Genomic DNA, 70,000 nt, shown 5'->3' on the forward strand with positions numbered 1-70,000 from the left:
CAACTGATTTTACTATTAGTCTACTTGTTTACTAGTCTGCTAAACCCCTATATATTGAGTAAGCAAGAGCAGTAAAACAACACAATTTTTTTTAAAAATGTAAAAAAATTTTACAGGTTTTGTTTATTTAGGCTCAGTGCATATACTTAGGAATCATTCAAAACTTACAGAGAAAAAAGAAGAAAGGTAAAATGGAGCTTTAGTTCATGCTGAGAAAGGCCAAAAAAGAGGGGCAAAAATCAACCATTGAAAACACGCTTCAAAGAATACAATTCAAGGGAAGAAAAAAACACCAAATCCTTCAGTAAACCTGGTATAAAAAAAAGCCCTGCAAATGTACTACATACAAAAGAAGGTTTCTCATTTTGTATGTGGTAAAAAGTAGGTTGCTGCCCATTGCTTAATTACTTTATCCTGCTTTGTGGCTGTGACACAACCAAACTACAAAAAAAACCAAAAACTTTTGCATTACTCCCTAGTGGAACCAATAAAAAGAGCCTGTTTACAAAAGGAACAAAGAGGAAAGAAAAGCATGTGGCGCACTTTTCCATTTCAATGGCAAAGTGAAGATTTTGTAACAATTACGTTTTGTTCCATCAAAACAAGGATAATGTCAACCAAAGGCAGAACATGTGCAACCTTCACACTTTTATAGGATGCATTAGTGTACTTTAATGAGGCTGTAAGAACGTGAAGATTATTCACTAAGATTCTCTGCCACACCTATATACCCAAACGCAGGAGTCAAGTGTCTCATATTTAGCATACAATTTCCATAGAGAAGCATTGTTTCTCATTCGCCTTGAAAAGGAACCACAATAAAATGGTTTGAAAACAGCTTTTCCTGTCTTCCCTCTCCCTCTTTAAGGCCTTTCCTCTCTTGTTCTCCTCTGATCTACCAGGGCTGAACCATAATCCCGCAAACGCGACACCTTGCCAGTGTGGAGGAACGTTAACAATACACGCCACGGCCTGCAAATCTCTCCTGCGGAGAGGATTCACCTTGCTGAGCGGCTTTGTTTATTTGCGCCGTCACGAGTGCTCCAATCCGGTTTTTTACGCTGCAACATCTGCTCAAACGTGAAGCATACTAGTTTGGTCAAGGATGTTCAACTTTGTGATCTACTTGCATCGTTGCGGCACACATGAAATGTACTCTCTTTCTAGCATAAAAAGTCAATTTAACAGTTAGTATTCCTTTGTGTGTGTGTGTGTGTGTGCTCGTATGCGTGTGCATGCGTGGGTACATGTGTAGCTTAAAATGAAATAAAAAATTTAATTGTAGAGATCCATAGCACATATACTTACTCACTGTGGGTTCGTAAGTCAAATGGGTCAGCTCCTGTCAGCGTAACAAGCATATTCACATCAAGGCATCTATAACAGATAACAGGAATGGAATATAACGGGAATGGAACCACCAACAGCAAACTTACATGCTTTGAAGCAGGGCATGCTCATAAGAGCCCTTTGAAATGGTATGTTATAGCACTTGCACTGTAGGAAAGGCAAGTAATGAAAAGCCCTTCAGAGCGAGATGCATTTGTGGACCACTCAGTGAGGGCAGCCTGATGGAACCACACAGACTCAGCTGCCAATGTTTTAAACTATTATACCTTTACATTTTGTTAATCTTCTACCTTTGACATAAGACTAGGAAGAGTAAATCTTGGAAATGGCCTTATACATTCACATCATTGTCTTTACTCAAAGAATAGTCATCCTTCCTACTCAGTATGTCTTCTGTTTGTGGGGTTATAGAGAATAGCTAGTCGAGGCAGGGGTCAGGGCAAAGGTTTCACCTTGTAAATCTGGAGGACTATATCAAGATTCCTTCATGGCCCATTCAGAACTTGAATCCATCCAGAATTCACTGCCTGGAGATTTCATCCTAATATCGAAAAGTATCGTTTACTCCTGAGTAATTACAATTAACTTGGTAATTTTATCGAAATAACGATTTGAGAGCTCTATGGCTATGAATATCAGAGTGGCATCACACAGTATGTTCAACCTTACAATTGCTGCTCACACACAGTCATACACATATTTAATATAGTGGGTACAGCGTGAATGAACTGAACGTATATATAGGACGTAGAAAAGGAACACAGGAGCTTAAACACACTCTCCGAGGGAGTGAGTGACAACCATGTGAAGTGCACTCACACACACACACACACACACTCGACATGCTAATTATGCAGAGAAGTGTGAAAGCTCATTCGCCGGCCAGACTAATTAAACAGCATCATCTCATTTAAATTCGTAATTAAACACTTGAGCATAATCACACAACGCACCAGGACTCCAAACGAATCAATTAAAAGCGTCTGATTAATTAATTTATTCCGACTACATTTGTCCCGCTTTCTAATAAATGGATGTTTTGTAGCCACATATTTTTACCCTCATTTGTCTCCCTCCACCCCCACAATTTCGCTCTGTTGTTTCTGTTGAAATAGAGCATAGGTCTAATTTGGGTCACGGCAGTTTTCCCCCATCCATCGTCGTCTTACGTTTTTAAAGTTGTTGTTAAACTGTGTCTGCGGCATGGAAAGGAAACGTGAAAATGGAGTGCTCACATTTAACACGAGTTCTCGCTGCTTCTAAACACGGTCGCCCGCCTCGCCGCAGACGCGTCTAAACCGCTGGACTATTGCTCCGCGTGATCCCGCCCTCATCTCCACGCGAGTGTGCACGCGTCGGCTTAATCTTGAGATGAGGGCAGTCAGTATCACACACGTTCCTAACGGGGAGGTCCCCTGGGTTCTGTGTCTCTATCATTTATGTGCACTGTGTAGCGGCAGAGAATGAAAAATGTATGTTGACAGAGGTGTGTTTGTGTGTGTGTGTGTGTGCGCGCGCGCGCGCACGTGCGGGCGTGTGTATGTGTGTGTGTTTTCTGTCTACTGCTCCAAGCCCCAGTGGTCCCATTTACCTAGTGCACTGTTCAGGTCTGCGATATTAATTAAGATAAATTCACCTCCATATTCGGCGCCCGTGCTATCACCCCATTTATCAAAATTAGCTTCATTATTTCTGTGCACCGGCAGAATTATTACCTTTTTCATGTCTGATTTTTATTAATATTCATAATTTAATAATGCAGCATTTGAGGCTGTCCGCAGAGGGAGCATCTCCAAGATAAAGCATCGTGACATCCAGGGATAGGGGCACGCGCACAGGCTCTCTCTCTCTTTCTCTCTGTTGCTGTTTCTTATACACACATACGTAGATAATTTTTATAAGGTAAAAACACATAAACACCCCATGCACTGGTTACATTAATAATTGCTAGTACTGTTATTCTTTTGCTGATGAAGGTAACCTGGATTTAAAAAATAAATAAATAAATAATATATATATATATATATATATATATATATATATATATATATATATATATATATATATATATATATATATATATATATATAATTTCCTCTTAATAAACCTTTATTTTCTCAGGCCTAAAAAACAATTTTTTAGTATTTAGTGATTTTTTAGAGAAGTTAAAAATGTTCCCACCTATGGACTTGCTGTGTATCAGCTCATGTGCAACACAGAATACTGGAGTTAAGACAATGGCAAACAATGAATGTGTATGTAGGGTATCTGAGAAAGACATTATGAGATATGGCAATTAAACAGGATCATACTTCAATTTACATTATTTGACTATAGTTTTTATATGACTATATAGGACAATAAAGTTATAGCAAGTCCACTTATCTTCATGCATTTTGTATCTTCACCCATCTCTCTCTCTCTCTCTCTCTCTCTCTCTCTCTCTCTCTCTCTCTTTCTCTCCCTCTCTCTCTTTCTCCCTCTCTCTCCTCTTCTCTGGTGCTGTAATTTGGCATAATTAATGCTAACATTACTGCTGATAATTTAGCTACTTAATTAAACTCAAAGGACTTCATTAAGGCCCGAATGGCACAGCGGTGCGGCTGTATGTGCGCCCACATCACAGATTCAACATATGTGTGTGGCTGTGTGTACAGGCATGATTTGTTGGCTAATTGTTTCTGTCATTAGAAATGTGAAATGTATGTGCTGAGCATCAAACATCAGTACTCAAGTGATTGTGTAAGTGGCTGATGTCACCATTGGGGTGGAAGGTCCTTAGAACTTCTAAAGACTGCAAAAGAAAATAATGTCAGAGTCTGGAAAGAAATAATCTGGATAGGATGAGCAAGAGTATCAGAACTGTTAGATATATGTCAAGCCTTTTATGTAAATATTCCATAGATAGAGAGAAAATCCCTAAATTTTCCAAATGTTGAAATGAATTGCATTCAGATCCATATATGGACACCTGCAAGCAGCTCTTTAAATTTGCACTGAATAAACCAATTGTTCAAAAGAAGCCATTTAAAAGGAGGGTCCTCGTTTTCTTCTCCACGAGCTAGGGCAGTTCAGGTCTTTCTGTTTTACTAATCACTGTCCAAATGGTGGGATGAAATATGTCTCATTCATACATTATGCATGTGAATCACTGGCAGTGTGTAACTTGGCTTGCGAGTTTGAAGGGCCTATAATTCACAGCACTGTTTTCCTGGTACTCCATAGCCCCCCCACCTCACCCCACCCCACCCCTCCCCCTCATCCGCCATTTACCACTTTACCAGAACTCATTAAACAACATAGAAAAATGGATGGGCAAAGGTACTGTAGCAAGAATTGCTTTATAGTCCCATCAGTTCAGTTTCTCTGGATCTATGGTCCCAAAAAGTGACTTGAACCAGATGTCTAAGACATGTCCAAACATTAATGTTTAAGCAGCAGCTGTTTGTAACAATGCATATGCTTGTAGGTATGGTTGTGTTCTTACAGCTCCCATCTCAAAACAAAAAGCTTAGGAAGGTGAAATTCCCCTAAAGGGATGTGATCAGTGCGATGATCAAACTGCTTGCCTATTGTTTTCAAATTCAATGCACATAAAGGCTAGTAAAAACATAATTACATGGCATGACATATAAATGTTTTTATGTGTTTTATGTTTAGATAACACTTGTAGGCATTTCTAGGCATTTTTAAAACTAATATTAAGTGCCAAACTAAAAATGTGTGTTGAAGAAGCTTGAAATGTGCATTTGTAATATAATTATTGCAAAACCCAGTACACATTGTGTGGCAGACTTTCTTTTATCCTTGAAGTCTGGTGGCACTTTCCTTAAGAACATTAAGTCAGTAAAGACTTGCCACTGGTGCTGGTGGTTGCCCACGTGGCTCGCAAAAGTAAGTAACGTCCAGTTTTGGGTGCATAATACAAACAAAGCTTTCCCCTGAACTCTTTTTCCCCCTCAAGGTCACGACAGTTCACTGGGTGTTGGCTTTTAATCCAGAATGAACAAATTCAGCTCACATAGCAATTGCTGTCTCTGTATCTTGATTAAAATTTAATGACTTAACATTGAACTTTCACTGGATTTTGTATTTGTTTATAATAATAGTAAAAGCCTTTGTTGTTATATTTGTTGCATTAGCCACTGTGCTCCATAATGGGTAAAAATGTCTTTAGCATAGTTATCAGTGTATGATAATGATGTGGACAGAGGGTGGTTTGTTACTGACACATGTCAGTGTGTGTGTGTGTGTGTGAGTGTGTGTGTGTGTGTATGTGTGTATGTGTGTGTTTGTAAAGGCAGATTCCAAATCAGGTCTGCTGTCATGCTGAGTTTGGTTTGGGATTATCTGTGTACTAATTAACGCCTGGCCTGAGCAGGTGAGAGAGGGTCTGTCTCAACCTCATGACATGGGGCGCAGTGCAGTGGGAAGAAGCCAATAATTACATCTCGATGACTCTTGCCTACATATACCGTGCTTATAGGTGAAAGCATATCCTTTCATCCACTTCTTCTTTAATTTGACATTTTATTTCAAATTTTAAAGTATTTTAAAACATTAATATAAAAAATTTAAAGGCTTTCATACTTGCTATGATTACTTTTTTATTTACATATTTTAGTGGGTTTGGCTGTAAAATAAGATTCTGCTGGAGCAATTTGAGAAATAAACTGATATACTTTCCATCTCGTTGTTCCAACATTACTGGTATGTTGCTCCACTGACATGACTAATCAATAAAAATGAACCAATTTGATGAATCTGGTGTTGTATGAAAGCACCATACTCCTTCAGCGCTAGTAATAGTTTTAGGACCTGCTCTTTGATATAGAACTGACTGAAAAGGTAACAAAACACCTAGGTTTTCCTACTCCATTTGTACATTCCTAACTCTCACAAATAGCTCACAGATTAAAAGGTGACCTGATACAAGCTCTCAGCCACTGGTCTGTATGACATCTAAAACACTCAAACTAAGTTCAAAACAGAGCTCAAAGGAAAAAGGGAAATAACGCCATTACTAGCAAAGAGGAGCAATAAAAGCAAGAGAGCGGGCCTATCAAACAACTCCAGGCAAGATGATTTGATAAGGTATAATCAATCAGGAGCACGCAGAAATGCATAAATGGCTGGTGTAGGATCCCTCAAATTCAATCAAGCAGCCTGAGAGGTAGCCCATACAGCATGGAGTCTCGTTAGAGGGAATGGCTCAGATATCAGGTAATTCCATCAAAGGCGTGTGATGAAGTTTTACACACCCGTTGCAGAGGCAAAAACTAAAAGGTTGGAGGATTTTTTAATATTGAAAATTGAAGGATATTATATCATTCAATTTGTCAGAGAGGGAGGGGAGATCTGATTATACCATCTAATGTGCTTTGGTTGAGAAAGGTGTCTGATCCTCAATGGGAAGCCAACAGAGAGGTTGTAATATACTGTGATTAACTATCTAATCCACTAAACAGAGCAGGATCTGTCTTCATCTGTGCAGGCTACATGGAATGAAATCAGGTTAGCTCGGAAAATGAGAGGGGGAGGAGGAGGTGTAATGAGAGAGGAAAGAAATGGAGAGCTGGGGAAAAGGAGGGATGAGCAGCAATAGGAGAGGAGCAAAAGAAAATGGCCAAGATAAGATGAAAGGGGAAAGAGAGAAAGAGGAACCTCTGAGAGATAGAGAGAAACCTCTGAGAGCATCAGGGACAGAGAGATGACACTGTTTTAGTGTTAAAGACCAGGTTATTATGGTAGAGAGGGACCTGGAGCAGTAAGAGAAGCCAAGGGCTATATAAGTGCTGCAAGGCTGAAAATTCTCTCCATCAATTAGCATCTTCAGCCTCCATACATTTATATCAAATGGCAACTCAATCTTACAGGTCCTACAGTCTCACTCATTTGAGTAGGAGTATTTTGGTCCTGATGAAATATTCAGCTTGATCCAAATTGTGGGCTGTCCATTTTAAATGGGTCTCTCTCCCCCCACAATAATTAAAACCATGGTAGCCTTGCAAATGGGAACAGAGTTTCTATATGGAAGATATACATATTATTCCTATTTAAACTGCATGTTACAAATAAAAAAAAATTGTAAAAAAAAAAAAAAAAAAAAAAAACAAAACAAAAAAATACAGTCGAAACAATCATTCAGATTTTCAGAAGTTTCCAGGCCAAGATAATACAATGATCAATGCCCAACCTTTGTTTTGGCTAATTAATATATTGAATAATCTCCTGGAAAAAGGCTGACATATTCTCATTTCTCCTGAGTATTTAACAGGCTAATAGGACAATATGTATAAGCTGGAGTAATACAGGATGGAATAACTCTTGAATAAGTTGTCATATTTTAGGCTATGACTTGTTGGCATGGTGACGCAACGTGTTTTCTTGGGAGATTATTAGTCAGACCGTAATAAACGTCAGATGAGAGTGATGAAGGCGATGACAGACAGTGCCCAAATCGGGCTCTACTGCTCATGTCTGCTGCCATAAGGTCACAGATGTCTGCGCTTAGACAGAAATGCTACAGAGAACAAGACGAAACCGCACAAGAGCCCACAGCGCTCAATCACACAACAACACAAACGCCAGACAAAAACAGTCGCTCACCCGCTGACGTCAGTTTTGCGCACACGCATCCGCAAGAGAACACACAAATGCACGATCACACGTGAAGCGATAATTATACTCTAACTATGTTAGCCTTGGCAACTGATCCTGGTCCAGCAAGATTTTGAGTTATCACCTCGTGTGTGTATGTCTACGACAGAGAGTGAGAGAGTGCAAGAGACATATGACAAATTGTCCATGCACTCCGACACTCACGTCAATGGGAGTGATTCACTACCTCTGAGTGCAAAAGCAGTGCCACACTGAATTACACATCAATTTCTCTCTCTGTCTCTCTAACAAACAGGAGCCAAAACTGGGAGGGGGGTTAAACCCTGCTTAGACACAGCTTCAAGCCAATGCAATGACACAGAATCGTCTCATGCTGTGCATGACTCTGATACTGTCCAGGTAGACACACAGAGAGGACACAAGACACAAATTATGAAACCCGGCTTCCTCTGTAGAGGAACAAGGCCTCAAGTGAACCCTGCTGAAGCCAATGTGGAAAGCCAAAAACGGCAGCCAGATGGCCATCGGTTGTTTACTGCTTTAAAAATGTGGGAATGGAGGCTAGGGTCTTGAACCTCAAATTTCAGCTGCAACAATCGGTAGAGCTCTTCAGTCCAGCATCAGACTACCTCAGACTGAGGTCACGACTCTGACTCGGCTATCCTAAACTGCAGAATTTCTTCTGTTTGACTTACTCTTGCTTTTCCTCCTGTGGTTTTGATGCTTTGCAATGTCATGTAGTAGCTCCACAAGGTTTAACTCCCTCCACCATGTTTCACATTTGGGATGTGATTTTGGCTTGGCATGAAGTGCTTATGAGGTGATATGTACATTTACTATAAAGTTTTATCTTTGTCCATAGAAAATTGTGAGTAATGCTCTTGCACACCCAGATGGTCTTTAGCCAGGTGAAATGATCAGGAGTGTTTGTTTTTCTTTTCTTTTCTTTTTGTTGGTGAGCAGCGATTTATTTCTTGGTAACCTTGCATAAACAAGTCGCTTACTTTTTGTCTCATGATACACTCATGCCTGCATGTCATTGCTATCACCAGCCAGTATTCCTAACCTGTATAAAGGGTTTATGGAGTACACTGACTCTTGTCATTAAAGATCCTTTCATACCCACTCCTGGGCTTATGAGAGGATGTTGGATGAAGATCCAGTTACATTTTAGGATCCAGAGGATTCACACTTTTTCCCCCACTATCACTACTGATTGTAAGACCTTTAATTGAAAATTGAAATCAGAAAAATCAGAAAAAGAATAAACCACTGAAACTTGCATTTGCTTCTGTTAAAATGTATTATATATTATTACTGTTACTAAGCTGTCATAAATCTAAGAGGCTATGCTACATTATGTGACTTTAATTACAATTACAACATCAGGTTATGCTTTTCTTGTTGAAGAGGGGTCACAAGATATGGAACTACTATGGAGTAAACACTCCTAAATGCATTCTTCTCAAGTTTAAACTTATCCTCCATTTCTCAAAAGTTCCTGATTTTCTTAAGCAAAAGCTATGTTGGCACAGCTTATACTCCAGTAATACCTAAATATTTGGAACTATTAAACCACCATCACCATTTTGCACATACCTCAGAAATAAAAACAACATTCCATCTCAAGAAATCTATGACATATTAAATGCAATACCTCGAACGACATTGTTCTCACCATGTTTAAGTGCTTCTCTTTCTTTTTTCCCCCATCTCAACCATCTCAGTTTTAAATCAAATTTGGAACATGTATGACATGTAGATAAATTAACCGATTCAACAAAAAAACATGGGTGTTTGCTCGTTAAGACACTATATTAACTGCAAAGTGCAATTCTAATAGAGGTTGAAGAAGCTATAAGGGGGCCTACATGCCTGTATGTGGACACATGGAGGTAGGGAATAAAGTAGGTGGCTGAGTTGGACACCGGCTGCCACTCCAGGTTAGTTTAAATATTTTTTTCAATCCATAATGTCTTTCCCAGAAATCTCCACAAACACACACACACACACACACACACACAGTGAAAGGATTATATTTAAGAATGCATGTATGTGTACAAGCTATTGAACTGTAAAATAATAGCGAGTGAGCTCTGCAGGCTCACATGGATGCCACTGTTAGATGGTACCCAGTGGCTCAAAATGTTTATTTTATAGACAGTCAGGGTTTTTAAAGTCAAAATGGACATTGAGGTCAATCTTTATTGTTGGCATTTAAAAACACATTTCCAGTTAAAAAACACTCTGATTAGTCAAGAGCAAGAACAGCAAGTGAAAGAAAATGCTCAACGTTATTCATTTCTTCATACTGCAAATAGGAATGTACATCAAGGTCAATATAAGGAGACTAGGTCCTTAACTGAGACTAAAGAGACTAAACACTATTAATCTTGAATTTCCACTAACATTACAGTTTGTCAGTACATGAATCTGAACCTGTTTACAACAATACAGTCAGCCTGCCTGCAGTCTAAATCACTCTTCAACTAAGCTTCTCACTCAAACAACCAACAAAACATAAAAACCTTCCGGCTCACTGTAACAGTGTATAATAAGAAAATGAATACAGTGTATCTATCTATACACATTGCTAGAGATCACTTTCTGCTCATCACATCTGATCACATCTGCTCTAGCTATGCCTAAATGGCTGCCATATATTATAAAGATAATAATTGTAAATCATAAGTAATCTGCATATATTTTGGTAACACCAAGAGACCTCAGCTCACTGACTGCACTCTGTAAAGGCAAGCCAGCCTCTATCTGTATCTTTATGAGTGCAGCAGGCCGGATGTTTTTAATAAATGCTTCTAAACCCATTCGTAAATACTCTTTAAACAAAGTCTTCCAAATATAGCAAAAGCATAAACTTGGAGGCCTCTTTATGAGGAACTCCTCCACTTTCTATTAAAGACACCTTAGGTAGCGATATCCCACAGACAGTGGGCAGGCCTGTGCCCAACAGTTGAGTGTACGAACATTTCAGAGAAAGAACTGTAGCCAACTCCTCTGGTAACATAAGACATAGACCCAATTTGGATGCTTTACCCCATGCCTTAGCAGACTACAACTGCTTTTTAATAAGCTACATATAGTGCCCAGCAGGGTATCTCCCATAGCAGACACTTGTATTGGATCAGATGGAGAAGAACAGAGTTAATCCATTCTGCCTATCAGCCATGACTCAGTAAACAGGCACATTAGCATACGTTTGCATTTACATTCTTTTATTTTACTTGTTCTATTATCTCTATGGCTGCAGATGTCTTCACTGATCATACAATAAAAGTGAAACAAGAAACAGTCATACACAAATTAGTATGAATTTCAGATAAACACTTTTAAATATGTAAAATAACATGATTGATTTTTTTTATTTCAAGCCATAGGTCCTATGTAAAACCAAATGACTCATTTTTAATGAAAATCAGCATCAGACAACCAAAATTTTGTACTGTCAACATTACTTCTGCTACCTTTTTTTTTTTTGACAGGAAAATGCCTTGCTTCCATTTCTCAGCAATTTGCTACAGGTATCCAAATGGGCCATCTGGCAAACAGACAATACCATTAGGTATCAAATGAGAAGGCTTTAAAACTGTTCTTTTATATAATTTTATTGCATGTAGCTTTAATTAATGTATTCATTTTACAGTGATGTGTGTAGCAGTTTCATTTTACCCAATTATAGCTGAGATACAAAACTTGGATTTTATGTTTGTGCCTTGTCAGAAAATTTCTTTGTAAATATACCAGTTTTCTAAAAATACACAACTCAAGTTAAACTTATTTATACATTGTACAGCTGTTGTCACATATAAAATCCGGCTTTTATATCTGAATAGACAAGCAGAATACACAAGAACGTAATAAGATTTTGTTAGTGTAAATGGAATAGAAGAAAGATCAAACTTTTGACTTATTGGATTTTTTTTTTTGGACATCGTTTTACTGAAATCTTAAATCGGTAACAAGTTAAAACAGTAGTGTAATGTGAAGTAAAACTGCACATGCAGCCTTTAATGTTGACACAAGACCTTATACCTGGGGTTCTGTTTGTCTGAGGGTTCATATGAGGTTGTAAAAACACATATGCTGACAAGGCAGCAGTTGCTTTACTGGGCATGTCCAAGTTTTGATATATTAATTAGTAGGCCAAGTTCCTTAGTACCTTAGCTCAAAAAAAGGGTCAGGGGTTTAGAACACATTTGTTAATTATCTGCAGCTACAATTTAAAGTTCAGAGTATTCTGTCTGACAGGTCAAATATTGAGGCCAGATAACTAGCTAAGTTTCATATCACCAAACAATTTCATATTACTCATACTGTTGAAAATGAATGGCACATCAGTGCCATTGATTATGGAGCTGTATGTCTACAGTTGTTCCCAACCATAAAACAGAAATGAAGTACCTTCTTATTTGGACAGATCCACTATATTTACCAGAAACTACTTCTAATAAGGCACGCTCAAATACTGTCCTTTCGGATCAGTCCATTCCTTATTACAATTATACAGAAAAGATCTTCAAACAGCATTTTAAACATACACTTTGTATTGGTCAGCCAGAAATTTTCATATTAGAGCTCAAGTCCATGTTTGTTTACTCCACTACTCTGGAGTAAACCTGAAATAATGTCCTTTGCAGTACAAGCAGGTATGACCTCAGTACTGTACTGCAGCTGTCTTCATACTTCCACTAAAACGAGTTGCTCTATACAGATCATGCATTCATCTACTTTCTCTATATTTCATCTTGAAGGATGAGCTGCCCCTTTGAGTCAGTAAGGGGGTTTCACATGCTCTTGTTGACTTGACCTCAACTTCTCTGCTTTTGAGAATCCTGAGCATCATAAGGCTCATTCCTTTAGTTTATCAGCTCAAATGACATTCACTGGATGACCCCTTGGATGATTCAGGGATCCAGTGTAGACTTCAGGAGCTGAACTTGTGCAGAATGCACAACGATCTGACAGTTTTATTTCAAAACAGCAAAATAGTTGGCTCTCCTTTTGACTAAAAAGCGAAATATTTTGATGTGAACATTTGATTTTCTGTATAAATTTGGTTGTACACAGCCAACTACTGCAACTATATATGACAACTCACATTTCTCTATCAGCTAGGTAACTAAACTTGTGTTTGCCTATAAATGTTTCAGTGTAGCTCATGTTAAGTTATTCAGACTATTACTTTTTCTTCTTTTTTGTAGGGTTGATATGAGTGTAGTAGAATTTGAGCATATGAAAATAACCAAGTCAGTCACATTTGCTAACCAGGGCATGTGCTCTTATTCGGAAAGCAGCCAGCCTCGCTGCTGGAATGCTGAAAAGAAGGCCAATGGTGGACACTCGATCCAAGACAGTGATGGTCACCAGAGTGTGCACATCACTGGAGCACACAGGATTAGACTCTACACTGATTTAATAATGTCATCATCATTTTCTAAACCATCCACAAACAAGTCCAGTCCCAGTGGATCGCAGCAATTTAGATCTTTCCCTGCTCCTGCATCCTCATTTAATTAATCAGTGAATCATCAAACCTGTGTGGTTTAGGAAGGGGGAAAAACAATAAAACAGTCCTATAGTCTTAAGGGCCAGAATTACTCACTGAGTGCTCACCAAACATGGCTGTGAGACTACTGCTGCCTCAGCTTTCATAGTTCTTCACTGCTGCATGTTCAGATCAGTTCAAAGCATAGTTTAAGAAAGCAGAGAAGAGAAAAGGCACAGCTTGGGCTGTTCACCATTTGATTCACCATGTAAGCATCAGACAAATGGCTTAGGTTTGATGTCATTAAACATCTAAGATTTGTTACAGGCTCCAGAACAACAAATCTGCTCTTCTAACCAGAAAATAATCCAAAAAAGGTAAAGAATTTATCAGCATAACCAAAGGAAATTGAATGATGTTTAATGTTTGCATGAAAATGCCCAAGAATATACCTGGGCATCTGTGAGAAGTAGAATGCCATTCACTGAACAAAGCAAAGATTTTCAATAAGAACTGGCTTTATACTGGAATATATAAGTGGAATGTTTACAAGACTAGCCTTAGGAAACCCCACTTAAGACAGATGAACAACCCCATAGCACCCTTATCCACAGCCCATCCTTATAAAGAATGTCTATGAGCCTGTATACACACACTGGAGAGCTGAACCTAATGGAAGCACAGGGTCAACCATAACACTGCTTTTCCACCTTCACATGCAATGTTAAATCAGAAATTCAGGCAAGATCTGACAGGAATGGTCTATATCATGCAAAAGACCTTTACTCTACTCAACATTAATCACATCGGTGAAATAGGCTCATGATTAAAGGAGAACATGGAGAATCTGGAGAACTTTCAAACTTTATTGTACATATTAAATGTCATCATTTTATTTAAAAATTTGGGTAGTAACCACAGAAACACTGAAGTGGCAGTGTGTTTCAAGGTAACAAATGCATCTTAATTTTGTTGAGATTTTAAATTGGATAAAATAGCATACAAATTTAAGCAAGAATTTCACTAACTGAACCTTAGCACAAAACAAAAATATCCATATTCAAGTATAAATACTAATAAGTTAATTCAGTAATACTGGCATATCCTAGCACTTGCATATTCATATCATTGGTTTCCAATAGTCTATGTACATGTTCAGTTCAAGTTTCGACAAGAATGTTACAAGTGTACTTCATTACTACTTTAAGAATCCATGTGATGTACAAATATTAAAAAAGTTTATCATAGCTTTTGCCAAAACAAGAGTGACTACTTGGTTAAAAATAAGACTCAGGGTGCCCCCTGCTGGTAAAAGTATATAAGCACCCGAGCCCGTCTAAGAAATGCTGTCTATTCTAAGATTTTGTATTAACAGGATAAGATTTGCATTCAATTGCACAAGATACTAAAAAAAAAAAAAAAAAAAAAAAGTCAAATGGCATGACAAATTTTGGACTTTTTTCAGTCCATTGATGACAAACTGGATTCAATATGAATCAACATGACAATATTTTAGTACTCCTCATTTTGTTACTACAAACTCCCCAACAAAGTCAGTAACTGAGAAATAAATAATTTAGCGAATATTTGCAAACCTGAAAAATCACATACAGAGACACACAATCACTTTTTTCTTTACTGTGAACATCTCTAATAGAACAGAATACTCACTTGTTTGCATGCTTAAAATTCTCAGATCGCAAAAAAATCCTTCGCAGTGTCATTTCCAAACAAACAGCTGACTAAGTGAAACAGCATTTGAACAAAACTGCCATAAAATTCTCATTGCTTCTCTCGTAATTGAAGGATAAATTGAATTGCCTTCCTGTTAATTCTTCCAGCCAAACAACTTGGATATGGGTGATTTCTTCTTTTTTTCTTTCTTAATATCTGTTAGCAAGAGGGAGAGCATGCTTAAGAGTTCATCCTTCACTTACATCAGAGGTGATTCAAAAGGTGATTTTCCCCCACTTTCCAACAAAAACCAAAGGGTCATTTACTATGGCAGTTTAAGCTGTGAACAATAGCTTTCAACACATTCAAAGTTCTTAAAATCATGCATTGCAAATGTTTGTGACTTTTGCCCACATTTTGGGCTGGCCTAATTGGCCTGGTAAATTATACATTTTATTAATATGCGTTTCAGCTCTAAAAAGCAGGAAAGTCATTAGCTATGACTAGACTGTAATGGTTTCCATTAGTGGTCATTAAAACAAAATGGGATGCATATCTTCTCCTGCTGCTCCCTTTTCGGATTTTAAAAAACACTGAATATATAAACACACACACACACACACACACAGCGATAGCCGTTAAGTTTCTAAGTACAGTTAGCGGAGGCGGAGAGTGGTACACACGTCCATGCCCCCTAAAAGAAACTAATTTTTATGAACTTCCCCATTCGAAACAAAATGAAAGACCTTTCAACTCCTGAAGTTTAGGAGAAACTATTAGTGCTACTAGACTAATCTAAAACCCACTGCTCATGTTTTCATAAAAGTTTTAATACATAACTGCCAAAGCACAATGATCTGAAAAATTGCATTTGGCTCTGAGACTTGCAGTGCATTTTCAGTGAAATGTCTTGACTGAAACAAGATAAGTACTTTTAGGTTAGTTTGGTTAATTCATCTTTGAAACAGAAACCTAATAACTGTGCTGACAAAGAAAATCCCAGTCTGTGAAAGTAATCTGAAAACACTGATCAAATGGATGTCATCAGCAAAGAAATATTTGCTAACAGACCTGAATGATTGGTGGGCGTTACTCTAAACACAGGCTTGGGAAAGTCTTTCTTTAGTTTGTATTTTTATATATATATATATATATATATATATATATATATATATATATATATATATATATATATATATATACATACACATATATATATATATATATATATATATATATATATATATATATATATATATATATATACATACATATACATACATATATATACATATACATACATATATATACATATACATACATACACACACACACACACACACACACACACACACACACACACACACACACATATACATATATATATATATATATATATATATATATATATATATATATATATATATATACATATATATATATATATATATACATACACACATACATACATACATACATATACACACACACACACACACACACACACGTGTATGACAGAAAGCCTACATTTTCTAAACTTACCCAAGTCCTGCATCATCCTATTCAACTGCTCATCCTCCTCTTCCTCCCTGTTAAAAGCAAAAATGAAACAAGAAATTAAACAAATGGACAAAGTCTGCAGTGAAGTTCCTAGATAAAAGACTGTAGCTCGAACTTTAAACCGACTGGAATTCCAAAGTTTAATTACCACCATGAGTGTCCGTGACAAGCCTTAAATAGCAGATCCAAATCAGTTCAAGTGACATTAAGCATGCTTGACTTTGAATAGAGCAGGAGAATGTAGTTATAAATTTGTCAAATATGACAGTTAACAATATAAGGTCAAACAAACAAAGGAAGAGATCGCTTGGCTTTCTGTTCATTACACAAACACAAGATATTTCTACATTATTACTGTGAAAAAGAATAATGAATATTAAAGAAAGAAAATATGAAAGAAACTAAATACGGGTGATTAATCAACTGAAGACTTAACTTAGCTGAAGGTAATTAAATTGTATAACTATAAATATTAATATCAAATATCCAGTACAGAAACCTAACTTTAGAATTGAATTAAATGTGGCAAGGTTATGAATGTACAGTGTCTGGGCAAATAATGTGCCAAAACATGACCGCTGTTTCCTGCATCAGGGTCCTACTCTGGTCCTGGAGATCTACCTCCATGCAGAACCCCAATCCAACACACCTGATCCAGGTGGACAAAGCCTTCAGTGGCTTCTGAATATTAGATTCAGGTGTGTAGGTAGTAAGCTCTGCAGATCTGCAGGAGGGGAGTTGTCTTAAATGTTATTTATCGTGTATTTACATATAGAGTTCAGTCTGCAAGTAATTGGAAAGGAACAGTTTGTTGCCACAACTAGAATTAACTCCTCACGTTTGGTAGCTCCATTCTATACAATGTTATGATGCAGTGATGCAATGATGCAAAGTTGTGCAAGAAACCACTGAGAAGCAATTACTTATGGTCCCCAGACATGAAGGCTTTGGATATAAAAGGACCATGACTCCTATATGCAAATGTCTGCATTGAGCCATTAGATTAAAGCCAGCATTTAGCCATCATCATTCACTGCACAAGAAACAAAACCGCATGGAAATTGCATCACTGTCTGTTAACTTTAAGACTACACTGCAGCAACCGCTAGATAAAATGCCACCATAACAGGACTGTCCAGATGGTTCTGCTAAATTAAAAGAAATAATTTTAAAGTACTGTCTAAAGTAAAGTGTAGCATGGACACCTTATTCTATCTTCATCCAGTCCATCCACGATAGCATTTCGGTCATCAACTATTTCTACCAGTTTGGCAATCAGCTCCTCCTCCCGCTTGCGTTCTTGATATGTCTTCAGGTGGTCTACAGAGAGGGACATGCATTCATATGATAATGAATAAAAAAAACAAACAAACACTGAACTATAAGCACTATGGGGTAGCATGTTCCTGAACCTGTTGCAGTAAAAAAAAAAAAATTAAAAAGCCAAACAAACAAACAAAAACAAACCCCGCCCCATCATTTTAATCCTGTTTTGACCTGGTTTTGCCATCAGTTTCCGAAGCTCTGCCTCTACATTGGGTTGTTCTTCTTCTAGGTCCTGGGTTCTTCCTCTGCCACACAGTTTTTCATGGGATTATTTTTAGAAAGTTTTTTTAAACAGCTGCTTTTGTACTGCATCTAAATTTCCTGCTCACAAAGTTTCTGCCCCATCCCGTTTCCCCAGCAACGCATACTTACATGTACACCAGTTCGCTCTCTCGTCGCATGTAGACCTGTTTATTTCGGATGAGGTTGAACCAGTCCACCATCGAGTCATTCATCAACACATCCCCTTTGCCCTCTGAAAGAGAAGCACAGCATTACGGCAAGTCACCTCAAGTGGGAAAAGGAATCGGTTCTCTTGGTGTACTCAGTCAGGTGGGCTGTCCTTCCTTTCCAGAAGGGCTGCCCAGTCACTTTCTCAACAAGGCCAAAAAAGGATCTCTCCAATATCTAATTTGTGCTGTTTGCGTGCACTTATTTTGGTCCATTTTCACCCATTAGTACTCTTTCCTGAGGGATTCATCTTACACAGTAAGGAGAGCAGAGGTTCCACCTGCATGTTTTATTTGAGCTCTGTAATTATTCACTAAATTTAAGATGCTAAAACCTAATAAACCTACAGCTATTAAAAATATTTCAAGTCTTGTTAAGCAATTGGTAGAAAATAAACAGTGTTTTATCAGTTTTTAAAGCATGCCTTATTTGTTCATTATAAATTTGCTTTGTGACAGTGCATAGCACTAATTGGGTTTGCATTGAGTTAGCAGCTGCATATTTCAGGGATTTGACAAAGACTGTTAAATGTGCACTGTGAAGCCCAGAATGGAGCCCAGTAATAATACTGCCACCAGCTGGACACCAATACTTCTGCTTGATTACTGTAACTAGCTGTAAGCAAGTGCAGTTTAACCCTTTATCATAAAGTCAAATTGTATTTCCACTCTGCTACTGGACTAGAGATTTAGTACTCAAAGTAATTCTGAGCTACGTGGCTCTGTTATTAGACATTATTAGGAGTGTAACGAGCAGAAGTCAAGTGGAAATAGCTACCAAGATTCCATTCCATTTTGATCGCTTTTTAGACAGTGTTTTATATTTCCTTGTGGAATCCAAGCTTAAAACTACTCCATATTTAAAAACCACTGAACATACATCATGGAGTCACGAGGATAAAGATGTACGTCATGCCCCCCGAGCCGTGCTCACACCCACCCTCTTCATAACGTCGGAGCTGCTTCTCCAACTCGACTCCTTGTTTTTCCAGCTCATCCAGACTATTCTCAATCTCTTTCAGCTCCTGAAGAATCTTTTCTTTGGGTATATAGTCAGGCTTTAGCTAAAATGGGAATAAAAAGCACATTCAGTATTTAAGCAAAGGATGTGCATGTTTAGTGTGAATTAGTAGACTGCATTCACAGATCTAAATGATGCCTAGAGATTCACCCTTCATAGAGTACAGTGTATGATTTGACTAACACAGACGAAAATCCATTTGAAATTCTGTGTGACACTAAATTAATGTTTACACTCTAAAAGGAGTTTACCAAGTTTCATTTAGTTAGAGGAGTCTAGCTTTTTCCACTGGAAGAATGAATGTACATTTGTTTTATTTTGTGATTGTTTTTAATTCTGTTTTATATTTATACTGCTGTACTTTTCTGAATGTCTATCTTATGGTGACATCAAGGTCAGATGGTGATATCTCTCAGGCCTCATCCACCCTTTTCCCCCATCTATCCATCTCCCTCGTCTCCTCCGTCTGCTCAATGCTTCTTAGGTTTGGTCTCACTTCTGTGTTTCTGAGACTGACAGCCTGTTGTTAGAGTAGCATCTCTCTTTCAGACTAAAGAAAAAAAACTGATCCAAAGTGTCTTTATGCATGCAAATAAACATCAAGACTCTGAGGATCAATACAGGCTCCTGTCTCTACATTGCCAAATTTCTAACACCACCAAGAAACGACAGTTAAGATGAGACAAAAACCTTTGTCAAGTTCTGTGGGTTTGTCCTTGATAAGGATTCAGAAAGGGCTGCATTGCTGCCCCTCTTGGAGTCTAAGAAAGAAAAACAGAAAGACAGACAGACAGAGTCAGAGATAGAAAATATGGCCAGAGTAAATATTAATCACGTACACTCACTATTTTCAGAAATGTATCACACACACAAAGCTTGCTTATCTTTTTTCATTACTCCTTTTTTCATACTTTACCTTCAGCCTTACCACGCAGGGCAGTCCCATTTGTAACCTGGCTTGGCAAAGCTGAACTGCATTGTTCGTCATTTGTGGAGCCAGAGCTAGTGGTAGCTAGAGCATGCCCAGAAACCTGGGACTTTCCTGAGCTTGGCTGTGTTGTGGTCTCAGGTTTCTTCTCAGGCTCCTTAGTAGGTACGCTAGCTGCAGTGGAGTCTTTGGATGTTCCAGATCTAATAACCAGAAAAAAAATTAAGAAAAGAAGAAAAAAAGTAAATTTTCTCCACTTCACAATAAATTGTGAAATGTGGATCAACGTTCCTCTCACCTCCGACTAGGTGATTGTTAATGAGGGACAGGGAAAAGAGAGGAATGGGGTGGGGTTATTTCTGGTCTTCGTTGAGAGAGAAACTTGTATTCTGTGCACTCTTGCTTCAGATGCGACATGTCGCTGGTTTCGTACGGCGTAGCGGGGAATGCGCGCCAAGACAACCAATCAGTAAGCGCGAGGGAGTAAGAGGGATAGAACCTCTGGAGATTCAACCAATCCCAAAAGAAGGAAAAAGAAATCCAGTAAAACAATCTATTAACAGAAGAGAGTCAGAAACGTTTTCCACAGGAAAAAAAAATGCTTTAAGCGCATGAGAAGAGAAAAGAACAAGTGAGAACGAAGTGCTGAATAACATACTTGGAATCTTTGGCAACAGGCTTGAGCATAGACCTCCAGTCAGAGGGCGCTGTATCCACTTCTAAAATGGCAGACGAGTCAGGTTCATCAGGTTAGACTCAAATAATACATAAACGGACAAGCTAAGCTGGATGCACCTGTGTTATTTAAATGAATACAAAAGTGCCATTGATGTGATTGAAAAGCCCTACCTTTATTAACAAGCAACAGTGAGTTAGCTGTATTGGATGAGTCCTTTTCCTTGGCAGTGAGCCAGACTGCTGTGTTAGCCAATGCAGGAGCTGGGCTCTGTCCCGAATCCTTGTGCAGTGGTTTCAACAGCACTTTTCCAGAGGGGCGTTTGCTGCCAGTGTCCCCAGGGGAAATATTGCTACTGTACAAACCATTGGAATAAAAGTTGTATTAGTACCAACTGTCCACAAGGGGGCAGTGGCAGTATCAGATTACAGACAGAAATAATTTTTCTGAACAGTCATTGCCAGAAATGCAGCAAAGATGGCCCAGAGGCCAACAGAGAGAGTAGGTGAAACAACATGGTGTTTTGGAAGACTTCAGCACAGTTTAGGGATTTGGGGGATTTCCCAGTTCAAAATTCACCTGATTCAACTTAGCACGTTTAGCAAGCAGAGAAATTACCAAAGAATGCTGGACTTCAGCACTCCAGGAATGTAGGTCCCCTTTCCTACTTGGGAGTCTCAGACTGACCATGAGAATTATTTCCAGATGAAGGATACCTATGACTGGTTTGTGGAAACTAACAGGTTTTTATTAGTTTACAGATAATTAAACTGAAATGTTCCTCATTCCAACTGGCTGACTTGGTAAACATGGTTTACTGATTTAAGATGCAAAAGCAGAGTAAAAAAAAACAAACAACCCATTTGTTTTCAAACACAGTTAATTGTGCACTTGTGCCTGCCTTGATGTCAGACAATTTGATATTGGCACCTGTTTTACATGGCTTACTAAAAATAGATAATAAAGGGCACATAAAAAAACTACCCCCCAGCCTACAGAAACATTTTCTTGTAATGAAAGTTAAGAACTACTCACATTCACAGGTCCAAAATTGTAATGTAATGCCAAAATTGTCTTAATCACATGCCAGTTTCATGGACATAGACAGGGGGGGTGGGGGGAACCCAAAAAACCCAAACACATTTAAAATGATTCTGATTCACCAGAGATTCTCTTTTTAGGTCTAGATTTAAGCATAATCTGGGTCTGGGATGTAGTGCCCTGCAACCTAACAGAGTTAATCATCATCATCATCATCATCATCATCACTTCATGACAGTACATGTGACCAATGAGGTAGACAGGGGATAGAAGAACTGAGGCAGGGCTAACCTGGCAGGAGCTGTTTTGAGGCCAGCAGGCATCCTCGATGGGCTGCTGCTCTTTTTGATTTCCTCTGTAAACATCTTGTTGATGACAGACTTGGCTTCTTTTTTCTCGTTCTCCTTGTCCTTCTCCTTGTCTTTGGCCCAGTCTCCCACACGCAGCAGAACCCTGCCTTTAGCCGGCTCCCTGCTGGCTGGTGCCACCACTAAGGGCGGCCCTGTTGCTGCTTTCTTATTGTTCCTGACCACTGCTGTTGCCATAACCACAGGCAAGCCCTCATTCTCATTGGTCCTGACATCTGTTAACGTCATCTCGATGGGCAAACATGCATTCTTATTGGTCCTGACCACTGCTGGTGCTGGCACCATGGGCAGGCCCGCATTCTCATTGGTCCTGACCTCTCCTGGCACCATAACCAAGGGCAGGTCAATATTCTTATTGGTTCTGACCACTGCTGGTGTTGTCACCACAGGCAGGCCCGCATTCTTATTGGTTCTGACCACTGCTGTCGTTGTCACCATGGGAAGACCTGATTTCTTATTGGTTCTGACCACTACTGGCGCAGTCACCACAGGCAGGGCCGTGCTCTCATTGGTCCTGACCACTGCTGGCGCCGTCACCACTGGCAGGCTAACATTCTCATTGGTCTTAACCATTGCTGGCACCATAACCAAGGGCAGGTCAATATTCTTATTGGTCCTGACCACTGCTGGTGCCATTACCACGGGAAGACCTGCCTTCTCATTGGTCCTGACCACTGCTGTCGTCACCATGGGAAGACCTGCTTTCTCATTGGTTCTGACCACTGCTGGTGCTGTCACCACAGGCAGGCCCACATTCTTATTGGTTCTGACCATTGCTGGCGCAGTCACCACAGGCAGGGCCGTGCTCTCATTGGTCCTGACCACTGCTGGCACTGTCACCACTGGCAGGTTAACATTCTCATTGGTCCTGACCACTGCTGTTGTTGTCACCATGGGAAGACCTGCTTTCTCATTGGTTCTGACCACTTCTGGCGCCATCACCACAGGCAGGCCTGCATTCTTATTGGTTCTGACCACTGCTGGTGCTGTCAAGACAGGCAGGCCCGCATTCTCGTTGGCTTGACTGGCCAGAGTACTCCTGGTTATTGGACCAGTGCTCCCTGAGCTACTGCTCATCTCGAAGAATCTGTAGGAAAAACAAGGGTTGGAAGGGCATTTTAAAATACATCTTTAATGCCATTCCTTTGATCATGCCCATTCTAAAAAGGTCAGGGGACCACCTTGTGTTCAAAAGGCATGAATGTCCACTGTGCAGTGATGTAGCGAGAGCCTGGTGTGATGTGCAGCCAGCAAGCTCAGATGGAGGAAAGAAAAAAGTCAGAACTACTCTGCCGTTGAAACATCACAATGTGCAATGCTCTGCCACAAAACTGCAGGGGACTCTTATGACTCACAGATAGCATGCTGGAAAGTAGTCAGTATCACCAAAATGGCCAATAAGCTTTCTACAAAATTCTGACCATATTTATCCTGGCACATTATTAGAGACCTAGTTCAAACTCATGAACATGACACATTTGAAAAAATAACCATCTTTTCAGCCAACCCCAACGGTCCTCCTCACCTTTGTCTTGCCTCCTGGTTCTTCACAACTGTGCTGCTTGGTGGTTTCAAGGGTTCCGCTTTCGCACTTTTGTCCATGGGACTTTTCACGGGTGGGGGCAGGGCTGAAGAATGGGCCGGTGTGAGCTTAGAACGTGGGGAGGGCGTAGGGGTGGAGAGGATGTCACTCTTACCAGCCAACCAATGAGGGCTTGGTCTGGACGTGGTGGAGGCCTTTACCAAGTCAGCAGGCAATGAAGGAGAACTGCAGCTGATAGCTGGGACAGAGGAGGTGGTGTTGGTGGAGGGTGTGGCCTTGCTGGAGGGCATTGCCCTGGTGGCTGGTATAGGCTGAGAATCGCGCAGGGGCAGTGGGACCTGCCTGGCCTGTGGAGTTGGAAGCTTTTGTGTACTCTGGTGTGTTCTGCAGATGAACGTGTTAGGCTCCTTTCCAGGTTTATATGTGCCAGACAGAAGAATGCTGGCGCACTCGCTGCACCTATTGATTAAATTTTTTTTTAAATGATTAAAAACATTTAAGCTTTAATTTAAACTAGGGCTGTGTGATAAATAAAATACTATACTGTATTTTAGTTGTTATTTAATATTGCTACACATTGTAAATGTGATGCACCTTGCAATATGCAAAAAACACTAAAGCTGAACAACTGATGTGACAGCATTATCTACATTTACATTTACTTACAATTCATACAACTTGAGCAATTGAGGGTTAAGGGCCTTGCTCAGGGGCCCCAACAGTGGCAGGACTTGAACCAGCAACCTTCCAAGTCAAGCACCTTAACCATTGAGCTACTACTGCCCTGTAGTTCAGCATCATGTGACTGTCACGATTCATCAGTACATCCGCTGACATTTATGAGTAGTCAGGACATTCACGGAACACAAATAATTAACTGATTCATTATAGGGTTTGTTTGCATTAGACTTAAGACAATGTTTTATATTCTAATTATAATGATAAACCATAATATGATGCTGCAAATTCCATGCATTCCGATGCGAATGTCCTTTCATCGTTTCAGTCAACATGGAATTTGGAAAACAAACAAACCAAAACACTGAAACACTGCATAGACAAAGGACTAAGCAAAGTCTCAATATAAATATTTCAGTAATGGGACAAGACCTACTATGAGAGGTTGCCACTACATAAATGAAATGCTGGATCTCAGTGGGAGAGCAACATAGAATTAAAAAGATAGCATTTTTAAGAGATTAACTATGTTTTTAAAAATGCTTAGTTTTTAAATCAACACAGGCTGGTTCAGCCACAATGTTATAATACACATCCATTTTTCATTTGTCAGCCATACATGCCAACAAACTTTATTTCTGTACTCATAACAGCCTTTCACATTCAGTGGGCATTGGGTAAAATATTTGTATTGAGTAAGTCACGTGTATCAGAGTTTCTTTGTATCATTTGCATGCAACCTCAGCATTCCTTTGGAGATTTAAAAAGGCCATTCAAAAGATAATGTTGGATGACAGAAGGCAACTGAACAATAATTTGCTTAATATTAATCACTGATTTAATTTATTGCAATATTTGATATTGTTTATAGCGGATATAGCCAGTGCTAAAGAACACATTTTGTTTTAAATACAAAAAGTACTTTCCCACAGTAGCTGACATGCTGTCATCTGACAATAGTGGTGAGTCATTGCTAATGTATGACTGATGACATTTGCCAGCATAGTGATGAGGTGGCTAAAATTCCAAGAGGAACTGAATGAGACTTTTAGTTCCTTTTGCATGCATTTTAGATCAAACCATCTAACAGATAAAAATATTAAATATGTTGAAAAATGAAACCATGTAAACAAGAAAGGATCTTCATACTTGAAACAGTTTCTGTGGTAAAGCTTCCCATCCACTAGGTGGCGCTGCACAAGGTGGACATGCTTGTTGCAGACACTGCAGCTACTGCTTAATGTGCCGGGTTTATTGGAATGCTCAACCAGGATCTCCCTCTGTAAAACAGTAACACACACACAGTTGTAGATTTATTCTAGCCGATTAAAAGTATTCAAAGGGCCTTCTAAAAATACACAACAAAAGGTAATGCAAATAGAAGACAAATGTCATTTTCATTCAGTACACTTCACTGTATTTATGTCAAAGTTTGAAAAAAGGAGAACTAAATTTCCGAATACCAGAGAGACAGCACAACTGCCCATCATACCTGTTCAATATGCTCTAAATGTAAAGTATCTAACAATTGATTCTGTCTTATTTCACCTTATTTTCCGTGACTTCTTTAGGTGAGCCGAATACTTTAGCTGTCACTGGTTGGTTCCTCTTCCCAGATACCTCTTCCCTGGATTCTTCCGCTGGCCTTTTCACACCAGCTATGCCTCCAACTTTAGATACAGAGAGACAGGCAGACAGAAAGCAAGAGACAGAGAGAGAAAGAATGAACAAGAAAAAGGAAAAAGGGAGGTTTAAAACTGAAAAACAAACAATCAACCACCAATGTACTACATTACTTAACTCTTGTAAGTCAGAGGGACATGCAAAACAACTTCAAGAACAATGATTGTGTGTACATTATTGGTCAAGCAACTTTGAAAGCCCCAACCATACAACACACACACACACACACACACACACACACACACACACACACACACACACGGTGCTGGGGATACATGTATGTCTTACTGGGAGAGCGGCCGTGGAAGTAGTTGTAGTACTGTGAGACATAGGTGAGGATGCTGAGACGATCAGGCACTTTGAGGGCCACCATGTCCTCTGCATCCAGCAGGGCGGGGATCCCCAGTTCCTTTTCAGCGACTCCAAAGGCCTTTGGCCACACCAGACAAGGAAGAGAATAAGAAAACAGGAAGGTGGGCAAGAAGCCCCATTCCCATCATACTTATAATACATGAAAAAGGGCACTTAAGTCCTATAACAGAAAACCGGACACCAAATCAAGAATGGTTGTGTGAAAATGGCAACACTGTGGTGTCACTGGCTATGAACACCATTCCCATTAGGAATCTCAGGCTTTTGGATTTTCAAAATCTGAGAAAATGGCAACCTTTGTAAACCTTCCTTTACACAGCATTATATCATGTGAACAAGGTAAAACACACACACACACACACACAGTGTAACAATAATCCAAAGCTACAATTCAAGTAATACCGCTTTGTGGGTTTTTTTCCCCTCCCTAGAAAAAAAAAAACTCTGGTATTCTTTCTGGGATTTATTTCTTGGTTTCTCAAACAATTTGGAAAACTAAGGAGAAGATCATTAAAGATTAACTTAATTTCACATAAATTAACTACATTAAACAAAAACAAAACTAATTATCTTAAAAATATAACAAATAAAAGCACACACACATACACAATATAAACACAAATATCAAATAAAAACAGTTTAAAAAACAAAATACATTTTTAAAAACCTTCACCTAAGACTGCTCAGAAAAAAAAAAAAAAACTATTTATGGAGGCAGTTAAATTAATTTTGAAGCTCCTATTAAGAATACCATCAAGAAGATTGCTCTCTGAGCCGGGACAATGTCCGCTGCAGTACAGAAATCCTTTTCAATGGGGACAGATGATATGGGTACTCCAAGGTAGCGTTTCACCAACTTGGCTAAATAGGGAAACTCGCTCCCATTGTTCTTCCACCATCTAAGTGGATTTGACTCCAGTGTGAAGCTCTGCACTGCCTTGTAAAGGCTGTACTTCCCCTTTCACTACTTGAGACAAAATATTTGGTGGCAGGGTTTGTTCCTCTGGAAATAATCTACTAAACAGTTCAGTGATTGGTGATCTTTTGGCTAGAGGTTCACCACTGTTGCAGGATGCTATTTCTGATGGCTCCTCAGTCTCCTCCCTTGATGCTTGGGCCTAACAAAGACAATCTCACAAAACAGTTGCAACATATTGATACCATTAGATATTATTACAACTAAAATATCTGAAAAATATGTACATCCAGAAAACTTGCATTAATAAAACTACCAAAACAGCTGCACATTTCTGATGGTTAAAAGGCTTATCATCTGTTTAGTTCAGTTTAAAGAAACCCGTTATGTACAGCCCTATTTTACTGCATTTTGTCACCAAGATGCTTTCTATGCGTTAGGGTCTTAAAACTAAAAACTGTACTGATTAAATCAATTTTAATCAACTGATTGTTAAAAAATATTAATCTAAACAATTACCTGTGGGGGATCCAGAATATATCCAGCCAGGCTGTTGAAGGTCTTGCCACAAGTGGTCTCAGGCAGAAGGCAGAGATTCGAAAAATGGGTCAAGTGGAGTGCTCATATGAAGAAGCTGAACACGCATTGACTCAGCGTCAGTGTCTGTTATTGTCAGAGGCCATGGCAGATCATTCACAACTGCTGAATCTGAGTCAATGTTTCATGGTGGAATCAGTAGCATAACTGAAACTGGTGGCAGCTGATCAGTACTGAACAGAGTACACACTCATTTTCAGAGACTCTGAACTACATCCTGAGGCATTTTTTACATCTTCATCAGATGTTAAGGCTCCTCTAAATGCACCTGTATGTAAGTGCTGAGAAAAGAACAGTCTGTTGTTGGACTCAGTGCTCAAGCATGGCCTGGGTTGAGTTCCATCTTGTGGGTACACCCTGAATTGGCTTGTGTGAAGGAAACAGGAGAATGTCATTTTTCCTTTAGCACTGCTGCAGCTGCAGTGCTGCAACGAAATTTTTTTATTTATTTATTTTTAGCTATGCCTGAAAATTTTTAGTTTTTTTAAATTGAGACATCTGGTTAATGACCGTCCTCTTCTGTGATGCCAGGTTAACAGCATGTGCAAAGCTTTGCATGTGCGGTGAAAATCCACTTCAACCTATACTTCTCTATACTTTTCGGGATAACCAAAATATTCCCACAATACTGACCTCTCAGGGGGGTGGGGGGTGGAGGAAGAGGAATTATCCATCTTGAACTAATTAAAACACACCTAACTTTTGTGTGAACACCCAGTCATGATTGGACCAAAACAGTCACGTGACACATGCAGTTGGAATAATAAGAGGTGTAATATGCAAGTTAGAAAATATACAGCTTGCCATAACTTTAAAAATAGTAATAATAAATTGAGGATTTACATGTGTGTTAATTGTGAAAGGAGTTTTGTTACATTAGTAATGCAATGGCAGCTCCTGAAGCAGCAGATGCAATAGAAGCATAGGGTTGGATTTGATGTGAGTTGTCACAGATATGTCTTCCGGAACTGCTACACAAGACCATTTACATTTGCATCAGGATTTAAGTCTTGGTTTTAGAATCAATACACTACACACACGCACGCAGTTCTGAAGAAAGAGTCAACACAGGTTTCACCCAACCCCTAGCAATCAATCATAAGGAGCAGAAAATCCCGCTGGGGACCACAGACTTCTGGATGCTCCCTGTAGAGATGCACAAAGCTCCATGAGAAAGCAATCGTGACAATACATTTTTTTTCTTTTTGATTTTCTTAAGGCTCAGATCAGCCTTTTAGGATTATGACCTCAACACAAGCACCTCAGCAATGACACGGACAGCGTGGTAATACAAGAGCGTGTGCTGAGAATCTAGTAATTCACCAATGCCAACTGAAGACTTTTTGAAAGCAGTAAAGCTGTGGCACGTCTACTCACTATAATCAAGTTCAAGAGCAAAATCAACCCCAGTTTCACATTTAACCCCACCATACATTGAGAATGTTCTCGTTGCATCAACATTCTTAATATATGGTGGGATTAAAAGGTGCAATGTCTATGTTTCTATAATTTGGGGGGGGAAAAAAAACAGAGAATTTTCCCCACTTTTTCTGGCGAGAACTATTCTTGCCCCACCCCATCTTTTAAAAACAATATAATAATGTAAATTATTTGGCTAGAAAAATACAACCTTTGGATTAGGACACCTCTATAATTCTACTGGCAAGATATAGCAAGACGTGGCATGTTGCCGGGCTTTAACTGGTGTCAGGGTGGACCTTCTGAGGTGAGGGAGACAGGACTTGAGAAACTGAGGAGCAGATAGGGAAACCCAGCAACTGCAGCGAGCTGGACAGACCAAGCCACTGGCTGTCCATAAGTGTAGCTGCCTAATTCCTCAGACATCATTAGGATCAGAGCCAAGGTATATAACGAGAGGCAGGAAACTTGTGCAGTTTTCCACACAAGCGTTGAACTTACAACTCCATTCTAGCATTGCCCAAGAGCATGTTCCTGGTCACACCATGCATGACTATTCCCTTTAATAATACAAGACTGGAAAGTCCCACCAAAATGCAGTGACTTTTGACTGCCTGAAAATTTGGAAAGTTTTCTGTATTTTAGTTCAGTCACCAAGGCTAAAATAATATTAATGATAACAAGGGGGGATAAAAATTATAATATCCAATAGAATCATGTTATCTTTTCAAGATTCAAGAAACTTCTGAAAGAAATTAAATTGTACAATTTCTCACCCAGAATAAACAAACAAACAGGATTGTCAATTCAATGGCTTTTTTGTCATCTCCATGATGTGGCAACTCTGCGTGTAATTTTCCTAAGAGGGACGAATGGCTGCAGAACATTCCTGTCTCGCTCATGTTTATCTCTTCAGCAAACAAGACAAGGTGAGCACTGGCCCATATTCCCTCTCAATGCAGGCCAAATCCCATCATCAAAGAGATCAAAATACACAAGACCCAGCATGACCAGAAATGGTAAATCGCAGCCAAGGTTGAAAAGGGCCAAAGGGGCTTGTTCACTAAATCTTTTGCGCGTGTGTGTGTGTGTGTGTGTGTGTGTGTAAGTACGGGTTATCCAATATGGTGGGTGAGAGATGAAAACACATTTTCAAATGAAGACATCGGCACAATTCCAACACCACAAAATGCACTGGTAACTGCCAAGTAAGAAACAACACACCCATGTTATACTGGAATTTATTGACTTATAATAAACATCAGCTTCACAAGCTTTCGTTTGTCTAATTTCTGAAAAGATCCAATTTAGGCAGAAATTCCCAGCCTGTTATGCGTTAGTGTTTTTCCATTTGTAATGCGCTTTCAGTTTCTACATTTATTTGTCTGCATGTATGCATAGGAGAAGCCCGCTCAGAGCACTTGAAATGACTTTGTTTAGTTACCATTAATTTATCATTGCACCTCTGGAATCTGTTTTACTGGGATTGGATCAAATACACTGCTCTTCTGGACTGCCAATACTGGAGTCCTGGAAGGTCCAGAACAAAATGGGGATTTCCCAGCTAAAACCACACCTCATCTCAGCTACCAGTTAATTGCCTGGTTTATTATGTGTCTTGGTGCAGGAACAACCAGTGCTGATGGGTGGGCAGCCCTGGTCAACAGATATACACCTGCAGGCCTGATCAAATATGGGAGAGGTAAGCAGCAGACATCCTAGCATACACTGGCCTTGTGCAGTTCTTCTTACACATGCAATGCATTTCACAAGGGGGTTGGGTAATTAACTGCAAATCCTAACCACATGTGTGGTGCTGTGGCCTTCCTGGACAGGAGAAAACTGTTGTGCCGTGCTCCACCTCAAAGCTCAGGGCCCGTCTCCCCTATAGGAGATCTGTTTCTCCTATAAGGCATTACAGCTATGTCTGCACTGGCTGCCGGTGCCCTTGATCCCAAATGCTTACTCAACCAGTGCCACACAAACTGTAACTAGCAGACTTATATATATATTTATATTTAAACTACATCCAGTTCAGAGGCAAGATGGTTCAAAAAGCTTGTGTCTGAGTTAACCCAAATCTTTTGTTCAGCTTTTCTCTGTCTAGTTCTAATTTTACTTCTTTTGACAGCTGTCTACCCATTACCTCTATTTCATCTGTTTCACACTCTTGTCTCACTCTCCTTTTTTTCTCTCGCATACCACATTTTAATATTAGAATTATCTGGTAGTGCCATTTCTGGTCAGCATTTCCTTGAAGAGGAGAGACAGGAAGCATAGAGCATAGGAATGTATTCGATTTATGCCTTCTGACACCAGCAATTGTTTTCCCACTTGCATGCTTTAAAAAAAAAAAAGAAAAAAAAAAAAAAAAAAAGAAAAAAAAAAAAAAAAAAAAAAGGTCATTCCATGGCAACAGAATAACATTTTGGAAGGGGTCCGTCAGACATTTCCCTTGGCCAGCCTGTCTGAGCAGTCACACAAAATATAACAGTTAATGCATTAATCACCACTAATATAAGAGGGAGTGTCTAATCTTGGAATGGCTGATTCGAAATTCTTTTTAAGGTCTTTTGTAGGACAAGGATCAGTCAGTCAGCCTTTCTGCAGTAATCTTTAAAGGCACAATAAGTCATTTTCATAATGATTTGTGTTTCTGCTACAAAACAGTCATTATACTGACACCTAGTGGCCTGGATGTTTCAGAGATTCTGTATTAAATCTATTTGAAACATAGCCACCTATGGGGGGGGGGGGGGGGGGGCTGCTATATGGAGCATAAACTGGTTCATTTAAGATCTACAAAGCAATTTGATTCTTCATCTCATGTGAGCTACAATTTATAGAAATAAATCGCCTTCATACTCTTTAATACTTTTGATGGTAAAAATTATTTATTGCTCCTATAAGTGAAAACAGCAAGGCATAAATACTGAAATATAAAACATGAGAGATGAAGCCAAGCTTTGTTAAAGTTGTAACAGATGTCAGGAAATAGAAGGAATCATGCTCAGAATTTTCTTTTGGCAAATGCATAATTCAATTGCTATTTCATTATTTACAGGCAATTAACTCTACCGCTTTGGTCACAGTGTTCGTATTTGTACCACAGGCGTGAGGGCACGTCCATATATTCAAGCTACAGCAACCTTCATACGGCAACCAACAGTTCCCATAATCCTTCACTGCTTGTCCTGGCTGAAGAGCAGACACGTACTTTGAAGAAAGTTGCCAAAGTGGAAAGAACTGATAGAGTAATTGGAGAGAACTGTACTTGGGTCACAGTTATGGCCATAGAAGAGGTATACATCGGGTTAACTTATTTAGTTAGCTGACAAAGCTAAGACAGCAAAGGAACTGGACGTAACCAAATTACTCATCGAAGAAAAAGCTCAGTGCATTATTTCCAGTGTTTAGCTCCATCACAGAGCATTTCAAATAAATGTAAAATCCATACTAACACGTAGCCTACGTAATATTATACAAATAAGGGTATCAGAACTGCCCTTGTAGCCTAGGTGTTAACATGTCGATTTGGATCACCTCAGGGCAAATAGTTTAGTTTACGTCTGTTCATATAGAATTAAACTGAAATCAATCATTGACTTGATTTTAAAGCAGGTCTCAGCACTGCGGATATGGAAGAAACTGACAGAGGTAAAGATATTAGAAAAAAGTGATCTAAATGTGAAAGAATGCTTACCAGGTGGTTGTTCTCGTAAACATTTTCTTTTCTTAAGGAGTCAAAATCTCTACAATAAAGGGATCAAGAATCACTTGAAAGTAAGCTTGTGCAACATAAAATCAACAATGTTAGGCAATGACCAACCCCAGGAAGTCCCCGGTAAGAAATGTTAACATTCAGTGCAGTCCAAACTGTAACAAAAACAGCGACATATTTAACAAAAGCCAAATCACTGGAATGTATGGACTATCGTGTAGTTTTGTCTGTTTTACATTTACAAATAACAAGCACATCGGTCCTAGCGCAGTACCGGCGCGCGCTTTTCGGAAGACCACTACCAAAATTAAAACAACACAAGAATCTTCAAAGAAGATTTTTGTACTTACATCAAGTCAGGTCTGTGTTTGTGGATCAGAGCACAGAAGGCCAGTCCATCCCTGAACGACGTAGTCATGTTGGTTATCGCTACATCCTTGTAGCCTTCACACTGGATTTTACACCACTGCTGAAGCGCTTTTATCGCTGCCATGCCGTACGAAACCCAAACGGTTGCCCTTATTTAAGTAATAGCTACACGACCGAGAGCGAACAGTAAACAGTGGTTTGATTTAGCTTAAACCAACACTTTTTTTTACGAATTCTTAACCTCGATGTTCAACTTTATATTGTAAACGAACAATCCAACGTACTCCCGAAAACTTCTTGGTACGCCGTTGCGTAGTAGGTGGAGCCAGAGATAAGTCCTTTAAAAGTTGGGGGATAATCCACTTAATATCCACTCCTTTCGGTTAGCCTTATACTGATTCTATGGAGTGAGAGAGAGAGAGAGAGAGAGTGTGTGTGTGTGTGTGTGTGTGTGTGTGTGCGCGCGTGTGCGCGCCCACGGTCTGTATTTACTATTTATTATTTACGTAGCGATACGTTTCAACCAATTTATTTAGAAAAGCACAATCTGATCCCGATTACAGTTTTATCAAAATGATACAAAATTCAGCCTTTAGTTAATAAACCAAAGGCATTTATGTTTTGTTTGCTTTCTATTTATTCACATTATGATCAGAACTAGCTATATTTGTAGACATAAAACCATAGCAATAACTTTTAAAATGAATTCCAGTAATATTAAATAACTAGTCCTAGCAGCCTGGCTTTTGATGATGCAATTTCATATGGACCAACTGGGCCACTGCTGTGGAATCAGCACTCCCATGTGAGGAAGTAAATCATGTTTCAAATTCAAGTGAATCCTAGCATTGTACCATCTAAGCTTTTTATACATGTCACATGCATTATCACACTGGCACTTCTCCATATCCAGACGTCACGACCGTGACTTGTTCAGATCAACCCTGTCAGGTACGCAGCAACAGCAAAGTTCACAAATCCCCCAGCTGGGTGTGGCTGTATTAGTGAAAGCATAGTAGGTGTCACAGGACCTGTTTAGTCTCGCTTAGTCACACGGCTCTGCCCACGGTACAGCCTGCAGTGATATGTGAGTCTGTCAACTAAACAAATGTTGCATCTGGCAAAACAATCTGCTCACGTGTTAAGATTAAAAACAACTTGATCAAGTTCAATTTTCGTTACATTTTAGCTTGGGTAGATGTTCCTACGTGTCTTCCACCACATACCTGCTGCTGCACTATCTGGTAACTCTCTGAGGCCCTCATGTGGCCTGTTTTTTTGTTCAGGAATAACATGCATGCTAGTGTTTGCAGGCAGGCCAAGAGTTGTTAGGTATAAAGAATCATAGTTGGGATAGCAGTAGTGTGTTATTAGTCTATCTGCAGCCAGCAAGAAGCTGTTGTGGGGTCTGAAAATGGTGGCTAGGATGCTCCGCTACACAGCAGGAGGTTGAATAGTGTGTGTCAGGTGCGGGAGGGATCATCTACATTACCGGTGGCCTTGCAAATGCAATGATTGTGGTTGTTAGTGTTGTTGGGGGCAGGTAGAGAGATCCTGAAGATCTTGGCTGTTCTTACAATCTACTGTAGGGATTTGTGTTTTGGGGCTGCACGATTCCAGCTGTTAAGGATGCTGTTTATTGTCCCTCTGTAGAAGGTGGTGAGGATGGATGGAGGCATGCTTGCCCGTCTCATCCTCTGCAGGTGGTGTTGCGGGTGAGGTCCTCTACGATGTGTGGCCAAGGAAATTTGAGTTTTTGGCTCTCTCTACACTTGTGCTATTGCTGTGCATCAGAGAGTGCTCAAAACACGACCCTCCTGTAGTCAGTAATTATGCCTTTATTAAGGGACAGATTGTCTCTACCAGTTTGCAAGCTGCTTTAAATAAGCTTGTAACAGCATCACTCATATCCTTTGCTTTGTCTTAGCATTGTCTTACAGTGTCTCACACTTTGGTCGGTCAAAGTGTGTTACTAAGCTTTCTTCAATGGCAGTGGAAATGTCAGTTATATGCTGGGTAACTTGAAAGAATGTTTAGTGGTGTACCTCCTTTTAAGGGAGTGATATTTCATGTAATGTCATGTAACGGGTATATGGATGTCAAATACAATGTACACATGGCAGAGTGTTCAAACTGATGTGGGATCTTTTTACAGCAATTCTGCTTTTTTTTTTTTTTTTGCCAGGAAAGGTTGTTTGAGTTTCAGGTTAGTTTAGCATGTCTGAACACAACAGTAAATGCAGATACCTTCAAGAGAACGTGTCGCATAAACAACATACATCAATTAACAACACAAAACAATGGCGCTAGGCTTTTAACAAGGACCAGCAAAAGGAAGAGCATTTCACATGTACTGGCTTCCCTTCACTGGCTACCCATGACAGAATTGATTTTAAGATTTCACTGGCATTTCTTCAACTTACATCTCCATCCTCCCACACCCATATTCAACTTCACAAGCTTTAAGATCCTCCAATCACTTGCTGTTGCCACTCTACATTCTGATCCAAAATCTAAAGCATTTCAGTTGTTGCCACAGTGGTAGTTTATGTTTTCATAAGGATATCATCCACTCTTGGTTTTGTCTCATTTAAGAACATTTATATTCCCATTTTTCACATCCTCAATTTTTTTTTAATAGCATTTAGCTGCATGTCCAGGTAAAAATACTTTGATTTTACTTTCCTTTACATCGGTTTTACTCGTTGGTTTTATCCTTGTACTATTTTTGCTGTTCATTTCATTTGTACTTACATTTCCTTATTGCGTGAATACAGCACTTTGGCCAGCACTTGTAGTCTTTTAAATGGGCTCTAGTTGACTGACAGTTGTTGGGCTTTTTAACTGAGAGCTAACATATGCGTTTGAGTGACTTGTGTTGAGAGATATGTGCAAATGACATGAATTTAGCCCAGGATTATGCCCAGGGCTAGTCACTAAACATCTTGAAGCTTATTGTGCAAGAGCATGATAAGACCTTTAGAATCAAAATGTTGGCCCCATTCTCACATAATTTAACAAGCTGTATATTTTCCCAGGCCATCATGCTGTCTTTTAACTTTGCAGTATATTTGAATCCCAGCTTGTTCCTTTAAAGAGCTCCTATGAGTATTCCAGTAAACTATTACTCATGACTTGCTCTCACAATTCCTCTTGCCAGTTTCGAGCAAGGCACACAGACCACACTGTTGTTCCAACAAATTTCTGTGGAACAGAATGCTTATATGGAGCTACTTGGAAAAATGGGGTTTACTAACATTATTCCATGTTACAATTACAGGGTTTGAGTATGCTAGGTTAAAAAGACCAAATCACAACAGTTCATACTAATTAAATAGGCTAAGCAAGGCATGTTTTATTGAACAACACACCCTAGGGTCATCAGAACAAATTTCACTATTTGACTAAAATATCAATCTTGAGAGATGAATGTGAGAACAGATGTGGTTATGTTTTCAGCATTTTCACATGCTAATCCAGTGAGGTGGAGAGATACACAAAAGGTACATAACATGGAGTGCATTTTGCTGGAGCTAAACAAGATCACATTTAAATACAATCAAACAGCAAGAACATATAGAACAGAAAATTCAAATGGAATCTTTGGGAACACAGCCTTAATGCATATTACTCTCTACCCTTTAATACTTTAAAGATTTTCAAAGCTAAAATAATCAAGTCTGAAAACATGCACACACTACTAAGTGATTAGAAGTACAATGTAGCACATCACAACTGAGGCTAATCACTGTATTGCAACACTGTAAACCCAATAAATGTAAAAGAGGAAATTAGTAGATTTGCAAATAATATGAAGCGTGCATTTTGTTTAATCCTAATTTGGTGTGTGTATGTATATATATGTATGCATGCATGCATGCATGCACAGTAATTTTTCAATCTAAATGCCAAGATATTCTTATTTAGGTGTAGCAGACTGCCCAATTGTGATTTTAGAAGCAGCTCTCCACTTTGTACATTCAAAATAAAGCAACTTCACAGTAAATCAGTTTTGAAGCATTATAAGGCACAATGTGCTATGTAAGCTGAGACCTCTTGCAAGTGACCTAAATACACACCCTTATTAAGCCTTTCAAACTACTGCACAGTGTTTCATGATGAAATATGTAATGTCAGAAATTCTCACCAACGTGTTGCATGTATTTTCAGTCCTTCTCCTTGTTGATTTTAAATGGTTCACAGGCTCATTCCCAGACAAACTGTAAGCCACTGGCATTGATGACATTTAAACATGCAACAGTTGTACACTGTCATCTATACATTAGTTACATTAGTGCAATTAAGCTTAAGTAAAGAGTAAGTATACAGTCTACCATGATCCAATCCAACAGCATGTAATTATGAGTGTCTGGGACAACTCAGAGCAACTCTCCTAAAAGTATGATTACACAAACAGCAGTGTAAAATGATGGTAACATCATTGCCTCTGGCTGTTAATATGATCCAATACTCTGATTCTTCTGTAAATGAAGCAACTAACCCATATGCCTGGAAAACAAGGCTGGTTACAAAGTCATTAGACACGAAATTTCACATGTTCAGAAGTGTCATTTGCTGCCCTTTAAATGTATTGCACAAGCCCCCTCCCCTGAATGCCAGGACAATAATAAATAGTCATTAGATAAATGTTTCTCTTGACCTACATATATGTTAGGTCAAATACACTAGTATGTAGTACCATTCACAGATTTTCTCTTGGTTTTCAAGTAAAAAAGAAAAACAGTAAAACCAGAAATTACAAAGACCAACAGTGATCAGACTTATTAATCTGAACGTTTGAGATCATCTCCAAGAGATAAATTTACTGTTACTGAACCTATCGATCAGTCAATCACTGTTCTCAAGTGTACTTAAGTCACATTTCAGCTATGAGGCATTACAATCAGAAGATACAGACCAAGCACTTGAACCTCATGTCCCAAGATGCTGATGGATTCCAGGTTCTACCTTCTAATCACCAATTCATTTCAGATTACATCCATCTGATGGTGAAGTTCTGACCAAGGTTGAGACCCAAGTCTTCTACAGTCAACACCTAGAGAAACAGAGGGAAAAACATTATGCCTGATTTTACAGTAAAAAGGTTCATATGATCTTTAAGCCTTATCTTTAGGATCTGGAACCTGATTGGCTGTGTAGCTGAATTCAGCTTCTTGTGAGTTCACGATGACACTGTTCGGCTTGGTGTTCACACCATAAAACGAAACCATCTCCACTGTGATGTACGTGGCCTCCACATCACTGTGCACCACCTCTGAGGTCATTGTGTTCTGAGGAACATGGTGAATGTATGCATAAGTATTCTCTGGTAAAACTTCATACATAATTTTAGAACACTGGTGCTAGGTGAAGTTTATAGAAGGGGTGAGTATAGGTTGCCTCTCTGTAGATCTATTAAACAGTGCAATAATAATTACAATAAAGAACATAAAATTCTCAGATAGATCTGGATCATAAGTTCAATTTTGTTGTAGAATAACAATTGTTGTGCTAAACACATACAGCCATTTTACTCAATATGGTACCAAGCGAAAGAACTCACACCTTTGACTAATTGTCTAATTTTACTCAATTACAAACTGAATTTTATTTCTTAATTTCTGAAATAAAAAATTAAAGTTACATGGGGAGAAAAAAAAAAAAAAAAAAACACAAAAAATATTTTACGGGAAATAAAACAAAAATGCTTTTTTTTTTGCAATTATTCAATCCTCACATTTTAATATTTTTAAAAAGCCACCTTTTGCAGCAGTAACTAAACCTTTTTAGCATACATCACTGCAGACTGTTCAGAAGTGATTTTGTTCCTGGGAAATCTGCTCCAGGTTGTTCAAGTTGGATGATCACAGATTCAATTGGATTAATATTTAAATACCAGGGCGTCGCAGGCCACTAAGACGTGTACCCTAATTTGTTTTTGTTTTTTAACCTGTCCAATGACAGTTCATACAGTCATATATTTACCATCATTGTCCTGCTGAAACATGAAGTTTCTCCCAAGCTTTATGAGATGTTTACATCTGAAACAGTTACTGTTACTCCCTGCTGTTACTCTGGCTTTTCCCATCATCTATTCTTGCTTCCGTTTTAACAATATATGAAGTGCTTGCATAAGAGCATACCTAGTATGTGTGTGATGGTACCACCACCATAATTTGTTTCTTTCTACTTTCTTTGCCTCTCTCACAAATCCCCTTATTGTTTGCTCACAGATGTTTGAGGAATGAGCTTCTCTATGTAGTGTCTGGGTGGTCTAATGGTTCTGCTTCAGCTCCCTGATAATTGAGCCAATGCTCAATGGGACATCCAAACACTTACATACTGTTGTTTTTGCTTTGAATAATTTGCCTTTACCCTTTTCGCAATTTACATTTTTTATTTCATCTCCAACTTCTCTGGGTTGCTTTCTAGACTTCCTTTTCTGAACTGACCTTCATATTTCACAACTTATTAAATTAATCCCTTAATTTTTGTTTTTTATGCATAAAACATGGCTGGTATTTTTTTTTAATCATCATTCACAGGTAGAGGCTGACTACCTTGTTTCAGCACTGGATTTCAGTTTTAATACCTTTCTCAGTTTAAAGGTGATATAGGCATAGTGGCCAGTCTCGTATGTGTCGAGGGAATCTCTGTCGTCCCAAAAGAGATCTCCCTCTGCCAGGCCCTCTTCACTAAGACACGTGATCAAGTGCAAGGGCTGTCCACTGCTCACCCACAGAGTAGTGTTGGGTCTCTGCAAGGCAAACACGCACCCCCTTTAACACGACGCACTCTTGGCAGAACTTAAGCACAAGCACGCGCAACCGTTTGTCCGCATGAACGTCCATAACCTTATGAAGCACGCAAAGTACTGTGCTAGAGAAAAATAGTGAATATCGCTGATATCACGCATCCAGAATAGTGAAAGTCTATTCATTAGGCATGATACAGTAATATAAGGAGTTACAACTTCTAGACTCACCTTTAAAATATTATTTGGTACATTCGCAATGGTGATATGTATAGTAATAATAAAAATCTGACAACACATGCATAATTTTGTTTAAAGTAAAACCTTTGGTGCTCACGTTGACTCTTTAGGTAAGGATCTTGAGCACACATCAAACTCTATATGCCATATAATTTTTTGCACCAAGCACATTGTCTTATTGTTTCATAATTTAAAATACTTCCGCACTGCTGATTTCTTTGCTCTCTATAGCTGCATGTAAAGCTGTGCAGTGTACTGTGATCTGAGGCTTTATTAGTCAGTTTTTATTAAAGTGATCTTTGGCACAAAACAACAAGTCCCTAAATAATGGCACAGAAAGGGGCAGCACTTATAATGACACTGACCTGTGTCGGTGTGATGGTTCCTTCTCTCAGATGCAGAATGATTTTGTCCAGAGGTGCATGAAGCTTGACCTCTTCACCCTTGCTGACCAATGACTCGCCCTGAGTGCCAGGCACAATCACATATGCACATGGTCAACAAAACATATAGAAACTTTCACAGTTCTAAAACAGACTTCAGAAAACAATAGACAATATTTGTATGGGTTATTGCAGAAATATAGGAAACGCAGCTAACCGTGTAAAAGTCATACCAGACGCCCTTGGGCAAGTAGCCAACAACATAATCCACTCCTGGCTCCAAAACTGGTGTCACCAATAAACTCTTCCCCCATAGGAACTGTTTATCTATACTATATGTTTTGTTATCCAAAGGAAATCTGTAAGATAATGGACACAAAGTACAATAATATGTACCACAGGTTACATGTACTATGACTAATGACGTGTATTGTGCATGTACATTTGTGTTTGTGAGACTACGGCAACCAGGAGAGTCTTACTCAAAAAACAGAGGCCTGGCAACCGTGTGTCCATTGAGGTGGGCATGGTGGAAGAGTGTGTAGAGGAAGGGGAAGAGGGAATAGCGCAGCAGGAGGGCTTCCTTCATTGCTGCGCGCGCTGCAGGACTGAACATGGTCGGATCCTGAGCCTACGAAGAAGTGCAACAAAGACAACAGGGGGGAAAAAACATTGCATACAACAACTAACGTAAATACCAACAACCTTTAATTGGTAACATTCAGAACATTCCAGAAAGTTTGCTTGTTATGTTTGTTTTTTAAATTCAATCAGTTCTTGAGGATATAATATACATTATTATATAATATTCTGAAAGAATTCAGACTCTTCGCTCACTTTCTGTTGTGGATTTTGAATGCATAAAAAAACCAACATCAATCATTTTATCAAACAATGACAACACAAAGTCATGAAAACACATGTATTCTATCTGCATCAATTACCCTTGTGATGTGTCTGGAACTGGAAGTTGGAGTCAATCTGTTGCAATATGAAGTGACTGGACATAGTTTGGAAAGTCACACATCTAGGGCTAAAAAGGGCCCGTAGTCAGTCAATGCTGAATAAAAAGTAATCCACGAAGTCCAAGGTAAATCACACAACAAAATACACACTAAACATATACAGCATCTGACAAAGTTCTTAACCATTTATCCATAATAAGACGAAATACAAGACGAAACGTTTCATTCAGACTAGCACTTAACATAACTAGTTCACTAATCCACCAGCTAGCTTTGTCGGTCATATTATAGCAGATCAATCAACAAGCTTGACCTAACTATGTAGCAGCAAAGTCATAAACAATATCCAAGGCTTTGAATGACCACAGTGGCATCAACCATTTTGATGGCTAACACCATACCTACAGGGAAACATTGTGGTGGCAGAATCATGCTATGCGGGTGCTTCTCAACGACAGGGACAGGGAGTCTAGTAACAACTGAGGGACACATGAATACATCCAATTTCAGGAATATTCTGGAAGAAAACCTCTTCCAAAGCACATGCAAACTCAGACTGGAGTGGCATTTTCAACCTTCAACATGACAATGACCCAAAGCAAACAGAGAAAACACTGGAGCAGTTTCAGGTTAAGTCTCAATGTCCTTGAGTGGCTTAGCAAAGCCCAGACTTAAATCCCATTGAACATCCATGGTGAGATCTGAAGACAGCTGTTCAGACACTCACCAGCCAATCTGACAAAGCTTGAGGCTTTGCTATGAAGAGCGGGATAGCCTGCCCAAATTCATGCTTGCGGAGACATATCCAAGAAGAACTGCAGCTGAAATTGCTGCTAAATGGGCTTGGACAAAGTACTGAATAAATAGTCAGAATACTTTTGTGAATGAGATTTGAGTTTCTGATTTTTAAAACATTTTTTAAAACTCTGTAAAAACATGTTTCACTTCATCATAATGGGCAATTATGATGAGCAATTATATCCATTCAAAATCAAATTCACAACACAAAGTACACAACAAGCTGTCTGAATACTTTCCGAATCCATTGTACACTTGTATATCTAAAGTGCCTACGTGCACGCACACACACATCCCCACACCCACCCACCCACCCACCCCCACACCCACCCACCCTCACACCCACCCACCCTACCTGTGATTCTTTGGTGTTATGATTTCTGCTTAACGGGTAGAATGTGCCCAACTGAGTCCAGCGCACACAGAGCTCTTCGGTGCTATTGTCTGAAAAGCCACATATGTCTGCTCCCACCAGCGGAATGCCCAAAAGGTTAAAGGTCAGCATGCCTGCATGGAGAGCCAGGATGAAAAGACAACGAGCTATAAACCCATCCATGCACTGCATTAAGCTCAGATGCATTGAGGCCCTGTGTAGGAGTGAGTTCTCATATTCCTTTGCCTCATTACCTGGAATGGACATGTATAAATCTTTCCATCGACTCCTATTGTCCCCAAGCCAGTGGCCGGAGTACAAGCCCTGACTCGGAAACGTGGAGCGGGAAATCACAAATGGACGCTTCCCCAGGATCCTCTTCAAAGCGCTGATGCACCCAGACAGCCCCCAAACACACACACAAACAATACAGAGACCCTGATAGCAAGAACCTATTAGCTTACACACTCAAAGATTCCAGGAGACAGCAGGCACACACATCACAGTGGACGTGCACAAATACTGGTCAGTTTCACCTTTTCCCTCCATCCCTCCCAATTAAACTCATTCGATTAATGACAAAACTGAACCAAATGTAACACTAACCTGTAGTAAGTCCGACTCTCGATACCTATAGAGGTGTACCCTTGGTATATAGAAATACAGATCTGTATAGAAATACATGTGTAGAAACGACTGTCTGCATGTGCGAGGTACCTTGCTGAAGCCTTGGCCTCCATGAGCCCATACAAGCTGTGCACATTGTAGTGAGAGGTGGTTTTGTGCTGTGCAGATGCACACACTGTCTTAGCCCTCAGAGTGCCCCCCAGAACACCTACATCAACCGCAAACAACCAAAAGAACATGAAGGACTTAGCTGAGGGACCCTGTTTGTCAAATGCTCATACAGTACATAATGAAAAAGTCACCTGGTGTGTAAGGAGGGGTTTCTAATTCATTTTCAGGGCAGCCATTCACAGACCCATCAAAAAAATTGGACGGTTCATTCATATCCTGGAAAAGGGAGACAGAATTAAGACAGTGTATAGGCACAGGTCTGCCATTATGTAACCATGATCCCAATCTTTACTCACAATCCACAGCCCATCGAATGGAACTTTGCTGTGAAATTTCTGAAGGTTTTGGTACCACCATTCATGTGTGTCTGGGTTAGAGAAGTCTGGGAAAGCCGTGAGTCCGGGCCAGACCTGAAGAGGGAGTCTAGGTTTAAAACAGGACACATTCTCCCACTTTACCAGAAAGGAGAGCCCTATCTTAAAGTATCCAGGAAGAGCAGGATTGCTTATTTTCAAAGCATCTGCGTGATCCTCAGAAGCAGATAGAATTACTAAAATTGAAATTTTTTGCGCCCCTATTGTATCTGTCAAGAAAACAAAGACTTAAATGCATTTGGTGTTTGGCCAGATGTCTCGTTTAGTAAACTTGTCAGTAAACAAAACTGGGCCTACAATGTCTGTCTGGCACGCATCTTAGTGGTCATCAAAGATATGCCTGCATATATGTATGAAGCTTAACCTTATCGTAGCTCTTTATCTGAAGATTCCATAGCTCTTCATCTCGCAATGTTTACACATTACCTGTTTGTTTACATTACCCATTAAGCATACTTGTTATATAATTTAACACATAGCAGCACCATTTCTACAAGCTTTTAACATTGTGAATCATTGCTAAAGCCTGTGCAGACTTCAACTTTTTTGAACCTGATTCATTTATGATTATACATATCATGCTCTAACTTCACTATATCATGGATAAGCCTGCCAATAGCATGGATAAGCGTTTCAGTGCATCTGCTGCTACTGCTGTGTACCTTCCCAATAAGCAGGTCTCCACTGGAGTTGTTGATGAAGATGTCTTTCCTTATTCCCTCATCAAAAGGCCAATAAGAACCAGCAGGCTGTGTACTGCTTATACCAGGATCCTCATATAGAAGAGAGACAAAGCAAGGTAAATACATACATGCAAACTGTGAGGAGTAACAAAAGGAAAGAGGTTTTAGTGTTATGTAAATCAAAGTGTGTGTTTACCAGAATCATGACATAGTGCTGGTTATTTATGTGAAGGTCATTCACAAGATTAGGCAGGGTTGAGAAGTTCACAGGGTTGTAGGTGAAGTCTAGGGCATTGTCCATGTAGTCAATGTCATTCCACTGTACATCCTAAAACATGAAAATAGTATTTCCTAAAACACTCTGAAACAAATACTAGCAACTAAAGTCATGCCAGATGCATTTAAACATACATGGGTATTTAAAAGGCTATGGTGTTTGCTATGTTACTTTATTTTTGAGCTCAGTTATGGGTTGTGGACAGACAGACAGACAGACAGACAGACAGACAGACAGACAGACAGACAGACAGACAGACAGACAGACAGACAGACAGACAGACAGACAGACAGACAGACAGACAGACAGACAGACAGACAGACAGACAGACAGACAGACAGACAGACAGACAGACAGACAGACAGACAGACAGACAGACAGACAGACAGACAGACAGACAGACAGACAGACAGACAGACAGACAGACAGACAGACAGACAGACAGACAGACAGACAGACAGACAAAAGAGAAAGGCTGGGCACAAGATGCCTTTGCAGTTCTTCTCAGTTATTCAGTGCCATCACAGAAATATATACTGCTCTAATGCTTTAACGCTATGCACGATTTACTGCCACAGATTTATTGCTTTCTGCAAAGCAGTTATTTGGTTTATGAGACCTATTACATATAAGCAATCTTCACTAAGAAGCATGTAGCACCGCCTGCTGGACTGTAATGCTACTGCAAACAGACCTCAGCCGCTGGCAAGTTAGGAGCCGCGAGAACAAAATTCACAAGCAAACCTTTGGGGGTCTTTCACCAGTAAAAATATCTAACAGGTATATACCATACAATCAGAAAGAGGTTATCAGTCAGATACATTTCAGCTGTATAAACTCAATGATACTGCACTCCACACACTAGCAGCACAAATTCCACAGACTTTACACACGTCGATCCAGATTTCAAATCAGCTCTATTGTCCTCGACACCAATGTAGTGACAATTAGCAAACATCATGGAAGAACAGCAGGCAGGTCTAAATTTATGTTAAGGCATGGAAGATGCACTTCCAACAAACAAAATGTTAACATATACCAATACAGGTCCATGTAATGCTTTCGTGCTGACATTGAATCCTTTTTCAGTTAATTTGTTGCACCACCAATGTGCTTCAGTTAAACAGCCTTTATATTTGGCAAAAACTGCTAGCCAATAATGAAAATAATGTATCTGAACAACAGAGCAAGCAAATAAAGTTGAACATGAAATGGAATTAGGCCACTCTAATGTTGAAGCTACTACTTAATATGTAAATTTTCTGGAGTGTGCTGCTAAACCATATTATTGCTTGCATGTGGTTGGCTTATATAAAACTACCTGCGGGATGCAGTAAACTAGATAAGATGCACTGTTAGGAAATCGGTGTCATCCAAAGAACTAATGCAACTCTTTAGTAATGGTGAACTCAGAATGCCTCATCATAACCAAATGGGTCATGTTCATGTGTGCCATGCTGTGGAATGACTGTGTCCTGCGCTAACATTCAATGCTGCAGAAATGCTCCAAAACCTGCTCTCAACACTACAACATTCAGGGGGGTAAGAAACTCCAAAGCATTCATATTACGATTGCCTATTATGCGTGAGGAATGCTTTGTTATGTTGAGCCTCGTGAATGAAGGACCTGTGCTTTAAATATCTATATTTTATACACTCACTCAATCTTTCACCCAAACAATTTAGCTTAGTAAAAACAGAACTGACTGGTAAAAATGATACCTGGGGTATGCCATAGTTCCTCATTTCTTTCACGACCTCCCATGTTTTATTACTGGAGTCATAGCCCCAGCGACAAAGGTGATATCCCAGTGCCCAGTACACAGGCATGGCAGGCTTTCCTAGATGGTGGGTACAGTCAAGGCAAAAAGAAAGAAAAAGGGAACATAAATAAATCACGTAGACTGGTTTCTAGTTTGCTGACTTGATTAGTGTTTTGATGCTTGGAAAAATAAATAAATAAATAAATAAAAATCAGCAGGAAAAAACATTCTGACCTATGACCTCCAAGTACTCTCCGATCACAGAAGCTGGATCAGGCCCCAGGAAGACATACAAGTCCAGTATTCCCCCAACGGTGCGCCATGTGAGTGCTGGTGCCGGTTGGAGAACAACATCTGGGGGGTGGGGGATGCATTCACAAATCAACATGCAGGAACATAGGCTCTCCTAGCTGTTATGATACACTAGCAACACGGCACAACAGCTCCTGTAACACTGAAAGGCCTTTCCCCCATGATTTACTGCAGCTTTACTGGTATTACTGCACAAAGTCCATCACTCAAAGATGCAGATAAGTAGAATTGGGGATAGCCACATGTGTGTGTGTGTGTGTGTTTGTGTGGTGTTTTTTACTTATAGCACAAAGTAACCTTTGAAAATCAAGAGACACCTATTGCACAGAATTCTGAGTTGAGAGCAGAGACTGCTGTGATATTAATGCACTAATTAAGGAGAACTAATAACATGTTGCATGATAAAAGCAATGCATAATTCAATAAAATAAATGCAGTAGGTTCTTTTAAAACTGTGATAGAGATTTGGAGTATGTTTGCTCTCGTACCAAGAAAACATCAAAACAATAAAATGTTGTGCTGTGGGTCGATTCATTCAAATCGCAACAGTCCCCCAGGCAAAGAAGAAAAGCCACATAATAGACCACACTAAATATCCACCATCCATCAAGGTACAGTTTGCAGATTCACTTCGGGAGTGACTTTTCAGTTTGTAAAGATATTGCAGGCGGGAGCTTTACACAATAGTTCTATGAACCACCGGGCTCCTTCCCTGATATGCATATTGAATTAGCTCTCTGTGGGTGGGTGGGGGTTAACTCACCCATAGCATTGCTGTTGAGTAGAAACAACCCGTGCGCCAGTCCATCAGACTCCATAAGAAGGGAAAACGGATGAGCACCATAAAGGTTAGTCAACTCCTACGAGATAGAAAGATGAGTGAAGTGAATTTGCAATGTAATTTTCAAAAATAAAAGTCCCATAAATCCATCAAGTAATTACACCAAAATTACATAGAAAAGGTATGTGCGGAAAAGGTTTTGAGAGAAAAGAAGCTGTATGAGCAAGATGCTTTATGCAAGAAAAACAATTTCAAGATGTTTGAAACATAACATTAGTTCCATGGGTTTCCAAGGTTATAAGAGTGAAATCATAATGGTGATTACCACAGGTGCTGCATCACGAGCCCACATGGTGAGTGTGTTCCACTGCACATCATGCAGAAGGTTGGAGCGATGCTCACCCAGACCATAGACAAAAGTGGATGGCAACGACGTGGACATCTGCAGGAACTGATCCGCATAGAAGAGTGGGGCCACTGTAGTGTTCAACCTAAGAGAAAAATTACATGGTAGGCACATATTAGGGAGTGCCCCTCTTCTGTCTGGCCTTGTTAATGCAAATGCAAAGGGATTCCCCTTCTTCTAAACAGCTCTTAAATGTTTCACTTTATACCACAATGGGCCTGTTGCCCAGAGCCAAAGCATATGCTTGTTTCAAAGAGAGTTTTTTTGGCATTGTCATTGCAATTTAGTCCTAGTATTAATCCATGTTTACATTTTACGTTTATAGCATTTAGCAGACGCTTTTATCCGAAACAACTTGCAATTATGACTAAACATAATTCGAGCAACTGCAGGTTAATGGCCTTGATCAAGGGCTCAACAGTGGCAACCTGGCAGAGGTGGTGCTTGAGCCAGCAACCTTCTGATTACTAATCAAGTAACCTACCTTAACCCCTGGCCAAAATCTCAGAAACTTATTTCTTCCACAACTTTCATTTTAGACATGGCACTTACAAAACAGCGCCGTTTTGTTTCCTCTTGACAATGAGCCCAAACGGTTTTTTGATGAACTCCACAGTATACATTGGATTTGGAGCCCTTGTTTTCACCACAGGCACGTCAATGGGCACCTCATACCTCTCATTTGCTGGGTCTGTTATCTGAAATACAGAGATGCTTGTAAGAACTGTTGAGAGAAAAAACAAAACAAAAACATCCTACTAGATTAGCCAGTACTAAAACTAGTAAGTCAATGATAAGGGAAAAAGCCTAAATCAAACCCAGTTCACTCACTTTCATGCGCAGTCGGTTGTTGGACTCGTATAGCACATCAAACTGCAATGTCTCTATGTCCTTAGGGTAGTAGGTCTTCTGTGTACGGATCAGTTTCCCCGTATAACCCATCTCCACGTCATTGATGGCCACCAGCTCATAAGATGGAAAGTCTGGTGGATAAAAGCAATATGGCACTCCGTTCTGCCCCGGTGGGCGGGCCTTTGAGTCATGCACAAAACAACAATTCCTGGCATGACACATCTCCTCGGTTACCACAACGCCTCTCTCTGGGTAGCAGTCGAACCTCCAAGCCTCTGCAATAAGGGAGCAGGCCTCTGGCTGCTGTGTCCCACCTCCCTGCCCCCTGGTCTGGCTTGAAGGGCCCACTGGTGTCAGAGGTTTGTGGACTTCTGAGGAAGGAGGACTCCGTAGCCAAAGTACAGTTCCCAATAACCAGATGGCAAGGACGACAAGAATAAGCCCTCCTAGGGTCAAAAGAGCGGTGGTGGAGGAACATTGTGGTCTCCGGGCTAGCAGAGGAAGCTCTGGATCTTCAGCTCTCACCGCACTGTTCCCAGAATCATCAGGAGGAGGCTCCAGAAGAGGAGCACCAGAAAAGTGCACCTCCTCTGGGCTCAGCCTCTTATAAGATACCATGGCAAGGAGCTGGGGATGAAGGCAAGGCAGTGCATTAGCCTTAAACTGATGTATTGCCCTTGTGGAGAAAATTCTTCATCTGCTCATACTGCACTGACTGTCTTGTGCTGAATTAACCTCATTGTTTCTCACTGTGAAAAAGCTTAATTAACATTTACAAAGCAAACATGCATGGAGCACATCCCCTAAATGTATTTATATATTTCACTACATACAAGACATAGACCTATATTTAGAGGTCTACAGTTACATGTTTTTACTGGAAAGCTTTTTATTAATGCGTTGAAATATAAAAGATAACAGGCAATCTTTCATCAGCTCATTTGTTCAGAGAGCAGTACAAACTATGCATCTATTACTTGGTATTGTATTTCAGATAAACTGCTGACGTTGTACATGAAAAGGTCAAATGACTGACTAAGCATGGCACATATCCAGACATGAAACAATTTGTTGGAACCCTTACAGCTCACTGAAATAATGCTTCATTCCTCCTTAAAAGTGATTAAATTAAAAGCCACTGTCATGTCTATGGTATGTCAGAGTAAAGCAAAGGAAGTGTGAAAAGAGAAATTACTGCTTGTTCCACAAAAACATTCTAAAATGGCCTGAGCAGATTTTTTGGTACACATAGAAAGATTATAAATAACTGGATTATAGTGATGCTTCAAATTCTTATTTAGTGTCACATCTTCGATCTTGGCTCAGTTCCTATAATTGCAAATATTTAAGTATAAGATTAATGGGACTTCCCTGAATGTGACCACAAGAGGAAAATCAGCCCCAGATTGAACATACAGAACCAAAAAAAAAAGTTCAAGGTACATCAGTGTCAGATCATGCCATCCGTCGCTTTTTAGCAACAGTGGGCTTCATGGAAAAAGACCTAGGAGGACTGCACTGTTGGAAAAAACAAAAACAAAACCCCAAAAAATGAATTTGCATCTGGGACAGGTTCCTTGAATCTGTGCAAGGCACAATGAAATCTCAAGACCATCAATGCACTCTGGAACAAAAAGCACTGTCCAGTGTCAAAGTTCTGACTTAGTCGCAGCTCATTGATCCTCGAACAGGATAATGCGCCCTAAACACAACCAAAAACGAAATATTCTGAAATGGCCTGATCGGAATCCTAACGAACATTTAAGGAAACATCTGAAATACGCAATCTGGAGAAAGCACCCCTCAGATATCTGTTGCAGTTTGCTCAGGAAGAATAGATAAAACTACTTGTTGACAGAAGTCTCCGAGAACTACAGAAATCGCTTGTTGCAGTCATTGCCTCTAAAGGTTGTGCAGCAACGTTATGGGTCCCATTATTTTTGCTTTCCGTGAATCAAATCAAAGACTTATTTTTATTATATATGAAATACACATTGAGGAATGTCAATTAGTTTTGTTAATTTCAAACAAAACCGTAGGTTCTTCTTTCTTCGTGGAAGGGTACAGCTTCTGCAGCAGCCAGACTGCTAACTTAGGTTAGGTACGCTAACGCTAACTAACTAGCCTGCTAACGCTTAAATCTCTATAGCAAAAAAACCCAACAATGAACCATCAGACATTTTACTTTCGACATTTCATTCATCGAGATACGGTTCCAGCCTACCAAAGTAAGAAACATATTCGCCATGTAGAGGAACTGTTTTACTGTCCAAATGTAACCTATAGGTCGACTAGGTAGCTAACTAGCTATAGTTGTGACCAAGGGGAGTCACCAAAGCGATTAAACTCATCTATCGCCATCTTAGCTACCTAAAGAGAAACAACTAACGTTAGCTAAGCTAGCTAGATCAACGCAAACGGCAACTGGCCTGTGAACTCTTATTACTCTAATTGTAACAACATTAAACAAGTCTCTAGCTTGCTAGATAAGTCAACCGTAAATTATAACTAGAAAACCCAGCTCGCTAGCAAGCTACATTATTCTCATACTTTCTTATGCCGTGGTGCGTGACTGACTAATTACATTATTTAAATCTGTGATTTCTACATAAATTACAGTATACAATATTTGTCGTATTGCTTTTTTTTCGAACACTAATAGCGTTACATGTTCCCTACAACTAACGTTAGCTAGCCATTCTTGTAAGTACAACAGACCGTATCCTTATACAGCTACAGAAGCAGAACCAAATTAACTACCGGCAGGTACATCAATCGAACAATTAGATATAATTCATATTATTTACAATACAACCTAGCTAACAGACCAACTTTCGCGTACCTTATGACTGAAGACACATTCGCAAAAGGTTACATGCCGCAGCAAACACCACCACTCCGCATAGCCAGAGAGGTCTTGTAACGTTAACGTTAGCGAGCGTTAATTATTTCACGTTATTAGCACGTTTGCATGTTCGGGTGTCATGTTGTTGTGGTCCCGCGCGTTTGCCTCAAACACTTACGCCATCTATTGTCCTGGAGACAGGATCATGTATAATTATTTCGACTTATTATTGAGATAATAAGTGTATTTAAAAATGAAACAAAGAAGCGACTTTTACTTTTGACATGCGTTACAGCGTTGTTTCCCTTAGATAAAGCTAGTAGAAAAATTGTCGTTACACCCGACGCAGTGTATCACTCCAGATTTTCCAGCAGATGGTCTCAGCGTTTTATATATGAATCGCGCGCGTAAGTAGGCGCGTAGTCAATTATCAGTTTCACATCTTCCCACCAAGATGACTGACAGCTGTGAGTAAAAAAAAACCAAAAAAACAACAACTAACAGAACCAATAATTAGACAGTACAGAAGACAATCGTAGTGGATTCACGTGTTATCTTTATTATTCCATAACTCAGAGAAAGTCTCATCTTCTTGAATAAGAAACTGATAAGTTGACATAATTTAATACATTTTCTTGTGATGAAAATTAGTTTTCCCACAAGACGTGGAATGTACCTGTACAACGCAGGCTTTCCCTACAAACATAAACTGCCTGTTTACAGATTTTGTGCAGTATGCTGTTTTCCAGCCTCCCCATATATGCTTTTCTTTGCACTCATAACAAATGTCACAGTGTCAGAGTGTGAAAGGGAAAGAGTGAAATTCAGCAGACAAGCTTTTGCCAAAGGTGTTGTTTGGTTAGTGTCTAAGAAGCCAAGGATGCACTTTCTCATTCCCTTGGTTCTGAATGTTTACTTCTCACCTTGAGGAAAATCATGCTGTTGGCTGTACCAACATGCCCACTCAAAAATCTAAGAGCCTTGTCAAGAGATGTTGCATTTTATCCTAACACTGGCTACAGCACACCAAAAGCACTTCACCACACATGCTGTATACCGCTTCCCACAGTGTAAAGAAGAGGCAGTAAGCAGAAGTCAGCTGGGAAGAGTCACGGTTGTGTCTTGGCTGACTTACCAGAGCTGCTTCTTTGTCCTCGTGATCAGGCCCCTGCTGATCAACACTCTGGGCGCATTACCAGCCTAGCCCAACAACACAGAAGCAGCCTACATGGAATCCACTTAGGGGAATCACTTGCATTTGGGGGTGTGGAAGACCTAAGTTGGAGCATAGGCATAATTTGCGCTGGGAACACTGAAGACATGTCCCCACCACTTTCTTCTGAAATGACTGATTCTGTCCCCATCATGTTTTGAAAGTTAATGTGAAATATTGGTGTTTTCTCTGGAAGCTGTGTTTGCTTAACTTATTCAGTAATAATTTGAGTAATAATATCTTTGTTTTAGTCAATAAAATTAAACGTATTATGTTCCTAAGTACAGAATCAGAAAACGTTTGAGCTTATACTTTGTTACGCCATGCCAAGATAAGAATTGCGGCACAACTGGCATCTCTTGAAATGAAAAAAAAAAATGTAATCAAAATAAACACAAATTGTACTACAATTATATTTTAACCCATAGTGCCAATATGTCTTATATTTTTCAATACAGATAGGCTTGACAAGCAGGAATATAAAGCCTTTTATAAACCTCTTCCTTTCAGTTCCAGTGCTGATATCTTTTCAGTGAAAGCACGTGCCCAAGGACTTGATTTCTTAAAGAAAATGCAAATCTGAGGGACATCTGAACTGATTGCAACAATCCAGTTTCCAGTACTTTTCAAAGCAAAAGTTACACTCATGAGTGGGGGGGGGTCTCATAGGTGAGTGGCCTCTAACTGTGTGACTCGTGCTTGACCTGCAAACTAGTGATCTTGACAGAAAAGGATGCTGTAAAATGGATCAGTCCTGAACGTCAGACGATCATCCTTTTGTGTGATCTGTTTTTGAATCTCAGAACATAGGGTGACTGCATAGGCTCAGCAGGAGGATAAGATGCTAAAGTTTGGTGGTCGAGTGAAATCCTAATCAATGCTCCCAGTGGAATATTTCTTCATTAGGGCCAGCTTCCTCTGCTATGTGGTTTGGTGCCAAGAGGATGAAGTTAGCTCACACACACCCCCTGGGAGGACACCTTGTAGCAGAAATAAACAGCAAACAGATATGGAACCACTTGAACTTGCCTTTTCTTGATGTGGAAGTCCAGAACATCTGGCGTTTGCATTACATTTATGATTTAGCAGACAGTTTTTTCACAGAGCAATTTACATATTTATCATTATGAAAGTACATGTACTTCCTGGGAATCAAATCCAAGACCTCAGTGTTGCCTACTACCTTCTGCTACCTGCCTTGCCAAGTGAACTGCAGGGGCTTTGTTGTGAAGGTCAGACAACCAACTATATCTATATATACTAGATCCTATAGTACACCATCAGTGTACTTACTAAACATGTCAACACATGTCCCCCAGGAAACATTTACCAACTGTTCTCATGCTGCTGCCCATCACTGGCATGCTCTTAGAGCAAATCAGGATGGATCTGGTAGGGATGCTGCTGGATTTGGCTCAGAGCCATGAATACATATTGGTCATTATGAACCTCCTACCATCCACGAAAGCCAACTCTAAAAGCATCACCTTGTAGCTGCTTCTGCTATCCAGCTAAGTGGGTATCCAGAAGCACATATCTCCCTGGTGAATCTCTGCAAGCTGCTCCACATTAAACAATGAAGTTTACCACTGTCAAATGGATGGCTTGACAGAGCACTCCGATCAGACCCCAAAGCACATGCTGCATTAGGAGGTGGCCAAGACGAGCCAGGAAGTGTTACAAGCACCCCTGAGATTTTCCTTCCATTAAGCTCTTCTTTGGCTTTAGGTACCACCCCTCCTCCCACAGTTGACAGATCAAGTTGAGGATTAACACATAGAAATGTCAGACATCACAGCAACATTTGGGAAATCATATCCAGGGCACAGAGGATATGTGAGAAACATTGTGAGCCCAAGAGCACAAAACAGGTTCACCCAGCTGTGGAAGTCCTGGCCGTGATCCCTCCAGCTGACCCAAGCTCCCAGTTTCCCTGGCTTATAAGAACAGACTCTTGAATTACAGCGGCAGGCAACCTGGCCAGAAAAAAAAGTAAGCAAATATTTCACATTAACCTTCTGAACAAATGGACTGAACTGTTACCATTCTTGTCTGCGCTTGCTGATTTACAGGATAAAACCACCTCCCGGGAAAACCTTGGGCCTGAAATGACCACAGACCTGTGCCAGAAACTGTTCAAACCGTTACCAGAGGTATTCTCCACACTCCCTGGGTGTTGGTTCAGCATGACATAAAAAACACCATAAAACAAAACATAAACATGACCATATAAACACCATAAAACACCACTCAGAGCCATTATAAGGCAGTGGCCCTAGTGCTGGAGGTCAGCAACAGGCTATAGATAAGAGATAAGGAAGATGCTAGAGTTTCAGGTAACTGAATAATCCCAAAGCTGTCAGCATCCTGAGGTTGTATAGCAACTTTAAGAGGGTAAACAAGTTGTTAGAATTCGATAACTTCTTCATGCTATAGGTGAATGAACTAATAGCGTTCTTCGGGTGCTTGTGCCTTGTGATGTTACTTAATCTGACCAAATAGTCCTGGTATGCACTTTATGAGAGAATCAGGTCCTGCCATTTAGCTTCCACATGCTCCCAGCAACATTTGTACACATGTATGGACTTTTTTATGCCCACAATATGCTAATGCTTACTACTTTGATGATTATCCATACCAAGAGGTGGGCATAACACCTTGCTTACCACTGGAAAGTGCTGATCATCCTCTGTGGGGCCATACAAATTCCAGAACTGCTGCCTCACTCCAGTTCAAGTGGTTTCACAACATCCAAGGGCTGCTATGAAAAAAAATGAAGCCATCAAAAAGTTCTTTCTGCCCCCTACCAGAAAAGATGTACATGCCAAACAGAGGTTGGTAGGGGAATGCAAGAGATTTATTCTTCACTCTGCTAACTGCACCATTTCAATCGATGGGCTGAGCCAGAGGAAGTAATGCAAGAGAGATTTGCTGTTTTCTTGCCTTGCATGACTATGCATAAAGTAACAGACTTTGTGCGCACAGCACAGGAATGTCGTTGGCCAATCACATGCAAACACACACTCTGATCAGACCACCCTGCACTCGGTGCTCGTGTGGAGTCAAAGGGGGTTACTGGGCTACATCCAAACACCGGCTTCAGGACAACAGACAGCACTCCCTATTACCACACATGCTGTATAGGCCTACTGCTCACCACAGAATAAACATGGGTTGGACAGATGTCATGTCTGTAGCACTGTCCCATCACAACACATGGTGTCATTTTACTAAATGATTCAAAAATTACACATTTGGTCTTCTGAAGTCTGAATTCACTTTCATTTAGGAATCTCATTATTGTCCATCTGTCTAAAAACTCAGCAGTCAAGATATTTGGAATATTAATCCAAGGCATAGAAACATATTACTGTCTTTTCCTAACCAGCACACTAGGTGAAAAGATTCTTTAAGAAACACTTCACTGTTGACATTGAGTTAAATTAGGTATATTAGTTATATCAGGTGCATAGGTTTATCAGAATAGGGAAAACAGTATTATACAGAGCTGTGGTGATCCAAGAACAGAAACAGGTATGTCAGGTGAATGTGTTTATCTAACATATTTGTAGGTAAGTGAAATTAAATAAAGCAAAGTTTTCAAACATTTAGTTAATCTCTGATCAGGTTTACAAAGGCATATTTATTAATTAACCTAATTTGCTTAGAATTATGCAGTATCATCATTATGTACTTTGTTATTCACAGTAACAGGTATACTGAATAGTTGTAAACTATATCATAAAAATGTTTGTAATTAAATCTTTAAACTCATTTCCCTGAGTCTCAAGGTTTGTTATCTTCTAAGAGAATGTGGAAATGTCATTAAGCATCATGGACGTATCTCCTAATGGTAACGCTGCAGTTACAGCTTTTCAGATACCTGCATAAAAAATTTCTAAAAAATTTCAAAGTTTCCATTTTTAGGGGACTATATTAAGTATAAATCTATGTGAGGAGAGTAAGTATAGAGTTTAGATAAAAGTTCTAAAATATTGTGAAGCAGGCCAAATCTATGGCATTTCTATGTAACTGTTGACTTCCTTCTGCTTAATGGAGGGCTCTTAAGAGAAGCAAATCCATAGTTAAGACTGTCAAAATTAAGGTGTTACTACAAGGAATCAGTGGAGATGGACTAAAATGATAAAACCTCAGAGGAAGCATAAGATCGTGAAGTCTATAATAAATGTGACCTCCTCAAAGAAATGCTTGCACACACTTAATGACCTGGGCAAAGTCAATGAATTTAACAATGCTTATCTGAGGTCTGAGAAACACCACTGCTACAATGCTACAGTAATCTAGATAGGATCACAGTAAATGTTTGATGTGATGTTGATTATGCCTGAAACTACACGTCATATGATCATACAATCTTGTGTGAAAGGCACTGAGCCTAGATGGGATTACATCTTCTCTTAAAAAAACCCCAAACACTCCGCTAAAACATGAACATTAGCTCGACATATCGTCTGTCAATATCTGTTTAAAATTATTCATTTGCTACATTTTGGAAAACAAAACACTGATAATATAGATGCATAAAAAATCTTGTGCCTCAGAAAAATAATGAAGATTGGGGTATCCATGCTGTGCTCAAACATAAACACATTATTGGATACCTACCAGTCCCTTTGTAGGCTCTGTTGGGCCGTTGACAATAGCATCATTCATATTATTGTTAAACATCTTGAATGCATATGCACATCTTTTCTTTTTTTTCAGTAAAATGAAACAGATTATTATCATATGATATAATTTCCATTTCTGAAGCCATGCACAGAAGAAAAAAAAACATTTTCTGTGAAGTCATGCTGGACTAGCACATGTATCCCTTAGTTCTATGTGAGCTGACTGCCTGCTTTCACATTATACACCAGTGAATGCATAAGCAGCACTCAGGATAATTATAATTTAAAATTTTTTAGATGACACAGCTGTGGCTGGTTCAATGTACAGGGAAAGTTGGCCATATATTTATATGACAGAAATTCAATAAAATAATCAACTTTTGAATATGGAGAAAACTAAATTGTTTCAGTGTTCCTTCGCAAGTGATAAATGAATTAATGACTCCAGTAAGTTCTACACATAAATAAAAAAGTTCATACAATCTTGTATACAAATAAATTATAATCTGACCTGAACTACTGAGGTTGAAAGTGTATTCTCTGGAGTTTAGCCATGTTTATATTTGTAGCGAAAACTAGGGGTGTTTATATTGCATTTTTGTCTATTGTATTCCTTATATAAGTATTCATTACATAAATATATATACTAGCCATTGTTATAAGCTGACAGAAGTTATACCTGATCCCAAACACATACTTCTATATCCTCTATATCTAGAAAGGTGTTACATTGTCCACACTGTTTTAAATGTCTGCACTGTTTTGTAGGGGAACACATACAATGATGCACAGCTTTAAATGTCAGGTGTGTCTGTGAAAGTATGTGGAATATACTTGAATTCATCTGGGGGTCATGAAATTATTTGATAAGGACACATGCCTGAAAGCTCTAAACAAAGAATACTGTAGCACTCCTCTTTTCATAATTGCTTAATTTGTGATCATTTTGCTTCAGGCAAAACTGTAATATGCTTTGAACCAAAGCAGTTTCTTGGTTTTCTGTTTCTGATATCAGTAGCAAATCCAACCTCCTTTTGGCACTGTGCCAAGGCAGAAATTATATATCATAAATGTGGTTTCTACATCTGGCACAGATATTAGTCTGCTGTGGGAACATTTCCAAATGATTTGCCTCCAGGCAGCAAAATTTACTTCATGGGAAGCATTAGAAAAAATACAGAAATGGCTAAAAATGAATGGAAACAATTAGAATGTGAATCACAGCATTTATCTAGGGTGATTTAATTATGGGTATAAAATGATTAAAAAGTTTTAAAAGGAAATTATATAAATATTGAAAGAAAACTCTAACATTAAAGTTTAAGATAAAAGTTGTCTGTTGGCCAAGAAAAGAAGTGTCTTCCTCCTGAGTCTGAACATACAACCCTGCTTGCAAAAGTTTGCCTTCTAATATGCTAATTCTCCTGCTTCAGAGATAGAAAGCTAACAGCACACAATTTCAAAGATACTAAGGCAAGCACAAGGAGAAAAAAAAAGGAACCAGGAAGGAACCAGGAACAAGTGAAGGGGAACACCAGAACACTCAGGTTGAGGCCGGCCGCCCGTTCTGCTGCTGGGGCTGTTCTGTTGTGATTCCTTCTCCCTGGTGGACTTCCTTTTTTTTTGCCCTGTAGACAAAGACCTTTTCCTCTGTTGTTATCTCCTGCTGAAATGAAAAGGCTACCTGGATGCTCCAGAGACTTGCACTTACTTCCCTCTTACATGTGCACCTTCTGCGCACCATTCCTTCTGCTGGAGCCTTTACTGATTGGCTGGAAAATTGAGAATGTTCACACTGAGCTGAAGGCTCTGTGAAAAACAGTAGCCTATATTAATATCAATTAAAGGTAAAACATGGTAAAAAGGTAAAAAATGGATTATAGTAATCAAGATGAAAAGTTAATGTTGTGTCAAATTGTGTTTGACAGTTTGTAAGTTCTGAATAAGAAATAATTAATATATTGTCACATGTCTGCAATAACTGCAACTTTGGTTTAAAGAAATGTATTTGTTTGCTATCATTGCTTGTCTTTACACTAGATAGAACACTATTTGGTTTTTACAACAATGCAGCAAAACCACAAAACAAAACTAAACTAAACGAAAAATTATGAGTGGTGCCCCCGTCCCCATGGCCATTTCACTAGAGATTTTACAGGCTCATGCAAATTGACATACTGACCAAGAGTTCTGATGATTGGACAAATCTAAACCTGTTTATTGTCAATTGACAGCTGACTGGCATGTAGATGCAACAAGCTAAATTTAAAGGCATCCCCTATTGGCAGCAGTTAACTTGAGCTGGATCTAAACTCTATAGCTAGCATTCCAGAAGGCTGATGACCCATGACATACAGATGGACTGCTCAGCATATTAGGAATATTATTACCTGACCCACTGCAATAAGGTAATCAAACTTCACTTACAGTTTAGTACCTTCTTTGCTCTGCTCAATCTAATTCACCTCATTAAGGAGTTAGTTGATAGGTCAGGTGTGTTTGGGGCGGGGTAAGCAATTATTTGGATTTGTTAACTCTTTAACATAATCAAATGATTCATGTCTGTGCATATTTCACAAACATAATAATCTGTCTTAAACCTTCACACTATAATTTAGGGGCCATTCTAATGTTGTATTTTCTATAATACATTTCCAGATTTTACTCTGCAACTTCATGGTAGCAAAAAGAAGGGAAAAAAAAACATAAGTGTGCCCAGAGTCAAGTACACAATAGAAGGTTAGGGCACTCTGGAGGAAATGGAAAGACTGCACAATAAACTGGCTAGGCTTCAAAAAAAGTACCAGATCTGATGAGGTGTAACCAGTTCAGGGGAAAGCTGGGATATGTGGAGGAGAACAGGTGCTGGTGGTTAGTAGGCTGATGGCCCGTGACAGTGGCAGGAGTAGCCATGCAGGTGACAAATATAACCTGTGTTTAACTGACCATGACCATAGCAAATGACCACTGCTCTGCTTAGCACATCATTGCACCCAATGTTTTAAGTCCTACTTAGTTTAAAACTGCTTAACCTTTTTTTTTTTTTTTTGCATTTCATTGGTGCATTTCAAAGGGAACACTATTACATTTCTATATTCATGGGTTTGGCACAGAAAGCTACTCTCTGTGGTACAGCTTTGTGAGGGATGTGTGCTTTACAGATTTGGAAAAAAGCATAAGTTGTGGGAGGTAATTCAGGATTAGAATATGTGTCACTGTTTGGGTGGTTTATTCTCTGTATGAAAGTAATAAGTGTAATGAATGTAAATTGGGTTTCCATGCAAGGTTTCGGGACTCTCACTCCATAATAGGGTGTGGAGCTCTGCAACCTGGGAATGCTTCAGCGTAGAGCCAATGTTCCTCAAGACTGAGAGGAGCCAATTGAGGTGGTTTGGGAATCTTAAAATGATTCCCCCTGGTCAAATCCCACTACAGCTGTTCCAGGAAAATGCCTAGAGGAAGGCCTAGAGACAGACCCAGGAGCCACTGGAGGAATCTCTATATTATATTATATAGCTGCCCTGGGAGCCTTTGGGTGTTCCATGTTAGGATTTGGAACCTGTTGCAAGGAATTGAATAGTCTGGACTGATCTTCTTAGCCTGCTTCCACCACAGCCCTCACCAGGAAAAGTGGAAAAAGTATCATTATTATTCACTTTTTATTTTGTTGTTCTATTATTATTATTGTTATTATTGTCATGGGGTTCCACACGCCCAGCCTGACAGAAACACACACACACACACACACACACACACACACACACACACACACACACACACACACACGTACATACATACACAGCTGTATCGCACCCAATTACATGATTACTGACCATGTGCACCTGTGCCTTTTTTGCCTCTTTTGTTTCCTTCCGCTATTTAAGCTTACAAGGATGCCTCAACACTGGAAGATGCCTTGAGCGTTACTGTGTGCTACTACTTAGCTGTGTGTAAGACCTCCGGTAAAGAAGCTGTGCTTCTTTATTTGTGCTATTATGGAGAATAAAGACACTCCATTCCTGCACTCGCATCGCCTTCCCTCCCTGCTGACCTTGTTATTGTTATTATTATTATTATTATTATTATTATGAGAATCGATATAATGAAGTTATAAATAAACAGGAATAAAATTATGGTGTCACCATGATGCAGAAATTATATAATTGTAAAGGAAAGCTGAAAGAAATGTTCACTTATGTTTTGAAAGTTCCTAAGTTTGGGAGCTGCTACACTAAAAGCCCATTCACCACTGGTGTGGCACCTAGAAGAAGGAACAGAGAATAAGAGGGTGCCAGAAGAACGGAGAGTACGTGGATGAGAATACGGATGAAGGAGGGTAGAAAGTTAAGGAGGAGTAAAACCATGAAAGGCCTTAAAAATAGAAGAAGTACTTTATATTGTATGCGATGCTGAACTGGCAGCCTGTGTAAGTGTATGAGTGTGGGAGTTAGATGTTCCCATGGTCTGGTGTGGACAAGAACCCCCACAATGGAATTCTGCACATGCTGCAGCTTCTTAAGGACACAGGCAGACAGCTTGTAGAAGTCTGCAGTAATCTAAACTAATCATTTTGACTTTACTGTGCCCTTTCTTTGGTAATGTGTTCTTACATCTGAGCTCTTTTTTTAATGGGAAGCATAAAATCAAACAAATGCTTGAAATACTATACATCTTAATGGGACCAGTAATTAAATCCAAGAGAATTGTTAATCTGTGACTAGAAGACCTGCAGACCTTAAAAAAGAGCAATAGTCTTCACTTATTCACATATGCACTGGCAAATGCCCTTGTACATTAGCATATACATTGCTTTGTTGGTAAGGGCATTTTCTTGCTTACTAAGCTCTGATTCATTAAAATTTACTGCAGTTAACATTTACTACAGTTAACATTTTGCCCAATCAATAAATATAGTGGTGACCATCTTTATAGATTATGCCATTTTTATAAATAACTATGCTATGAATATGAATTTTATCACACCTATACATTGAAAACAACATAAAATGCTGTTAAACTAGGTAAGTCATGAAACAAACAAACAAAAAAAACCCTAAGATATATTCACTAATTATGAATGAAAGGTTGTTTTCATTGAGTGATCCAGCTCACACAATACACACACACAGAAAGAGAGAGAGAGAGAGAGAGAGAGAGAGAGAGAGAGAGAGAGAGAGAGAGAGAGAGTGAGTGAGTGAGTATGCTGTTAAAAGGTTAATTGCTGCCACAGAAGGTCACATCTGTTGTAGAGTACTCAGTGGTGTCACAGATTGAAAGCCAAGAATATTTGTGCATGCAAGAAATACCAGGAGAGAGGCTAGGTCTGCACACAAGCTATATGCTTACACAAATTAAAATGGAAGTTAACCCATTTTTAAATGTGTGCCCTTCTAATTCAGGGTTCACATCAAGTGGCAACAAGTCACTTTTGTCTCTTGTCACAAGCATGTGATGCTAGTTATATTCATTTTCCCATTCAGACGACCCATTTCTGAATTTGATTTGTTGCATGGTACCTGCTGCTTAATAACCTGTAAATACCTTGCAGTAAATTTTGCTTACAGTCCTACATGAGTTCTAGGTTTGTTATTCCAGCTCAACTTGTTGCTTGTTACTTGCCTGGACATTGTCTCATTGACAAAGACTTTCCCAAATAAATCCATTAGAAAGAGATATACATTAAAATATATTTTTGACATAGGTCTTAAAATTCTCAGCATCTACCAATGTTTTACTTCCAAAATTGACCAATGAATTTGAGCACTTCAACACAATAGTGATTTCTTGTTAGGAGTCAATGTTACTTTCCCTCTGGGTGAAAATGTACAGTATATGTAATTTAAATTCTGCTTCTTGATAAATAAGAATACAAATAAAAGTCCATTCAAAGCCAGAGTTATATATTTATAGCCATTCTTCCTCTTTCTCTAGAGATATCATGAATGGCTTTTGCTTGTAAAGCAATGTTTTTTGGCATTCAGATGGCAGATAGCAAAAAAAAAATCAACAATGGAAAAAATGGAATCAGGTCTTTCCTCTCCTTGGTGTGGAATATATTTTTATACAGAGCAACTCATTGCTGTTTTACAGATATGTTGATGTGAAAGTAATCTTTTTTCCAAAGATGTTGAAATATGAAAATCATATTAATGTTATATGTATGCTAATGCCAGGCCAAAGAGACACTTACATACATGAGATATCACTCCATATCACAGTCCTGGTGTGATGGAGGTGTTAAACAACATAAGTTTCTTCAACATAAGTATGGTGCAAATCCTATATGCACCATAGATGTTGTTATTGATCACGTCAATGGGATGATATATAGTGTTATGCTGATTGCCATGAACTATAGGGAAACATTCATTTTCTCCCTGAAAGCCATTTAAAAGAAGGAAAATAAAATCCAAGTATATAATCATAGAGGGCACTTTGTTTGAAATTGTGTCAGGAAGAATCATTTGGATACTTGGAACGCATCACTGTGTCAGTGTGAGCCACACATGTCTGAACTGGCTGTCGTCTTTCTGCTGCTAGAGAAGCCCTTAGAAACAGCAAACAGACATACTATCACCTGCTGAACAGAGAACATGGAGGGTCAACACTCTGTCAATGGACAGATATGCCTTTAACATCAGAGAGTTCACATACGACCTCCAAGAAAACAGGCTGCCTCCTTAGTTTGAAAAAATGCTTCTCAGAACTCAGAAACCAAGCTGTCACCATGAAAAGTGAAAAGGCTTCAGAAACAATAGATGAAATTTCCTGTGAGCACACAAACGAACATGTGATGCATGTTATTTGGTTATACTTTATTAAACCTTAAAACATCTATTTCAACCAGATTATTACCATCAGATTATTATTGTGAGATATGCCACAAGCAATTTGGAATTATAATGTGCAATAGCTATTTAATTGAAATTCACAGAGATGGAGTTGGAAGATCACACATTTCTGTTAAACTCATTCCTAGCCTTAACCATAGCTATCGCAAAAAATTGTGTTTAGTAACCCTGATTATGCCTGCTTTTTGGACATTTAAAGTGACAGATTATATTAGTTCTGCCAAAAGTTAATAACATCTTAAGGTAGGAGCAGTAGTATAACAAACAGAAGTTCACTTGTATTTGATTCAGTTGTATTAAATAACCAGAGAGGAGAGTGTGATCGAGTGGGGACCACAATCTAAACTGAGTTTGAAAATAAAATAAAATGAAGTAAAAGAATATTGTTCTGATGTATTATCTACCTCTTGGATGTACAGGTATGTACCTAGGAAACACAAATAGAGATAACTTCCCTTCTGGCACATTGGTACTAAAGAGGATTGGTTCCTCCAAAGGTAATTGGTTCACCTTTGTGTACACAGGGTTTACTGTTTTAGAAATTACCTGTCAGTCACGATGAGGTTTCTTTAGATTGTTTTTTATTTTTTGTTTGTTTTTTGAATCATAGCAAAAACACCAAACAATACTTTGGGGACTTTTATCATTGTGTCACCTGTCTTGTGTGCCCCTCATCTAAGGGGCTTATCTCCAGTATACATCCAAAGCCTGTGCTTTTAATGGCTATGGAGTCAGTATGCATTAATCAGGATGGATGGATGGATGGGTTGATGGATGGATTTATTTTACTGATTATTCTATTTACTCAAAAGACCCTTGTAAGTTCAAGGACATTTGTTGAGAAACAGCCTTTTGGCTTTCATTCTAATCCATAAAATTGTAAAGATTTTTTTTGACAGCAAAATACACTGAAATTACAATCTGAGATGATCAAACACAAGATTCCAATGCAGCAAATAGATATAAGTTATAAAAGCTGGAATATAATTAAAAAAAAAAAGACATCAGTCAAAGAGAAATTGTGGTTGAATATATCTGTAAAAAAAACCTTCCAGATTCCCATACCCTGTATTTTAAATGTTTCAAGAGTGAATACTAAGGGTGGTGGTGGTGTCGCATGTCTGTATTGCAGCAGGTTTTGCTACAAGCAAATTTCCCTTGGGGATTTCTCTGCTTCTGAATATCTTGCAATATGTCTCAAGAGTGATCGTCTGTTCTGATGCAGGACTGTTCTCATCTGTCACTCACTAGACAAGATGCATTTTTTTTATTTCGTTGGTTGGTTGGTTGGCATTTGTTTTTTTGGGGAGTATTGATGAAGTTAGAGAACTACTTTCTAGGATTTTAACTAATTTAGTTTAATTTATAAAGAGATTTTAATATAGAATGTTGAATTATCACACTTTGCATTCGTACACATTGGTTCACTGGTGACATAGATGAGACAATAGCAGTCAGATACTGCTGTCCAAACTTTATAAACTATGAGATTATGTTGTTTAAAAGTGGCACGTGACACATACTGCACATGATCAAAGGTGTTCAGCAGCCTTGGAAAGTAAGAGTGAACCTACAGGCACATGCAGACTATAACTAAATACTATCTAACTGCTGGATCTGTTGTAAGATTCAGGGCTCTTTCAGCCCTCTACTCCTCTCACACACTCTGCTTTTGACACCTTGGTTGACTTTAGTTCTAAACTGTAGCTCCACTGAACATCAAGAAACCAACACTGCCTGAGGCTTAGAAAATGCCCACCGGAGGTATAAAATCTACATTTCAGAACTAAAAAGATACTGCAAAAGAGCTGTAAGGAAATGATAGAGAAGGAAAAAAGCTAACAGTGCACTAGACTGTTTTAAAAAAAGAAAAAGAAGGAAAGGAAATGATTAATAATGCCATGGAGCTTGCAGGGAAATCTTGCAACTGAAACTTCACTGACATTCACAAAAACAATTCCTTCACACGTCATCTGAAATCTTTCAAAATAATGTAATGTGATGGCAATATTATGATGCGGTGGTTTATACAGTAAACTATGCTCCTATTACATATTGGTACAAAACATTTTTTTTCTGTTTATTACTAATGAGTGTTTTCAACAAGCAAAAAGCAGTTTATCTATATAGCCTCAAAACAGCTATGTCTCCAACTGGTTCAGTGTGTACTTATATGGTGGTAAATACCATCTTGCAACTATACTTCCAAGTTTCAGACAGTATTTTGTGGATCTTTGTGATATAACCTATATAGGCTCCAGGACTGGTGTAATTAATACCTCATAGTTAATTAATTAATAACATTTGCTTTTCATCAGTATGCAGATAACCTGCAGTGATCTGTCCTCTACCCTTATGATTACAGGTCTTTCACCTCACTGTTAACTGCATAAATTACATTAACCAGTTGTTGTCTTATAAATTCATACAGTTAATCTTTTAAACTTAAGGTTAAATATTCAGAAGCTATGAAGGCATGTAGTTACATGACCGAATAATGATGGTCTGGACAAACTGGTAGGTCCTTGGGATTTTAATTATACTAGTTAGGGAGTGCATACGATAAATAATAAAGGACCCAGATTTGAAGTTTGGGGGACACAAGATAATGCATTTGAAAGTATATCATAGCTAGGTCATGGGTATGTCATGTGTATATCATCGGTTAATTGTGCTTTCATTTATAAGTGTAATTTTTAAAAAAAGAAGAAACCCTGCACTGTGTCTAGGTGAGTGATAGATGAGAACAGCCCAGCACAAGAGTAGTCCAGCATGAGAACAGATTATCACTCTTGAGATGTACTGCAAGATAATCAGAAGCAGAAAAAGGGAAATATGCTTATAACAAAACATGCTGCAATACAGACATGTGATTCCACCATCACGCTAGAAACACTTAAAAATGGAGAGAGAGAGAGAGAGAGAGAGAGAGAGAGAGAGAGAGAGAGAGAGAGAGAGAGAGAGAGAGAGAGAGAGAGAGAGAGAGAGAGAGACAGACAGACAGACAGACAGAGACAGATAGACTAAGGAGGAGTAATAACATTTGGGAATTCCCCTCTTATTTAGTCCCACTTAAGTGTTTATTCTCTTTATTCTATTTGTGATAATTCCAACTATTTATTGTGAGTGACAGTATTTGCACAAACTTGGTAACTTGGTCAAACTAAGTTTAAAACATCTTTATACAAACAAATAAATATAGTAATAATAAGAACTTTTTAAACAAAGTTTTCAAAATGCATTTTATATATAAATGTTTATAAAAGTCTCATAAAGTTATGAGGATAACTTTATGAGACTTTTATATATAAATCTGTATATATATATATATATATATATATATATATATATATATATATATATATATATATATATATATATATAACCCCCCCACCCCCTGGCCCCCCTAATTCAGGTTTCTGGGATGATCTAATTATCCCACTGGAACACACCAATAATATTACTATTTTAGTTTTGAGGACATTTAATAAATTAATAATGGAATCTTATGGGTTAATACCTATTAGAAAATTGATTAATAATGTTTAATTTAATCAATATGTAGACAGCCCGCAGTGACCTGTCCTCTTCCCCGTTGATACCAGCCTTTCAGCTCACTGTCTGACTGCATAATTTAAATTAACCAGTGATTGTTTTATAAATTCTTGTGATTAAACTCCAGGTTTATTATCAAGTTATTAATATTAATGCATACTATCCAGTTATTACACTGAAGCTAAAATAAAGCATTTTGTAATATTAAAACATGTGTTCCTATAATTCATAATAATATTTTTATTCATTTATTTTTATTTAGCATCACACCCCATCAGTATTCAGCCAGGCCAGTTCACAGACATCCACCAATCATGCATGCCGGTAACTTACCAGTGCTCAATTACCTGTTCATTAGCTCATTCCCTTGACCTTGACTTATTTGCCTCTCCCAGTTTAAGTTCACAGATCTCCATTCCTGACTCTCTGCATTCACCTGCCAACCAGACTAACGCTAAGATACATTCACTCTGCCAAAGACTTATACTGTTGTTTTCTCAGTCCTGGACTGTCTGCCTTTTGTTTTGTGAACTGTTTAGTAATTTGTGTTCATTGGATACCCTTGCACATCGCTCCCCAACTCGCTGGTCTCCAGCCATGTCACATTTAGGCATTTTAAACTTAATTCAAACAGTTAAAACATTGTGATAGTGTTAGTACTGGAACAAAGTTGGTCAAATTAACACAGAGAGTATTTTTTATAACAATAAAGTAGAATGAGCAAATAAGAGGTTACATTCCATGAAGGTGTGTTATATTTATCTTTAATCCTAACTGCTTGAGTTTACAGTTAAAATAACAACTGTAATTGCAGTTTTCCATTAGTTTGGGTGAATACTGCATGAAGCCACATGAATAGTATGTATATTTTGTACCTGGATGAGTACAAGCTTACTTATTCTTTCTCACGGAAAAAGGGTTATTAATTAAGGTGGCAACCTGATGAGCATTGTGTATCCACTAAGTAAGATGAACAGTTGAATGATGTGGTCTAGACTATGACAGGACAGAATCTGAATGTTAATTGGACCTAGGTGCTAGACCTATGACATCATATCTTTCTGCTTTGCACATATGGTGCCACACTAGTTCATCTCTTGGGACAGGAGGCTCAGTCTAATCTAGACCCGCAAGCCCTTAGCAGGTCCTTCGCAGGCATCTGGTTCCTCAGTCAAGAGTATAGCTGGCTGATTGGATGCCTGCGATGGCCTCTCCTCAACTGATCATATCTGCCCATTGGTGTCATAATAGGTGTCTTCCTGTGTGCAGTTCAGTGAGGATGAGAACTGGGATGTCGATTATCCTCGAGGAAATCGCTCTGTTTGGCTCGT

The 70,000-nt window shown here is 39.1% G+C and overlaps 2 protein-coding genes across 3 annotated transcripts; both read right to left on the bottom strand.

Annotated features, from left to right (window-relative positions):
• Positions 1-14,326: 14,326 nt before the first annotated feature.
• On the bottom strand, positions 14,327-34,182 carry micall2b (mical-like 2b). Of its 2 annotated transcripts, XM_027006190.2 has the most exons (17): positions 33,797-34,182; positions 33,429-33,477; positions 26,710-26,851; positions 26,287-26,408; positions 25,888-26,018; positions 24,043-24,519; positions 22,441-23,604; positions 21,282-21,463; positions 21,091-21,151; positions 20,421-20,635; positions 20,195-20,265; positions 19,424-19,547; positions 18,407-18,509; positions 18,206-18,279; positions 17,914-18,028; positions 16,691-16,737; positions 14,327-15,364 (listed from the first exon to the last, which is right to left on the bottom strand). In XM_027006190.2, the coding sequence occupies exons 1-17, from the start codon at positions 33,937-33,939 to the stop codon at positions 15,303-15,305; spliced, it is 3,282 nt and encodes a 1,093-aa protein (XP_026861991.2). In that variant the 5' UTR covers positions 33,940-34,182; the 3' UTR covers positions 14,327-15,302. The 2 variants fall into 2 exon arrangements, with proteins under 2 accessions (XP_026861991.2, XP_035390989.1); XM_035535096.1 differs by lacking the exons at positions 14,327-15,364; positions 16,691-16,737; positions 17,914-18,028; ... (2 more) ...; positions 19,424-19,547; positions 20,195-20,265 and adding an exon at positions 20,731-20,985 and having other exon boundaries at positions 20,546-20,635.
• A 2,957-nt stretch (positions 34,183-37,139) lies between these two features.
• si:ch73-12o23.1 (lysosomal alpha-glucosidase) lies at positions 37,140-52,547 on the bottom strand. Its single transcript, XM_027006149.2, has 20 exons — positions 52,417-52,547; positions 49,554-50,201; positions 49,275-49,420; positions 48,642-48,807; positions 48,299-48,395; positions 47,458-47,577; positions 47,183-47,301; positions 45,380-45,511; positions 45,163-45,273; positions 44,423-44,536; positions 44,258-44,342; positions 44,046-44,163; positions 43,583-43,716; positions 43,311-43,462; positions 41,675-41,823; positions 41,410-41,551; positions 41,175-41,273; positions 40,408-40,572; positions 38,960-39,106; positions 37,140-38,871 (listed from the first exon to the last, which is right to left on the bottom strand). Exons 2-20 carry the CDS (start codon positions 50,190-50,192, stop codon positions 38,809-38,811), a joined length of 2,898 nt encoding a protein of 965 aa, XP_026861950.2. The 5' UTR covers positions 50,193-50,201; positions 52,417-52,547; the 3' UTR covers positions 37,140-38,808.
• Between the last annotated feature and the right edge of the window lie 17,453 nt (positions 52,548-70,000).

Source organism: Electrophorus electricus, chromosome 16 (assembly GCF_013358815.1).
Source record: "Electrophorus electricus isolate fEleEle1 chromosome 16, fEleEle1.pri, whole genome shotgun sequence".
Taxonomy (NCBI): Eukaryota; Metazoa; Chordata; class Actinopteri; order Gymnotiformes; family Gymnotidae; genus Electrophorus; species Electrophorus electricus.

Excerpts from the sequence above, each read along its gene's own strand:
- micall2b (XM_027006190.2), bottom strand. The coding sequence starts at position 33,939 with ATGGCAGCGATAAAAGCGCTTCAGCAGTGGTGTAAAATCCAGTGTGAA. Across the intron at positions 26,852-33,428 it reads TTTACGAGAACAACCACCTG|GCCTTTGGAGTCGCTGAAAA; the intron begins GTAAGCATTCTT and ends GTGTGGCCAAAG. Across the intron at positions 15,365-16,690 it reads TAGGATGATGCAGGACTTGG|ATATTAAGAAAGAAAAAAAG; the intron begins GTAAGTTTAGAA and ends TCTTGCTAACAG.
- si:ch73-12o23.1 (XM_027006149.2), bottom strand. The coding sequence starts at position 50,192 with ATGGTATCTTATAAGAGGCTGAGCCCAGAGGAGGTGCACTTTTCTGGT. Across the intron at positions 48,396-48,641 it reads CTCGTGATGCAGCACCTGTG|GAGTTGACTAACCTTTATGG; the intron begins GTAATCACCATT and ends TCTATCTCGTAG. Across the intron at positions 40,573-41,174 it reads GAACCATCACACCGACACAG|AGACCCAACACTACTCTGTG; the intron begins GTCAGTGTCATT and ends TTTGCCTTGCAG.